The sequence below is a fragment of the Sceloporus undulatus genome, chromosome 9 (assembly GCF_019175285.1).
Source record: "Sceloporus undulatus isolate JIND9_A2432 ecotype Alabama chromosome 9, SceUnd_v1.1, whole genome shotgun sequence".
Taxonomy (NCBI): Eukaryota; Metazoa; Chordata; class Lepidosauria; order Squamata; family Phrynosomatidae; genus Sceloporus; species Sceloporus undulatus.
The window spans coordinates 22,470,403-22,538,043 of NC_056530.1; the positions used below are offsets into that span (position 1 = coordinate 22,470,403).

Genomic DNA, 67,641 nt, shown 5'->3' on the forward strand with positions numbered 1-67,641 from the left:
TGCATGCGGGAAAGCGAGCCTCACGTGTACAGAAATGAAAGTCCTTTCCCATTCCCAGAACTTCAACCCCAGCATGCAAAGCTGGAAAAAGCGAGCCTCACGTGACAGAAATGGGAGTCCTTCCCATTCCCAGAACTCCAACTCCCAGCTGCACTGCTGGAAAAGCGAGCCTCACGTGACAGAAAATGAGAGTCCTTTCCCCATCCCAAAACTTCAAACTCCCAGCATGCACGCGGGAAAAGCGAGCCCAGTGACAGAAAATGAGAGTCCTTTCCCATTCCCAGAACTCCAACTCCCAGCATGCACCGCGGGAAACGAGCCTCATACAAATCGGAGTCCTTTCCCATTCCCAGAACTCCAACTCCCAGCATGCACTGCGGGAAAAGCGAGCCTCACGTGACAGAAAATGAGTCCTTTCCCATTCCCAGAACTTCAACTCCCAGCATGCCCGCGGAAAGCGAGCCTCACGTGACAAAAATGAGAGTCTTCCCCTTTCCCAGAACTCCAACTCCCCATGCCACAACGGGAAAAGCGAGCCTCACGTGACGAAAATGGGAGTCCTTCCCATTCCCAGAACTGCAACTTCAGCATGCACCGCGGGAAAAGCGAGCCTCACGTGACATAAAATTGGAGTCCTTTCCCACTCCCAGAACTTCAACTTCCGCAGCACGCGGGAAAAGCGACCTCAAGTGACAGAAATGAGAGTCCTTTCCCATTCCCAGACCTCCACTCCCAGCATGCACCGCGGGAAAAAGCGAGCCCACATGACATAAATCGGAGTCCTTTCCCATCCCAGAACTTCTAACTCCCAGCATGCACTGCGGAAAAGCGAGCTCAAGTTGACAAAATGAGAGTCCTTTCCATCCCAAACTCCAACTTCCCAGCATGCAAAGCGGAAAAGCGGAGCCTCACGGTGACCGAAAATGGGAGTCCTTTCCCATTCCAGAACTGCAACTTCCAGCATGCCCGCGGGAAAAGCGAGCCTCACATGACAAAATCGGAGTCCTTTCCCACTCCCAGAACTTCACTCCCACAGGCCCACGCGGAAAAGCGAGCCTCACTGACAAAAATGGAGTCCTTTCCATTCCCAGAACGGCAAACCCCAGCATGCGCGCGGAAAGCGGCCTCACGTGACAGAAAATGGGTCCTTTCCCCATTCCCAAACTCAACTCCAGCATGCACCGCGGAAAGCGAGCCACGTGACGAAAATGAAGGTCCGTTCCCATTCCCAGAACTCCAACTCCACATGCACCGCGGAAAGCGAGCCTCACGTGACAGCAAATGAGGAGTGCCTTTCCCATGTCCCATGAACTTCAACTCCCAGCATGGCACCGGGGCGGGAAAGCAGCCTCACGTGGACAGAAAATGGAGTCCTGTCGCCTATTCCCCAGTAACTTACAGCGGCCAGCATTCCACCGCGGGAAAAGCGAGCCTCACGTGACAGAAAATGAGAGCCTTTCCCATGCCAGACTGCACTCCCGAGATGCACCGATTGGAAATGCGCCCTCACTACTTGTGACAGAAAATTAGTCCTTCCCATTACCAGAAACTTCACGCCCCATGCACCGTGGGAAAATCAGCGCCCACGTGACAGAAAATGGGAAGTCCTTTCCCACTCCCAGAACTTCAACTCCCAGCAGCAACCGCGGGAAACGACGACCTCACCTGACGGAAATGGAGAGCCTTTCCCATTCCCAAACTTCAAACATCCCAGCAGCATGCGGGAAAAGGCGCGCCTCACGTGACAGAAATGGGATTCCTTTCCATCAAAACTTCAACTCCGCCATCAGCAATGCGGAAAAAGCGCGACCTCACTGACATGAAAAGGAGTCTCTTTCTCATTCCCAGAACTCGAACTCCCAGCATGCACTGCGGAAAAGCGCGCCATCACGTGACATAAAATGGGAGTCCTTTCATTCCCAAGAACTCAAACTCGCCAGCAGCACTGGCGGAAAGCGGCCTCACGTGACATAAAAATGATCCTTTCCATCCCCAGAACTGCAACTATCCAGGCATGCACCGCGGGGAAATCTGCCTTGCACGTGACAGAAAATGTGTAGTCCTTCCATTCCCAGAACCCAACTCCCAGCTGCACTGCGGGAAAAGCGAGCCTGCACGTACAATAATGGAGTCCTTTCCATTCCCCAGAACTTCAATCTCCGCCATGCCCTGGAAAGTCGGCCGTCACGTGGGACAGAAATGAGTCCTTCCCACCAGAACTTCAAATCCCTCCATGCACCGCGGGGAAATCGCGCTCACGTGCAGAAAATGGGAGTCCTTCCCATTCCCAAACTCCAACGCCCAGCATGCAATGCGGGGAAAGCGAGCCAGTGAAGAAATAGAGTCTTCCCATTCCGGAAACTTCAACTCCCACATCCGCGGGAATAGCGCCATTTTCGTCACTGAGCGCGCTTTTCCCGCGGGGCATGCTGGGTTGATTCTGGAATGGAAAGGACTCCATTTGTCTGCACGTGAGGCCGCTTTTCCCGCTGAATGCTGGGAGTTAAGTTCTGGGAATGGGAAGGACTCATCATTGTCTGTCACGTGAGGCTCGCGTTTCCGCCGCGGTGCAGGCTGGAGTGGAGTTTCTGGAATGAAAGACTCTCATTTCTGTCACGTGAGGCTCGCTTTCCCGCGGTGCATGGCTGGAGTTTGAGTCTGGAATGGGAAAGGACTCTCATTTTCTGTCACGTGAGGCTCGCTTTTCCACGCGGTGCATGCTGGAGTTGAAGTTCTGGGAATGGGAAAGGACTCTCATTTCTGGTCACGTGAGCCGCTTTCCCGCGTGCAGCCGGGAGTTGAAGTTCTGGGAATGGGAAAGGACTCTTTTTCTGTCACGTGAGCTCGCTGTTTCCGCGGTGCATGCTGGAGTTGAAGTTCTGGGAATGGGAAAGGACTCCCATTTCTGTCACGTGAGTCGCTTTTCCCGCGGTGCAGCTGGAGTAGTTCTGGGAATGGGAAAGTACCCCAATTTCTGTCACGTGAGGCGCGTTTTCCCCGTGCATCTGGGATTTGAGTTTGGGAATGGGAAGGACTCTCATTTTCTGTCACTGAGGCTCGCGTTCCCGCGGTGCATGCTGGGATTTGAGTTCTGGAATGGGAAAGGACTCTCATTTTCTGTCACGTGAGGCGCGACTTTCCCGCGGTGCATGCTGGGAGTGAAGTTCTGGGAATGGAAGGACTCGCATTTTCTGTCACGTGAAGCTCCTTTCCCGCGGTGCAGCTGGGAGTGTGAGTCTGGGAATGGGAAAGGACTCCATTTCTGTCACGTGAGGCTCGCTTTTCCCCGCGGTGCATGCGGGAGTTGGAGTTGGAATGGAAAGGACTCCATGTTTCGGTCACGTGAGTGCTCGCTTTTCCCGCGGTGCATGCTGGGAGTTGAGTTCGGGATGGATGAGAAGGACCCCATTTTATCGTCACGTGAGCTCGCTTTTCCCGCATTGCATGCTGGGAGTTGGAGTTCTGGATGGAACAGGACTCTCATTGTTCTGTCACGGAGCTCGCTTTCCCGCGGTGTCATGCTGGGATTGAGTTCTGGGAATGGAAAGGACTCTTCTTTCTGTCACGTGAGGCTCGCTTTCCCGCGTTGCATGGGGAGTTGAAGTTCTGGGAATGGAAAGCTCTCCATTTTCTGTCACGTGAGGCTCGCTTTCCCGCGGTGCATGCTGGGAGTTGAGTTCTGGGAATAAAGATCCCATTTTTCTGTCACGTGAGGCTCGCTTTTCCCGCGGTGCTGCTGGGGAGTTGGAGTTGCTGGGAAGGAAAGGACTCCCTTTTCTGTCACGTGAGGCTCGCGCTTTTCCCGCGGTGCATGCTGGGAGGTGGAGTTCTGGGAAGTGGAAAGGACTCCCTTTTTTGTCACGTGAGAGCTCGCTTTCCCGCGGTGCATGCTGGAGTTGAGTTTCGGGATGGAAAGGACTCCCATTTTCTGTCACGTGAGGCTCGTTTTCCCGCGGTGGCATGCTGGGAGTTGAAGTGGCTGGGGAATGGGAAAGGACCCGTTTTTTCTGTCACGTGAGGCTCGCTTTTCCCTCGGTGCATGCTGGGAGTTGGAGTTCTGGAATGGGAAAGGACTCTCATTTGCGTCACGTGATGGCATCGCTTCCCGCGGGGCAGCTGGTTTAAAGTTCTGGGAATGAGAAAAGGACCTCATGTTTCCTGTCACGTGAGCGCGATGTCCCCGCCGGTGTGATGCTGGGAGTTGAGAGCTGGGAATGGAAGGACTCTCATTTTCTGTCACGTGAGGCTCGCTTTTCCCCGGTGCATGCTGGGAGTTGAGTTTCTGGGAATGAGAAGGCACGCCCATTTTCTGTCACGTGAGCGCGCTTTTCCCGCGGTGATGCTGGGATTGAAGTTCTGGGAATTGGGAAAGGAATCTCATTTCGGTCACGTGAGGCGCGTTTCCCCGCGGTGCATGCTGGGAGTTTGGAAGTTCTGGGAATGGAAAGGACTCCCTTCTGTCACGTGAGGCTCGCTTTCCCGCGGTGCTGTGCGGAGGAGTTGAGTTCGGGGAATGGAGGACCTCATTTCTGTCACTGAGGCTCGCTTTCCCCGCGGTGCATGCTGGGATTTGAAGTTCTGGGAATGAGAAAGGACTCTCATTTTCTGTCAGTGAGGCGCGATTTCCCGCGGTGCATGCGGGGAGTTTGAAGTTCTGTGAATGGGAAAGGACTCTCATGTTTCTGTCACGTGAGGCTCGCTTTTCCCCGCTTTGCATGCTGGGAGTTGGAGTTCTGGGAATGGGAAAGGACTCCATTTTCTGTCACGTGAGGCTCCGCTTTCCCCGCGGTGCATGCTGGATGGGAAGTTCTGGGAATGGAAGAGGACTCTCATTTTCTGTACCGGAGGCGCGGATTTCCCCGCGGTGCATGCTGGGAGTTGAGTTCTGGGAATGGAAAGGACTCCCATTTCTGTCACGTGAGGCTCGCTTCCCGCGTTGCAATGCTGGGAGTTGGAGTCTGGGATGGGAAAGGACCTCTCATTTCTGTCACGTGAGGCGCTTTCCCCCGCGGTGCATGCTGGATTTGAGTTCTGGGAAGAGAAAAGGACCTCCATTTTCTGCACGTGGAGGCGCGATTTCCCCGCGGTGCAGGCTGGGAGTTGAAGTTCTGGGAATGGAAGGACTCTTCATTTCTGTCACGTGAGGCTCGCTTCCTCCGCGGGTGATGCGGGATGTGAAGTTCTGGGAATGGAAAGGACCTCATTTTTCTGTCACGTGAGCCGCTGCTTTTCCCGACTTGGCTGCACTGGGAGTTGAGTTCGGGAATGGGAAGGACCCATTTTCTGTCACGTGAGGCTCGCTTTCCCGCTTTGCATGCTGGAGTTGAGTTCTGGGAATGGGAAAGACCCATTTTCAGTACGTGAGGCTCGCTTTTCCCGGTGCATGCTGGGAGTTGGAGTTCTGGGAATGGGAAAGGACTCCCATTGTCTGTCACGTGAGGCTCGCCCGCGTGCATGCGGGGATTTGAAGTTTGGGAATGGGAAAGGACTCCTCATTTTCTGTCACGTGAGGCGCGTTTCCACTCGGTGCTGCTGGGAGTTGAAGTTTGTGGGATGGATGGAAAGGACTCCCATTCTGTACACGTGGGCCGCGATTTCCACGCGGTGCATCTGGGAGTTGGAGTTCGGGGATGGGAAGGACTCCCCATTTTGGTACTGAAGGCGATTTCTCCCGCGTGCATGCTGGGAGTGAAGTTTCTGGGAATGGGAAAGGACTCCCCTTTATGTCGCGTGAGCGCTTTTCCCCGCAGGGCTGCTGGGAGTTTGAGTTCTGGGAATGAAAAGGACCTCCATTTATGTCCGTGAGGCGCGTTTTCCCGCATTGCATGCTGGAGTTGAAGTTCTGGAATGGGAAAGGACTCCATTTTCTGTCACGTGAGGCTCGCTTTTCCCGCGGTGCATGCTGGGAGTTGAAGTTCGGGGAATGGGAAAGGACTCTCATTTCTGTCAACGTGAGCTCGCCTTTTTCCCACGCGGGGCATGCTGGATTGAAGTTCTGGGAATGGAAAAGGACTCCCAGTTTTCTGTCACGTGAGGCTCGATTTCCCCGCGGTGCATGCTGGAGTTGAGTTCTGGAATGGAAAGGACTCTCATTTTCTGTCACGTGAGGCTCGCTTTCCCTCGGTGCATGCTGGGAGTTGAAGTTCTGGGAATGGGAAAAGGACTCCTCTTTCTGTCACGTGAGGCTCGCTTTCCCGCGTGCATGCTGGGAGTTGAAGTCTGGGAATGGGGAAAGGACTCCATTCTGCACTGAGGCGCGCTTTTCCCTCGGTGCATGCGGGAGTTGGAGTTCTGAATGGGAAAGGACTCCATTTTCTGTCACGTGAGGCTCGCTTTCCCGGTGCATGCGGGAGTTGAAGTTCTGGGAATGGAAAGGACTCCTTTTCTGTCACGTGAGGCTCGCTTCCCCCGGTGCATGCTGGGAGTTGAAGTTGCTGGGAATGGGAAGGACTCTCATTTTCGGTCACGTGAGGCTCGCTTTTCCCGCCGGTTGCATGCTGGGAGTTGAAGTTCTGGAATGGGAAAGGACCTCATTTTCTGTCACGTGAGGCTCGCTTTTCCCGCATTGCATGCTGGAGTTTGGCGTTGCTGGAGAATGGGAAAGGACTCCCATTGTTGCACGTAGGCTCGCTTTTCCCGCGGTGCATGCTGGGAGTTAAGTTCTGGGAGTGGGAAAGGACTCCGATTTATGTCATGTGAGGCTCGCTTTTTCCAGCGGTGCATGCTGGAAGTTGCAGGTTCTGGAATGGGAAAGGACTCCCTTTTCGGGTTCACGGTGAGGCTCTCTTTTTCCCCTTTGCATGATGGGGATTTTGAGTTCTGGGAATGTGGAAAGGACTCTCATTTTTCGTGCACGTGAGGCTCGCTTCCCGCGTTGCATGCTGGGATTGAAGTTCTGGGAAATGGGAAAGGACTCTCATTTCTGTCACTGAGGCTCGCTTTTCCCGCAGGGCAGGCTGGGAGTTTGAGGTTCTGGGAATGGGAAGGACTCCCAATTTTCTGTCACGTGAGGCTCACTTTTCCCCGCGTGCAGCTGGAGTTGGAGTTCTGGAAATAGAAAGGACTCCCATTTTTCGGTCACGTGAGGCTGCGCTTTTCCCGCGGTGGCATGCTGGGAGTTGGATTCTGGGAATGGGAAAGGACTCCCATTTTCGTCCGTGAGGCTCCTTTTCCCGGCGGTGCATGCTGGGAGTTGAGTTCAGGGAGGTGGGAAAGGACTCCCATTTCTGTCACGTGAGGTGCGCTTTTCCGATTGCATGCTGGGAGTTCGAGTTTCGGGAGTGGGAAGGACGCCCCATTTTCTGTCACGTTTAGGGATTCACATATCAGGTTGGACCGGGAAAAAAAATATGCCTTTTGGGGGACCCCTCTCGGCTCCCAGACGGTTTGGACCCCAGACCCTGGTTCGGGGACCATGCGTAGGGGCATAACCAGTTTCAACCGGGTTTTTCCCGGTTTGGCGCACTGCCCCGGGTCACGGCCCGGGTGCAGCCTAAAAATGTTGAAAGCCAGGTTTTGCCAGCGGGGTGTATAGGCACACCTCGTGCCTCGCTGGCATCCCCTCCTCCCATGCTGGTCGCGGGAGAAATAAAAGTGAGGGCATCGAGGCCTATGCGGAGAGCTGCAGGGAGGCGGCGCTTCATTGGGCCAGCACCCGCCAACCGCCCTCGCCTCCCTGCAGCCTCCTCCCTCCTTCCTGGCCTCCGCAGGGGCCAAGAAGGAGGCGAAGCCCCGGGCATCGCCACCGGCGGGCTCCTCGCCTCCTTCCTGGTCCCTCTGGGGGCCAGGAAAGAGGCAAGGCCCCGATCCTGGCCTCTGATCATGGCGGGGCCCAGGTGGGGAGGGAAAGCCTCCTTAAGTGGAGGCTTTCCCTTGCCGCTTGGCCTCCGCTCCCCGCCGCGATCGCGAGGTAAAACGTAGGCCAGAATTTTCAAATGTAGGACACCTTTTGTGTGTCCTACATTTGAAATTTTTGTCCTACATTTTTCCCGGTTTGGAGGTCCGGCACTATGGCAACCCTAGCAATAGAGGACTCCCATCGCCTCTCTTCAGTACCAAACTGAACCCATCAATGGAAATAAATAAGCGTTAAAGTTGTTATAGAAAGTCCAGGCACAGTATAAGTCAGTTTATCAGCGATGGGAGTTGTAGTCCAAGTTACCTGGAGGGGAACTAATTCAGGGAGGTTTTACCTGTGACTATTTTCCTTGGATAAGGACCATTTGCTTCCGTTGGGAGTGCTCTCTTGAAAGCCTAGCCGTCTTTTTTCAGCAGGGGTTGCTGAAGGGAAGAATCCCTGGGCAGAGAAAGAACCCAGAAAATACATGCTGAAGGCCATCCATTCGCCAAGGCTCATGCTCAGAGCATCCTTGATCTCGTTTCGGTTGCTGTAGACCAGTGCTCGCCCATCCAGATGGTGCTCCCTCAGTCTCTCTTTATACCGCCGGGCATTTTCCTCTTTCAGAGAAAGATTGTCCATCTGTAAGAAAGCAAGAAAGAAAAAAGAAGTAGATGAAGCAAGCTTCTTTTCTGCTGCTCCAGAGACTAAATGTGAACGAATGGATGAAAATTACAAGAAAAGAGATTCCAGTTCCACCCAATCCTTAGGAAAAAAACCTATTGACTGTTAAGCACTCTTTGCAGTGGAGTGCAATGTCTCAGAGAGTGGAAGGGTCTCCTTCTTTGGAAAGAGCTTAGATGGCCACCACTCAAGGGTGCTTTAGCTGTGCATTCCTGCATGGCAAAGAGTTAGGTTTAATGGCCCTGGCAGTCCCTTCCAACTCTATGATTCCACACATATTCACCTACCTCCTTGCAGATTTCGTCTACTGACATCCCCAACAGGATGCATTTGGAAGGTCCGTGAGACTTCTTGGTTCGGTTGAGGCTGCGGCTGCCTCGCAAGAGCTCCATTTGCCTCTTCAAGGAGGAATCCAGGTTGACTGTGTAGGGGAGGAAGAAGTTGGCGTCCTCCACCCGGAACCGTTCGCAAAGGAAGCTGTGGAAAAGCTCTGGGTCCCCGTCCAGCTCCAGCATCTTCTCCAGTTGGGCTTTAATCATGTCCAGCTCTTCCATGTACTTCTCATACACCTCCCACAGAAAGAAATCCGGGCTGAGCTGGCAACCTGGGCCCATACAGAAGCGGCCCATCTGCTCATCATCCTCAATGCACTGCAAGATCCAGCTCAGTCGGCAAGGCCACTGGTTGACAAGAAGCACCCAGGATGCCACCTTCTTCGGACAAAGCTTGTCTCGAGGAACCTCCGTTGCCATGAGCCTGACTGTGACACAGATGGTGTTGATGATCCGTTTCATTTGCAGCATGTTGTCTGTCACGTACTCCTTCATGCTTTCATCCAGCAGGTATTCAAAGGCCTCCTGGATCAAATCTTTGGCTTTGAAGCCTTTCCCACATCTTCTCTTCAATGGCTCTTCCTGCCTAGGAGAACTGACCACCACTAAAGGCATCTGGCTGTTGTCCCTGCTTTTGCTGGGCATGTTCTGATCGGCAGATTTATGGCAACAGCACAATTGTGAGCCATTAAGAACCTTTGTTTCAGTCTTCTGCTGGAAGTCCTCACCCAGTTCCTCATCATCTTCAAGACTTTTCTCTTGCTCCTCCCTATAGTCTACCATTCTCTGGATCAGCTGTATCTTGGTGTTTCTGTCTGTCTTGGGGACTGAAAAGGGCAAGGTGATGATGCGGTTGAGGTAATCGTAGCCATTGTTGGCCATCCCTTTCATGTACAGGGAGCTTTCCACACAGTCCACAATCACACTCGGGTCCACTACCAAGATGGAGATGAACGGAGCCTCATAGTCCGAGAGGAGGATGTTCATCGCGTCAAGAACGCCTACCACTTTATCAGGGTTACAGCGGTCCAGGCTGGTGATCTCCAGTACCACTCGGAGCTTCCTCCGCTGGAAGATTTCCATGAACTGGAGAAACTTGGCAATGATCTTGACTTCCCTCTTGACGTTGCTCATGAAGCCAAGTTGGGCGCTGAGGTCTGTCCGGTTCATCTGCCTCTCCAGCTGGGCCTTCTGGGTGATGACCACGTTCCGCACCACCATGACACCCATCCTGATGGCGGCCGCTGCTGTGATTCCAACTGCTGTGGCCCCAACACCCTCAACCACAGCAATGGCATCCCCAGAAGTGTTGCCAAACGGGATGCCATACAGAAAGATGAGGACGGCCACTCCAATGCCTACACCAGCCACCAGAAGGATGGCAGCCCATAGGGGTAGGCAGAGGTACTTCTTGCTGATCCATTCCTTGGAAAGAGGGGCCTCGACAATGCCACACTTTCGACCCACGGCCCGGTAGACACTCATAGGGACCAGGCCAAAGTGGCTCTCGATGCCATCGCACAGGGCAGTAATGAGTCCTGCCCAAAGCTGGTCACTTCCAGCGTACTCCCAGGCACTAAAGTTAATAAAGATGTGCTGTACGTTCTTCCTCTGCTTGTGTTGTGGGGTCAGGACGGGACGGTAGAAAATCATAAGGAAGACGATGGAGACCAGCTCCCAACCAGAAGTCCCTCGCTGTTTCAACCCCGTCCGGTGGAATTCCTGCTGGTCTTTCTTCCACGATTGATGGCGCATGTAACCTGAGATGGAAAGGAAGGACTTTAGGCCACAGATTATGCTAATCTTTTAGGGCCCTTTTAGAAAAGGTGTGAAGATATATCTCCTCAAACTGGCCATTTAGACTGTTTTGATGTTCATCATGGTGGTTTTAAACGCTTTATTGCTTAATATGTTTTTAAGAGCGTTCAATAGCCACCTTGAACGCTTTTGTGGCAGAAAAGCAAGATGAAAATGTAATCAATCAATGTGCCTCAAAGAATATGATGTGGTTTTTGTTTAATGGATCACAATTTGGTTTGGTAAAAAAAAATAATGAACTGCTATTGGACCAGATTATTCAAGAGAGAAAAGGCCGGGTATAAAGAGAGTAATAGCAGGGATAGCAAGAGGATGCCAAATGGTCCTGAGGGCAAAGAATGTTAGTCTCCCTCCTTCATCTGTCTCTGGAAAACAGGGCAGGGCAACATGGAAACACACGCTACCCCTACAGACTTGTGTAACTGCGCACAAGAGCATCTCCTTCCATTAGTCTTCACCAGAAAGAACAAGCACTCACCTCGAATCCTGTCCAAGAGAAATCCTTTACAGTGTCCCCATGGTGCGTAAAACCCAACCGTCACTGGAGTGGCAACACAATAGAGGGCTTTGGCCAAGGAAAAACAGTAGGCATCGTCCTTGTTCTGGAATTCTGTGGCGGCAACAACATTGGTTAAAACAAAAGAGAAAGCTTATAACAAACCAGATGGGGATCATTTGTGGCTGCAGTGCCACTGGACTTGCTCTCTTAATACAGAAGTAATGGGCTAAAATGCTCACAGCCTCAGAAGAAGGCAATGGCAAACCTCCTCCGAATAAATGGCAAGGAAATCCCATGATAGAGTCAGTGTGGGTGTGTGTGTGTATGCCCACAATGGGTTAAATTGATCTGTTATGTGGGCTTCCTATAATGCTTTATGGAAGTGACAAATCCAAGTTCCAATTCTTCATCTCACACAGCTGGCCCAGGATATTTTGCTGCCTTGGGCAAAAACTGATGGGATCACCATACATACCCCAGCATTTCTGAGCTGAAAACCAGGACATGCGTGGCCAAACAACATCAGAGTGTGGTCAAGATGGCAATAGTTATTAATGAGGAAGAGGGTAAAAGAAGCTACTGCAGTTTGCTTTTGCTTGGGCCTCCTAGGAAAGACAAGATCCTTTTCTCTCCTCTCTTATCCTTGCTTCCCGCTTAGTTAGTGAAGTACAAACTACTTGTACGCTTTGAACTCAGTTTGCATCAATGGAATAAGCTGAGAACCAAGGAAGAAAGGGGAGGAGAGATACACTGTGCCACAAGTCGCCAAAATTCCATAGCATTGAACCATGGTGGTTAAAGTGGTATCAAACCAGATTATTTATGCCGTGCGGATGCAGCAATAGGTACGTATATCCCCTGAAGCAGAGTGACCCTGGTTACCTCTGGTCTGCCTGAGCATCGCGATGGTCAGCCACAGAGTTATCAAAGGTTGAATGTCCAGAGATGCTTTTCCTAAAGACAGAAGGAGAATAGGGAAGAGTTCTCAAGCCATGACGCAAACCAGAATTACATGTGTGAATGCAACCTGGGAAACATTCTGTACTTCCAGTTAAGACCAATGGCAGCAGAAGCCTCAGCGACGAGGAAAAAGACATTGGCAGATGGTTTGGAAATGTCAAATATTCAGGCCTACATTGTGTGTGCGTGGAGATTTATCTTGGTTTACTTAGCAGCCAGCATGGCTTGAGTATTGGACTACAACGCTGGATACCAGGATTTGAATACTTGTTTGGCTATTCAGTAACCGTGAGCAAGTCACACTCTCTCAGCCTCGGAAGAAAGCAAAGGCAAACCCCTTCTGAATAAATCTTGAAACAAAACCCCATGATAGAGTCACCTTAGGGTTGCCATAAATTGGAAATGACTTGAAGGCACACAACAACAACAAGTTATCCGCACAGGCTATAGGTACTAACATTATTTATTATGGTCTTTGGTATGGGTTGAAGCAGCCACAAAGCTTGGAAACATTACTTTTTCGACTGCAAGTCCCAGAACCCCTCCCTGTGCTGCCTGGGGATTTTGGAGTTTGTAGGGTTTTTTCTTGTAAAGGTTTCTCAGCTTTGGCTGCCACCGAGGAGTTGCCTTTCTGAACCACCGCCCAGCAATAAAATAAAAAAGGAACTGGAAGGTGAGTTTATTGCCTTCTACCTGGCAAGGTGTTTCGTCTTTCCCCCGCAAACAGGTGACCTTCCAACTATAGTCTGAAAGAAGGCAATCTGAGAAAGAGTTGCTACTTGATCCCACATGGAAGAAGGGGCTTATTCAGGCTGCTGCGTTTGGGACAATGGATGCCGCCAAGTCTGTCCAGAGGAAGAAGGAAAGGAGGAGTAACTCCGTTGACCTGGTTGGCACCAAGTGCCATGCCCTTCTTTTTCCCCCAGTGCTGGAATTTGTGAGGATTTACCTGCGAGACTCAGCACCTGAATTTGTAAGAAATGCTGTCTCAATGGCTGACTTTTACTTCAAAACAACATCTCAATTTTACATCAGTCTCAGTGCTTGAATTCCAAAGGTTTTACATTTAGCCCGGACACCTGGATTTCCCATCAGAATCACTGCATGGATTTATCAGAAGCCGTGTGTGGATTTCTTAAGATTTCACACTGGAATCTGTGGCCAGTTTTAGGTAAATGCCAGGGTTCAGGTAAGGATGGGTACCTGCCTTTGTGTTCACTTGCCTCTTCTCCCCATCCGCTTCCCCTTTGCCTTTTGGGGTGTTTTATTCAATTGTATGCCATTCTTGTAAATTGGGGGAAACTTCCCATTGCCATCACTCTGACAGAGGTCTGGAAGGGTTTTTAAGCCAAAGAGTGGGATAAACAGGGCTTTAAACAGATCAATAAACTAAGAAAAGAAGGAAAACAGGGAAGAAGTCTGAAGCCATCATGCAAGGCAGAATTATAGTTGTGAACGCAACGTGGGAGCAATTCTGAGCCTTCAGTTAGAGTCAAATGAAGCAAAACCTCAATACCAAGGAGAAAAAATGCCCAACCTAATAGGCTTGTTGCTCTTATTGTTGTTGCTGTGTGCCTTCAAGTAGTTTCTGACTTATGGCAACCTCAAGGCGACTCTATCATAGGGTTTTCTTGGCAAGATTTGTTCAGAGGGGTTTGCCATTGCCTTTCAAACTACAGAACTTGGAGGAGTTACATTTGGGTCTGCTGCGTTCACCCTCAGAAAGGCGAAATACAGATTTATTGCGTCAAACAAGAAAGAGCATTAATTTGGGGAGCAGGAGGCAAACTTGCCTAAAGCACTGTTTAAATGCAGGCATAACACCTGGGTTGTCCATTAGGTATATTAGCAACGCTGTTCCTTTTCTGCATTAGCAGCCACACACATGAATGTGCCGAAAGGGGAGCAAAGCCCCATTTGTGAAGATATAATTTAAGTGGGAGCAGGGAAAAGGACATGGTACCCACCCTGAAACTGAGCACTCCCTTCCCAACCCTGGCAGTTGCTCTTAAGGAGTGTCATGCGCATTTAGATGGAAATAAAGCATGATGCAACCCATGGTATTTACTGCTAAGGAAATAAGCCTTATAGCCTGGAAATAAGCCCCCCTTCAACCCACAAAATAAGCTCAACTTCCCTGCTAGTAAATATAGTTGGGTGCATAAACTGATGTTGTTGTTGTTATCTTTATTTATACTGTACCACCTTTTCCCCAGAACTGGGACTCAATTTAAAACAAGTTCAGTATAGCTTTAAAAAAAACAACATTACAATGACTTAAGGAATAAACCACTTCTAAATAGCCATGTTTTAAATCAGATGCCAACTTAGCAAGATGACAAGCAGAACAAAAGCACACCTATGACTTCAAGGAGTCTTGGTTAACTTGCTGTGCCTTCTTACTCCTGAGCCCAGCAATATCCAACCCATGCAAAGGCAGGAGGTCTACTTACTTGCAGGGAGACCTTGGAATCAGGAGTGCCTAGCGCTGGTTAGGGCAGGGCACCCCACCTGCCACCATCTACCCATAAGGAACTTTGCCCTCTTCCTTCCCAGATAAGCATATCAATTTCCATTACGCCTGTCTAGATTTAAGGTGGTGAATTTCTTGGTCAACACAGAATTCACAGGTGCTGCCCATAACTTGTAGGAAACTTGCCAATTCATTTTGTTTGTGTGCAAGGTGTAGTGGTTAGAGTGAGGGACTAGAACGCAGGAGACCAGGGTTTGAATCCTGGTTTGGCCATGTAAACCTACTGAGGGACACTCTCCCAGACTCAGAGGATGGTAATGCCAAACCCCTTCTGAAGAAACTTGCCAAGAAAGCCCCATGATAGGGTTAACAACAACAACCACAAGTGTTTATACACAGAAAGTGGACTCACCCTACCAAAGATTATATAGACTTTGTGAAAGTGAGGAGCAGATCAGTTAGGATCCAGAAGCAGAGGCTCAGGACTTGGGTATAATAGCGACTGCAAGGACGATATTAATTTTTTGACATCTTTTTTAGAGAGTATGTTTTTAATACCATGAGTAGTTTAATTTGGTTTTACCTTAGAGCCCGAGCGTCGCAGTACAACCCCGTGGGTATTTACTCGCATTGCACTGTGTTTGATAGGGATTACTTTCAGGTAACACAGCCCAAGGCTTTCAGAAAACCCCGTCGCATTGGCTGCCCAAGAAAGTAAACAGAAATACACCCAACAACATTAAGGCGTATTTTGTAGAGGGCAATTTTATTTCAGCAGCTGTAACCAACAGTAGTCCTTGAATGACACTTAGAAAACATTTCTCTACAGTGCCGTTCTTCTTCCAAGACGTACAGTGCCTCTTATATTCTGTATACGGAGGAAGGGTCTTATTAAAATTGCTTTCATGTTCAGAGAAGATACCAGCCACAGATGGTGGCAAAACATCAGGAAGAAACTCTTCTGGAACATGGCCACAGAGCCTGAAAACCCCACAAAAAACTATAGTGATACTTTTATTGTGCCAACCAATATGTTGTATCAGTGTTTGGTGCATTTTTGATATCAAACTTTCATGCGGACCCTGGGATCCTCATTGCTCTGGTGGCACAGAAACCATCCATGCAGTGACAAGGCAACTAACCTTTCCTTGTTCTAGTGATTCGCAAACTCTGGTGCTCCAGGTGTTTTGGAACTTCAGCTCCCAGAAGCCTCGGCCATCTTGGCCAATGACCTGGGATTCTGGGAGCTGAAGTCCAAAACCCTTGGAAGACTAGAGTTTGGGAATCACTGTAAACTATAAATCTGAAAGCATCAGCAAATGAATATATGTGACACACATGTGCACACAAGCACAAAGAAACACCCTTTCTTTGGCAGTTTAATTCTTGTCCCTTCCAACAAAGGGGTGCTAAACAGACACAACTCAGCCAATGCACACCAGGCCTAAATCAGCTGCAGAGGCAAAACAAGAGTGACACTATGTGTAGTTACTCAAGAGTGCAACTAGTCTGAAACAGCTTTGTGTATCTGTAGAAAAGGTTTGCTCTTGGTTCACGTAAAGGAAGGATTAAATAAACTGAGCAACAAGGTGAACCAAAGGATCGCTCTCCAGCGGCAGCCATAGTTTTGCAGACTGTGGGGAATCAGCTTCAAGGGATGTCTCCGTTTGAAAGAGACATCCATGTTTAGTCCAGTTGGTTCTGCTGATGCCTGACACATCCTAAAACTCAGCACCCAGAAGAAAGGATTAACCCTGTACAAGTCTGGATGAGTGTTGCTTCCTTTCAAGGGGAGTCTCCAGGGTCACCGCTGGTCCTCTTGCCTTTTGACAAAGGCCCCCATCTGCTTGGTGTGAGCGTTTCGGAGCTGCTCCAGCTGCCTCTGCCCCCGGCGGACCAGGTATTCGATGAGCATGACGTTCGCCCGGGGGATCTGGGCGCTCTTCCGGAACTCGGCTCGGATCTGAGGCAGGAACCCCGGCTTGTCCTTGCTGGCCCGGAGGAAGCTTCGGTACAGCGCCAGCACCTGTTTCTGGAGTTTGCTGTGGCGGGCCATGGGCTGACAATGTGCCCCTCCAGGTTGGCAAAGGAGGACTGGCACCGCTGAGTAAGAGCTGGGAATAAAAGCGGAGGGAAAGACCAACGTTTTAGTAACTCATACAGTTAGTAGCCTCCCTCATATCCCATATTGCACACTATCCAATATCTCACAGAGGAAAACCAGGCCAAGTGACGTCAAGAGTATGGTTAAGAAGGCAACAAGTATTAATGAGTGCAGATTGGACCTTGGACACTGGGAGACCAGGGTTCAAATCCTGCTTGGCCATGGAAGAAGCTCTATGGGGTGACCTTGGGCAAACCACATTCTCTCAGCCTCAGAGGAAGAAAACCAAGTTATACCAAGGAAGCCCTGCAATAGGGTCACTGTTAATCAGAAATGGGCTTGAAGGCACACAACAACAACAACAACAACCCCAGGAACCATGCAGTTTGGAAGGGGTTTGCCATGGAGGCTGAGAGAGTGTGGCTTGAAAGCAGTAGCCCTAGGAGAGGAGGGAAAGCGCCACACTGGGTTGCCAGGGCAAAGAGAGAGAGCAACTATACCTACTTTTGCCAAGTGGCTTGCGGCTGAGTCCGGCTTCTCCACCACCTTCACCTCCAGCTGGGCATGATGGGAGCTGTAGTCCAAGCCCCCTTTGGAACCCTGCTTCCCTTGTTCTCGCTCTCCTCCTCCTTTCTTCCCGGAAGAGAGCGCCCCTCTCCGGCTCCTTCTCCAGAGTCCAGACCCCTCTAGGCTTTTGTAACCAGTCGCTTCGCTCAGAACGTTGAGACACAGGCGCAGCGTCCAACGCGCTCTTCCCATTGGCTGTCGGGCCGGGAAGGGGGCGTTCCCACCAGGGGCGGCTCCGCCCCCCACCTGACCCTGAGGAACACGTGGGAGCAGAGGGAGGGGAGGGGTCCCCGAGTCAGAGCCATGAAGAACCAGTTGGAAGAGAGACCCCCCCCCCGAAGGGCAATCCAATGCAGCCCCATCCTGTATATCTGACAGAGGGCCACCCAGCCTCTCTTTAAAAACCTCCAAAGGAGGCCCCACCCAAGTCAACCTCTTCCACTGTCAGAGGGCTCTTACTGTCAGGTTCCTCCTGATGTTGAGCTGGAATCTCTTTTCCTGCAGCTTGAATCCATTGTTCCGTTGGGTCCTCTTCTCTGGAGCAGCAGAAAACAAGCTTGCTCCCTCCTCAATGTGAGATTCCTTCAAGTACTTAAACAGGGCTGTGCTATCCCTTCTTGACCTTCTCTTCTCCAGGCTAAGGATCCCCAGCAATTCCCTAAGAGGCTCCTTGGTAGTTTCCAGACCCTTCACCATTTTGGAGGCCCTCCTCTAGACATGCTCCGGCTTCCCAACATCCTTTTTCAATTGTGCCCAGAACTGAATGCAGGATTCCAGGTGAAGTCTGACTGATCAGAACAGAGTGATGCATCTTGCTGTTGAACAGCTCTTACTGTCAGAAAGCTCATCCTAATGTTGAGGTGGAATTTCCTTTCCTGTAGTTCAGACCCATATAGCTCCATGTCCTATTAGTACATCAGCAATCTGCTCTGTCTTCAGTATGACACCCCTTCAAATACTTAATGGCTGTCATATCGCCTCTTCACCTTCTCCTCTCCAGGCTAAACATCCCCACCTCCCTAAGTCTCTCCTCAGGGCTTCATGGCTTCCAGACCCTTCACCATTTTGGTCACCCTCCTCTAGACAAACTCTACCTTCTCCACATCCTTTTTGAATTGTGGTCTTGGGTCAGCACAAAACAGCCTTCCCTTTAGACAGGGATGAGCTAAATGCAGCCCCTTAAATATGTTTCCACCTCTAGCATTCCCATAGAGACCAAAAAAAAAAAGCCTCCAGGTACAACTTTTAAAGAGGTTGCAAGGCCTCTTCTGCACTAGAACATCAAAAAATACCAATTTTTGAGAACAGAAATACATTTCTGGCCACTTTCCATGTTTAGTTTTGTTTTCCAATAGCCCACATGCCCCCCAGAAGGTCGCAGGACACAGATGTGATCCCTTCTGACCGGCCATAGTTGCCCACCCCTGTGTTAAAATGATGCCCATCCAGTCCAGAGGATCCCCTGGCATAGACCAGCAAACAAAACAGACAAAATGAACTCTCAGACATAGGCATTCTTTTCTGGAATGTATTTCCCCTCTGAAAAAAATTAATTTGTAATTATCACGTTAGCATCTTCTGCCAGCAAAACACACAAACACACACACGCACAACATTTCACAGTGGGGAAAAACATGGTCTTGGAAATGTCTGTTCGGATTTGTTTTGTTACATTTTTAGGAGCAGGAAAGACTTCATACAATTCTGTTTCAAGAGCCTTCCTCTGACACATTCTGCTTCCAAACCCAAAGGCTGTACTGAGAGGTGGGCAAAAAACCCCGTTAGCCTCCCCAACCCTAAAAGAAGGGCATTGACTACAAAGCAAAGTCAGCTCCCACATTCGCTAAGTTACTGCAAGAAGGGTGTACATGTCTGAAAACTCAAAGGGACATTGTGGCATCTTCACTGAACAAAGAGACAACCAGGGAAAAGAAAAACAACCAACACAAGTCGAAGAACACACAAGTGGCTTTCATGCTGTCTCCCTCTGGTTTGCCCCGCAGCCTCCCGCGTGGGGTCAGAACGCAGCTGGGCACTGCAGCAACAGCGGCAACCATGACAGTTCCACAACAGAGACCTCCTCCATTTCCTTCAGCCATCCCTGCCTCTTCCTACCCCTGTCACATTTCGTCATCCAGTCCGTAATCCTCTTCCGGGAAATCCCCCACCGTGACGTACTGGGGCTTGACAAAGGCGCCGTATTTTGGCTGGCATTCGAAGTACCGCTTTCCACTGACGCTGAAAAGAAACCAGGACAAAATGCAAGTGAAACTTTCTGGGAAATCAGAAATCAGTTTCAAGAGATGCCCAACTATTCAAAGGCCCTCCCTTCAGAAGAGGCAAGCGAGCTTTTAAAAATATGCAGTGCCATAAAACTAAGTTACATGTAGGGCTGTACATGTACATGGGTTAGGGTGAGGTGAGAAATGCAAAGCTTCTGTACTTGTTGATGCTACTTGAAAGAAGAAAACTGATTTCTTCCCCACACCACTAGGAAAAATAAATTCTTGGTAATATTGGCATCTTTTGTGTTGAAAGTCACTTTTTGTTATTTTAACAACATCAAAGAACAGTAAACATCTTTTATTTGGGATGGCCCTCTTCCACCAAGTGTGCAGCTTTGCGAGGGACACACATGGAGCGCAAGGGAGGAAGTGGACATCTGCCTAGCTAGCCAGATCAACCCAGGCAATCAATGAGGTGGCAGATGTGTAGTGTGTGATGTGTACAGTGAATACTTCATGCAGTGATCACTGTGCAGTATATGCATTATTATGTGCAGTGTGTCCAATATGAGCAGTGCTCAGTGCAGTGTCCAGAATGTGCAGCAACCAGTGAGTGCAGTGATCAGTGCGCAGTACATTTAGTGATCAGCGTGTGCAGTGCTCAGTGTGCAATATTACAGTTATCAGTATGCATACCATGCAGTGTGATCAGTGAGGTGTGTGCAGTGCTCAGTGACGTGTCCAGAATGTGCAGTGATTATTGTGTAATATTTGCAGATATTCCATGATCATTTGTCTTGCATAAATTATTCTGCTATTCTAATTATTCTGCATAAAGATATTTTGGTTGTGGTTAAGGAAGAGTGAAGAACTCTGGTTTCCAAACATTTAGCCCAGTTGTATCTCTGGCTGATGAGGCTGGAGCACCAAAGGTACTTTTTGAAAGGCATTTTTCACAACAGTGAGACAACTTATACCAAACCACACTAGAAGTATTTATCTTTTTTATCTTTATGAGCTGGTATGGAATGAATCTATAAGCATGGTCAATAATGCAGAATTGGCTCCAACTGAGTAGTAGGGAGGAGATAGAAGGGACTGCTATTTGAAGGAAAGGATTTACCTGCCATCATGCTTCCCCAAAGGCTCATCGTACTTTATGCCAATCCAGTAGCCAGGCTTGAACTCAGTTAAACCTATGGGGAATAAACAGAAGGCTATTGTGAGGGTGCTGCTGGAAGAGTTTTGCAGAGACCTTGGATTGCCAAAAAGACAAATGAATTGGTTCAGGAGCAAAATCAAGCCTGAATTCGACCTAGAAGCAAAAGGGACTAAACTAACACTCATACTTTGGACATATCACAAGACAAAACTCACTAGAAAAGACAATGCTTGGCAAGGCAGAAGATGGTAGGACAAGAGGAAGACCACATTACAGGTGGATAGATTCAATCAAGGAAGCTACAGCCCTGATGCCTAAACTATTTCTAAATCCTCAGCTGAAGTGCTAGAAATCTGGGGAAAGAACAAAGATGTCAAGGGGAGATTCTTGTTTAGTGTTTCTAGGTGGATAAACTCATTCAAAGCAGCTGTAGCCTTGAGTTTGCAAGACCTAAGCAGGGTTTTTGATGATTTGGAGGTGTCAACTGGGGAACTAAATTCTGAGAACCAGCATTTAGATTTTATGTCTCAGCACAAAATAAACTAGCAGATATACTTTTCCTTTACATCATGTTGACAAACTTTAAGCTCAGTGAATTACTGTAAAATTAGTTATTGTTATTTCACTAAAACTGTGCTTTAAGGCCACTCTCTTTGAAAAATGATAACAGTGAGACAGAGTTCCAAGTGTTCTTCCCACCAGTTCTAGTGCTGTCTTTTCCTTAAAGTAATTCCTGAAGAGCCTAAGATTCCTAAGCAGGAATTCCTGGTATACTCACCAGCATACATCACAGTCCCCCGTTTGTTGGGCTGCCCCAACGCCCGCACTTCACACCTTGCCCCCACAGAAATGGCCTCCGCCAGCGCCTTCTCCTCTGCCAACTTCTGCTCCTGCTCTGCTTCCTTCTTCAGCATTTCTTCCTTATTATAATGCCCCAACTTGCTGCGTTTCATGAAGGAGCGAGCTGTGTCTGTGGGCCAGAAATAAGGCTGGTCTGAGCTTTCACATGAGGTACATATCTACAGATACTGTCTTACAAACCCATCCTTTGCAAAGTATTTCAAAATCATTCCACAAAGCTAACCAAAAACTTAATGCACCACACAGCTACAACACTCACAACATTATTTATGATGGGTGGACAAAGTGTGTGTGACATTTCCACCACCTTTTGGGGTGCCCCGGGCCAATCTAGGCCCAGAAGAGGCCTTAACAGGAAGTGAACATGAAATGATTTCTGTTCACTTCCTGTTGTTAAAAAAAAAAAAAAGACCTCTCCTGGACCTAAAATTCTCTAGGAAGGACCAAAAGCATAGTGAAAATGCAACCCTTGCTCTCTAACAAACCCTTGCATTATTCTATTATTGGTTGGAATAATAACATCCATTCTAACAAACAAATGAACCAACCAACAAACAACAACAAGGTTTGGGAACCTTTACCTCATACATCACTCAAAGATACCACTTTTATGTTTTGAAATCTACTGTAGCACAAACCTATAAATCGGTTTGCTCATGTAAAGAAACTAGCAATAAGAATTAAGAAAGTGACCCTTTATATCACGTTTAAGATACACATACTGTACGACTTACTACACAGAGTCAACTGTAACAACATTTACAGGGCATAGTCCCAGCAAGGGGCCTGGGGCAGACCACAGCTTTTGCTTTGGCCTTGCGTTGCCATTTTTAATTTTAAAGTCATTCCCTCCTACTGAGAGGGAAATAGACTACTACACCGGTGTGGTAGTTCCTGAAGATTTCCCTGTTCCAGGAGTCTGTTGGGGAAAGAGGAGAGATTTGGATGCTGAGGATTCATAACCTCACCCATAACCTCTCCTTTTTATCCTCTCTGACACTGGAGCTTTAAAGTTGTCACAGACTTTCTTCCTTCAGCCATAGCTAAGAAGCATGTGAAGCCATCTCTCTGGGACAGCCAAACAATGTCTCAGACTATTCAGACTACCCTCCTGGGAATCAGAGGAATGCATCCTCAATACACCATTTCTGGGATAAGATAACATTTCTCTTGCGATTATACTTTCATGGTGATGTTCCCATCTGTCCCACCTGTTCTCTTGTCATATTCAGCATCAGGTATCTCAAATTTCTCCACCCGTGATAAATCTTCATATTCCCCAATAGTTGCGCCACTTCTGTCAATAACCTACCGATCCAAATACAGGAGAGCAGTAGTTAGCATATTGTCATGTCAGTGGTCAATAACATTGTCTGGTTTAGTGTGCTGGGTTTAAAGATTATAGTCAAAGGCATTCATAGCTTTATGTGGAAATTATTTTATTGGAATTTCCCCTTTCTTGGACCAATACAGTGCAGCACTCACATGGATCCTGCAGCCGTCATCAATGGGGTAAGATCCCAGCAAGGCCTCGTCGCTGTCCAGTTTCATCACAAACTTGTCGTCCGCAGTGTAGAGCTCGAGGTCCATGCATGATGCCGGGCTGCCCACAACCAGTTCCAACTTACACTGTTTGGGACAAAAAGAGCCCATTAGAAGGGGGAAAGGAACAAGTCCCATGGACAAGTGGCAACGGCACTGCCTTTGCCAAGATTAAGCATGGCAGTTCTTGAACACCACTCTACAGCATTGACACCTGAATCCTGTGTTGAGGGAGGTAGCTGCCATTCAAGGCAAAGGCTGTGTGATGGCAAATACAAGCCAGGGTCAGCAATGCTTCCCAGCCCTCTATGGTCACCAACCTACATCTCAGTAGGGTCTGTGGCAAATGAACATGTAGCTGGTGCATCCATGTTGCTCTTTTTTTAATGGTCAGATTTCAACTGCTTTTACTTCTATTGTTAGTTTAATTCTATATTTTAATTCAGCATTTGCATGATACCTATTTCTCCTTTCTAACCTTTGCAAGCTGACTTGAGTCCTAGACCCTAATAATAATAATAATTCCGTACCTTCAAGTCATTTCCCACTTATGGCAACCCTATAATGGGATATTCCTGACAAGATTTGTTCAGAGCGGGTCTGTCACCACCTTTCTCTGAGGCTGAGAGAATGCAGCATCTAAGTCATCCAATGGGTTTCCACAGAAAAAGCAGGGAATTTAAACCCTTGCCTCTTAGGGACCTAAACAAATACTCAAGCCACTGCACCATGACTTGTTGTTGCTGTGTACCATGAAGTCATTTCCAGTGTATAGCAATCCTAAGGCGACCCTATTGTGGTGTTTTCTTGGCAAGATATGTTCAGAGGAGAGTTGCCTTTGCATCTCTGAGGCTGAGAGAGCATGACTTCCTAAGGTCACCTAGAAGGTTTTGACTGTCAAGTGGGGATCTGAACCCCGATTCCTGTGTCCTAATCCAACGCTCAAACCACTACACCATGTTCCTAGCATCATCACGGCTGCCGCTGCTGCACTGAAGAAAATGGCATTGGCCCACCCATCCTTTAACTTGTTTGACATAATGGCTTTCTGGGGCTCAAAATCCCTATTTGTTGACTGGAGCTCTGAGTCACCACAGCAATCAGCTGGTCACTCCTGTGAGGCGGTCTGTAAAATTCAGAGCGCATGATGTTAAAGAGAGGCAATGGTAGCAACAACAAAGGTGGAAAAGTACATGACCCAGGCGAGTGTTGTCAGCAAACCCCCATCCCCATCATGCTAGTTGGGAATGCTGGCAGGAAACAAAAGCCTGCCTTTGGCACGCAGCCACATGCTGCATCTGTGGCAGAGAGGAGGAGAGGGGGCGCAGAATGCAAGAGCTGGTTGGCTGGCACTTCCGACTGGGCACTGACCGCCAGCTGCCAAGCCGCAGTTAATCCCAGTTTGGATATGTGTGGCACACAAAAGGATTTGCTGTTGACAGAGCGTTTGCTGATGGGTGAGCGGCTCAAAATGGGTACCTCCCCGCTCTTCACAATGCTCTGATAAGCACCAGAGGCATGTATCAAAAACAGCTTTTAAACAGCCAAGATACGCCATGCTCACCTTACCCATCCTGGGCTGCAGGTGGAAAGACAAAGAACCAAGGCTGCATCCACACTGGAGAAATAACCCAGTTTGGCACTGCTTTAACTGCCCTGGCTCAAGGCTATGGAATTCTGGGAGATGGAGTTTGTAGTGGGGCCCAGAGCGGAGCCAGGATGCTGAAAAGTGGTGCCAAACCTGGCTATTTCTCCAGTGTGGATGCAGCCCTGGTTTGGAAAGCAAGCAGGAGAGAGATGGCTGGATCGCTCCAAAGAGCAGCTTTGCAGGCGAAGGGAGGCAGGGAGCCACCCAGTGAGTGCCGTCTGGAGGAAACTGCATGCGCACTGCATCCAAGTAAAAATGTGCACGGTCAAGAGCATGCCATGCAGTTCAAAATCACACTGGGCAGGACAAGCGCTGGCTGTCTTGCCAAACCCAAATAGGAGAGAACCTTTCCCACAAGGAATTCCACTTCTTCCCTATCAAGTTGGCGGCAGGGAAAGCAGGAGCAGCCAGGGCCCTGGTTCTCAGAGATGCCGCAGTCTCTGGCCATGCCAAGCGCATCACTGGCAAGGCTGGTGTGTTAATATCAGAATTATGACTGGCTTGAAGGCACACAATAACTCTCTCTCTTTCTCCCTCCCTCTCTCTATATATATGCAAAGGGATCTTTTAGTACCAGACATTAGTAGCATGAACATTTGCGAACCTGAGCCTTCCTACTTCCTCAGATTCAAGCAGACCGAAGTCTAGGAAAGCGCAGGCTGCCAACTTCTCTCTTTGACTTCGTCTCAAAGGAGCTACAAAGACCCTTCCTTTGCATGCTGGCTTTCCAGGCAAACGCATGGCTATCTCTCTCTGGATAGACGCTGGTCCCTTGGTCTCCGCCGAGGTTTGGTTCCAGGGCCCTCCGTGGATGGCAGACTCTGCGGAGGCTCAAGTCCCAGAATAAAACCCTGTGCCTTGAGCAAAATGGCAAAAGCAAGGCGTTTCTTTCTGGGGTTTATATTCATAAAAATATCTCCAAGCCATGGAGAGGGAGGGATGATGACAACATACATAGATGTGTGTATATATATGTGTGTGTGTGTGTGTGTATCTAAATATATGTATGTGTGTATATGTGTGTGTATATATACTCACATGTGTGTGTATGTATATATATATAATGTATATGTACATATGTGTGTGTATATGTGTGTGTATATATACTCACATGTGTGTGTGTGTTGTGTATTTGTGTGGTTGTGTGTGTTTGTGTTGTGTCTGACCTTATGTCCACCCCATCCGGGTTTACGCTTCTCAGAGGGAGCCCTGGCTACCGCCATCCTCTGGAGGCTGAGAGAGTGTGACTCCCCCAAGGTCATCCCAGGATGCGCCGGGGGGGGACTGGGGGTCCGGACCCCCCCCCTTCCATAGAAAATGAATGGTGTGTGCTGCTGCGCCGCCGCCTCAAGCCCCATTATAATGGTGGCCTTAGTCTGGACCCCCCCCCTTCCTAAAATCCTCTACGTCCCTGGTCATCCATTGGCTTGATAGTAATAACGTCCCTTCCCTCCTTCTTCCCCCCTCCTCCTCTCCCTTTCCCTCCTCCTCTTCTTCGTGTTCAAAATGCAGCCTCGGCATGCTGACCGACCCCCGAATCGCGAGGATTCCAGGACCGGGGGCCGAGGAGGGCCTCCCTTCCGTACCTTGAACTCGGCGATGGTGAGGCCTCGGGCGTAGCGCTTCAGGGCCCGGAAGGTGTTGAGGCTGCTGCTGATGGAGACCGAGACCACGGCCGGCGTCGCCCCCGTCAGGCTCATCCCGGACCCCGCAAGGAACCGCCTCAGTCAGCAGCCGCTTCTGGGGCCTCGACGCCTCGCCTCCCAAACCCCTCACGGGCCGCTCCCGACGCCCAGCCAATCACGCGCCGGCTCCTGCGCCTCTCCGCCAATCGCCTCGCCCTCAGCCCTCCCTAGTCCCGCCCCCCGACCAATCAGAGTCAGACCCCTCGACAAAAAAATAAAACACCACACAGCCGCTTCATTTACCTCAGTCGCTAGATGTCGTCGTCTTTTTTAGCCCCCTCCACCAATCATTTTGAAGCCGGCCTGAGATGCTGGCCAATAGAAGGCTGAGAAAAAGCGGTCTCAGCCAATGGGAGGGCGGGATGTAGAAAAAGGTGGGAAGGGTGAAGCCACGGAAAGTGTGGGCAACTTTACTGGCAGAGGAGGCTGTGGTACAAACTGTGCTCTTTTAAGGGAATTTTGGACTTCAGCTCCCATGATCCCAGAGCATTGGCCAACGTGGCTGAGGCTTCTGGGAGATGAAGTCCAGAATCTCTTATTAAAGGGCCCAGCTTGGGAACCAGTGATCTATTCTAAATAGTGCAGTCTGACACCACTTTTAAGTCCTACAGCTCCATCCTATGGAATCCTGGGATTTGTGGTTTTTAAATCCCAGGATTCTGTGGGATGGAGCCCTAGCAGTTAAAGCAGTGTGAAACTGCATTGTTTCTACAGTGCAGATACAGCCTTTGTGTGAGGAACAATTGGGTCGTTTTTGACAGAAGGATGATAGGATTAATGATTAAATAAAAACTTATTATTATTATTATTATTATTAGTGACCTTTGCGTGATCAATAAACCATTTGTTTTGTTGCACCTGTAACTCCTGTTTCATTTCTCTGCAAACCAAGGTCCAAAACACACTGCAGAAATAATCCAGTTTGAGACCGCTTTAACTGCTCTGGCTCAGTGCTAGGGAATTCTGGGAACGGTAGTTCTGTGAGACATTGAGCCTTCTCTGTCAAGAGACCTCTGGTGCCACAATAGACTACAATTCCCATGGTTCCCTAGTAGCACTGAGCCAGGGCAGTTAAAGCGGTCTCAAACTGGATTATTTCTGCAGTGCGTATTGGACCCAAGTGGAATCATTACAACTATCCAACAATTTACCCAACTTCGCAATATCACACTAACCTTTTGGCCAAAACAGAGGTCCCTGCTGCCCCTCCAAGTCACTGATTTGTCAATTATTCCATAGGCACCCATTGATTGGCAACGATATAAACTTTGGACTTTATCACACAGAGGCAAATTGGTTAAATCCCGTGCAAAAACGGGATTTTAAAAGGTGCTTTTGCAGGTATTCACTCAAATGCAAAGTCAACAAAACACACTCTTTTGTACTTTCGGGAAGTTCCCAAAAGTAAAAAGAAGAACAGGTTTTGTCGACTTTGCATTCGGATTAATGCCGCATTATTTATCATTGACGCAAATGTCATCTGAAAATGAGAGTTGTTTCTATTTTCTGTTCAGGTTAACTGCGAACGAACATCGTGTGAAAAACAACCTGCTTTTGTAGGGTTTTCCCCCCACTTTAAATCAAGTTTCTGCAGGGGATCCGTCCAGTGTGATAAACTCCTTTGAGTTGATTGACTCGAATTCAGGTCGCATCAATGATGTGTCTTGACCCGGCAACAAATGATGGACCAAATTGACTCAACTTGAGTCGAGACTTGTATATTTTTAGTGACTAACTTGCTGACCAAACTTTGTCCTGAAACAACAAACAATGATCTTGGAAGAGAGGTTGATGTCTACTCAGCAGACTGTCCTTGCTGCACATCAAAGGACACTTCTATTATTCCACTGACATGGAATATTATTATTATTATTATTATTATTATTATTACTAATACTTACGATTATCTTATATTGTCTTATCATATTATTCTTATTATCTCTCTACCTCCTAGCAGCCCTAACCAACATAGCTAATAGTGTGGGATAATGGGAGTTGCAGTAGCGTAAGCAGAGATGCTGGAGAATGTGCATAGCAAAGAAACAGCCGCCAGAGGGAGAAAGAGTGCTGCAATTTAGGCACCGATCACGTTCTCCAATTATTTATCCAGCGCAGTCCTTGCAAAGAGAGCTGATATACATTTTCATCCATCCATTTGTTTGCAGATGTACGCATTAAACACATTTTGACAGCTCCCTCCCTCAATTAACAAGTCAACAGAGTCCTGATGAAATGGTCAGCACTTTTCTTTAGTAGTACATATACAAATTCTCCAAACCACAGTGCTATAACTGTGTAATGCAAAAGGGCCAAAGACAAAATAGTAGTTCTGGCTGCAGCTGATGCCAGGAGAAATTCCTGCTTTCCCACACATGTACATGCGCACGCACACCGGGAGGAGGTTGGCCCATATCTTATGTACCTAGAGAATAAACACAAGCAAGCATCTTCTTTCAAAAATATAATGATAGCATTTAACTGTTGTCAATTAGAAGTCTTAAGCCCGTGCCGCCATTTTGTCGGCCACATCAGTTAATTCTTTGGGTTGGCTTCTAAAACCAGAGCCACAGCAGTCACCGTTCTGCAAGACAATCTTGACTTCGTGGCTGAGCAAAACATCTAAGAGAAACTAAGAATACACATTAGCATCAGTAATCCTTCTGGGTCTCCAAGTCCCACAGACCTGTCCTTTCTTTAGATATATACATATATTTTACAATTTAATGAGATTTGGTTTTCTCAGCCTCTTTAGTTGTCTTCTCAGCCTCTTTCCCCATCACTGGGAGGGACCACAAATGGTAGCATTTCCATTGTGTTCCTGCTTCATAAGACTTTCTCCACCTTGTATTTTCTCTTCACGCGGGCAAATGGACCCAACGCCTCTTTGAAAACAAAGTCCCAAAGGACACGGACCCAAGAGTTGTGGTATGGAAGGTTGTCATAATATTCAGAGGCGATTTTCTTCACCTGGAAGGACAGAGAAGCCAGACACAAACATTTCAGACCAAACAAGGTCTACAATGCTTAGGTTCACCCTCTGATTGGACCAGAGTATGGCTGCTTGCAACACATATTTTGCAAAACTATACAAGGGATGGAAAGTTTGGAGCCGCCTCTTACCTGTGGTAATTTGCTCCCAGGAATACTAGGGAAGTCGTGATGCTCCATGTGGTAGCCCACATTAAAGGTGATCCAGTTCAAGGGCCCATAGTAGGAGATAGTGTCATAGCCTTGGGCGTACATGTAATGTTCGGCAATAAAGTGCCCTGAGATTGGATGAAGACCCATGGCCAAGACGGAGCCAGCAACCATGTAGACCACTGACTTGATTCCCCAAAGGTTGTAGATGAGAAGATCATAGGCCACCTGGACAGCAATGTTGAGGACTTCCATTTGGGAGAAAGGCTTGGGGTTGACACACAACGGCCGTACCACATAGAGGATGGGCTGTAGGATGAGCCAAACCAACTTGCGCAGCGGGGAGTTGAAGAAACGGCCTTCAAACGCAGTGGGGACATCGACGTCCAACCCGTCCCCAGCCAGGTAGCGGTGGTGATCTACGTGGTACTTTTTGAAGGAGGTGGCGTAGGGGACTCCGATGGGCAGGTTGGCGAACATGCCGAAGAAGCGGTTCCATTTGGCCGTTCGGTTGCCAAAAGCTACGTTGTGGGAAATGTCGTGGATGGCCAAAGTCATCGAATGGTTGATGCAGCCCCCAAAAGCATAGGCCCAGAAGAAGATCCATTTCCAAGGCAGGTCTTTCACCAGGTAAGAGGCCAGCACCTGAGTCAGCACCATGAGGATCACCACCCACTTCAGGTGAGGATCGGGGCCCATCAGCTTCTTTATCTCAGGATACTTGGCTAGATTGGAGGGAGAGACCAGAAAAACAGGTAAGATGGACAGCCATTGGGGTGGGAGGAGGATGGGGAATCGGACGGGGCATTTCACCACCGAATGGGTAGATGTTTCACGCCATTGAGCAAGCTAAGGGCTGATGCTTAAAACTGAGCAGGCTGAAATATAAAATTGAGCATGCTTAAAATATAAAGACTAAAGAAGGTACCTTCACATTGCCTGTTGACTTCTAGCAACCCACATGGATTTCTAATAATAATAATAATAATAATAATAATAATAATAATAATATTTCTGACCTGCCTCTTCCCATGGATTGAAGCAGCAAACAAACAGACAACATCAGTTAAAAGGTGTTCAAACACACATCAATTTAAAAGGACAAATAAGATGTACAATCATAGGTGTATACCAGTAATCCACATTTAAAATTCATCATTTTAAATAAAACTCACACCTACTGTCATTAGTATTCTATATTTCTGTTATTACATTAAACATACATTAATCAATCACCTGCACCTTTCAATACCTGTTCTTACGTACCGGGGACCATTCCTTTTCTATAACCTCCATGTCTTTATGATTTATGCAACAATTTAATTTGTCGCTCATCTCAAATATCTTGATTTTCAGCATTTCTTGAGAATCCAGGACACTTTAAAAAGCAATTGAAAGAGTGGGATGACAGAGGATTGATCGGGACTGTCCCGGCCAAATCAGAACAGTTGGAAAGTTTGCACGAAAATGTCATAAAGATGGAAGGGATCAATGAGGGGATAAATAGAAACTGGCGCCCAAAGGCTGGAGACTTCTGATCTGATGAATAAAAATGAAGCAATCAGGAAACAGGTGTACATTCTGCGCATTTTTCCCCCATGCGCTGTCACCGCCTGGCCCAGGGCAGAAGCATAAAGCCGTTGGACAACATCCCTGCCTTGGGGCCATTATGAGATGTTGCAAAGGTCCTGGTCTGTCACAGAGCTCTGGTGCCTCACCCAGATATAGGTCCCAGGATTCTGCAGAACAGAGCCATGGCAGTGAAAATGGTGTCAAACTGATTTATTTTTGCAATGTGGATTCACTCTGGGAGACAAAGAGAAATAAAATGCAGTCTTGATTTGTGTGCTTGGGCTTGCAATGTAAACTGGGGCTGGTGTAAATGGGAGGAAGCCAATCCTCTTGGTTGGACGTAGCCACAGCAAGTGATTTTACTCAATCTGCCAGCAATTTTCAAGAGGTTTGGGGAAAACAACAACAAACTGGTAGCGTGAGCCTTTGGGAGACTTCAGCCTATATCCTCAGAGTCTACAAAAGCTCATAATACCAGTTTCTTTCTTTCTACAAGAGCCCTTTCCGGACTGATTTTCCAGACTAACACGGCTATATATCCAAATTCTACCTCCATTTATCATGATATGCCACCATGATCCTGTGTCATAAATTATGAGGGCCATAACTGTGTCCGTTGCAAGAGGTATAAACTGTTAAATGGTTGCTCGCTTTAATTAATGTGTTTTAACTGAAGCTGTGCATGGTTTATTTGTTGTTGTTCCCCACCTCGATCCATGAGGAAATGCAAGTAAGAAATAATAATAATAATTAATAATAATTAACATAATAATAGGCATCATTTCTATTTTTATCTGGATAAATATTTTATCCCGTTAGTAAAACTGTGGGTGTTTAACTAACAGTAGTTGGGAGGTACTAATGACATACTCATAGAAGTAAGCAGATTCCTGTACCTGGAATGGATAAAGATAAGATAGTAATTACTGTTTATCACTTTAGCACTGTTTATTGTTGTTGTTGTTGTTGTTGTTGCTATTGTGTGCATTGTACATTATTTATTTGCTGGTGTTCCCCACCTCAATCCATGAGGAGACGCAGGTAAGAAATTATTATTATCATCATCATTATCATCATCATCATCCATCATCAAATCAGCATTTTATTATTGTGGGCAATGCACATGAAATGCAGGTAAGAAATATAATAATAATAATAATAATAATAATAATAATAATAATAATTTCTTACCTGCATCTCCTCATGGATCGAGGTGGGGAACACCAGCAAATAAATAATGTACAATGCACACAATAGCAACAACAATAAACAGTGCTAAAGTGATAAGCAGTAATGTACTGTCTTATTTTTATCCAACCCAAGTACAAATAACAACCCATGAATCATGTGTTAACCTGCGGTCATTAGTATGACATTAGTACCTTACCAACTAATGACAAAGTACATTAGTACCTTACCAGCTATGGTTAGTTAAACACCCACAGTTCAGATAAGAATCAGTGTTTGCAGCTTTTACATTTCCTTTCCTCCACACCCAGCTCCTGAGGCGACACTCAGTGTGTCCGATGGAGCAGCTATGTTCTACTTGTGTTCTACAGATGCTTAGGCCGAAGGTAACTCGCTTGTTGTGATGGTGAACCTGGACTCCTTGCCGTTGCTTCAGCATCATAAATAATACTCTCTCGTTATTATGCCGTGTAAGAGCTGGAGTGGCTTAATGTCCCTGCTGACAGACAAACCTGGACATTGGAGCGTAGCTGCAAGGGGCAATGAAGACGTTGTCTGGCACTAAGGTTTCTCATTGCATTTTCCTTGAGTCCACAAATTTCTATCATCCCAGAGAGTAAGAGATACTGAAAACCATTCCCACTTAATTCTGTTTGCTGGGCTTGCATTCACTTGATCATTTTGTCTGCCCCCTTTTCCTCGTTTCTCTATTTCTACATGATCAAATGAAGCTTTAAATTATTGCCATACTAGAAAGTTGGGGGACTGATGGAGCCACTCTGGAGCCACAACACACTACCAATTCCACAGCACTAAGCCATGACCCTTAAAGCAGTGTCAAACCAGATTGTTTCTGCAGCGTGGATGCAGCCTTTAGTTTGCTTTGTGGAATGAAACATCTCCCCATTCATCGGTGAAATGCCCCACCCGATTAAACCCAATGCGCCTCTTCGATGTTTAAAGTCATACGGTATGTGCTTTCTTTCACTCACTCACGCACAAAAGATACCGCTTTGTTCATCTGTGGTTGCTGTTTGTTTGCATATATTCAGGAAGGACAATGGCAGGGCTGGGTGCGGTGGTAGCAGACTATGCATGTTGTGAACCCAGTTGCTACGGTCAGGGGTTAAAAATGTAATGCATTCTTTGAGTGGTACAGTATCTGTGCTTGTGTTGGACTAATGCCTGGCACACACACCCGGATTTATTGACCTGCCGAGGCATGCCTGGTCTTGGAACCCCCCGCTGTGGGTAAACTCCATTTTCAACATGCTAGAAATGTTCTCATCCATGGGTCGATATGATAGCCCTGTTTAAATATCTGAAGGGATGTCACATTAAGAATGGAGCAAGCTTGCATTCTGCTGCTCCAGCGAATAAAGTATGGAGCATTCAAACTACAAGAAAAGAGATTCCAGCTAAACATCAGGAGGAACTTCCTGAAACTAAGAGCTATTTGACTTGGAAGGTGATGGAGTTTCTTTCCTTGGAGGAAACAATCCTGTTTGGGCAGCCAAGTCAGCTCATGCTGGGAAGCCATGGAGTTATCAGTCACAAAATAGCCATGTTCTTAAGCAGGGAATAATAAATTAAGGACTTAATGCAGTGACTTTTGGCACATACTGCCTTCAGCCATTGCTCAGACACAAGAGTCACATTAAACTTGAGCGCACCAAGACATCCTCTGGGAATGCAATGGAGATACAAAACAGTCCTGGGGCCAAGCGCAATGTATGCATACTACATTTTTAAAACCGGTTTAAAGGTCACATCATGGTCCTGATCCCCAAAGGACCTTAGGAAGAATGATGGGGCTTGTTGCTGTTGTGTGCCTTCTAGTCGTTTCTGACTTACGACAACCCTATCAAGGAGGTTTCTACACATACCTTCCAAATGTTCCAATTTGGGGATGCAGTCCCCATTAATCCTCTGCCATCCCATCTTAAAATGTCTACTTTTACAAAGTCCCAATTTCTCACTCTTCCTCCCACTTTCTGTCTTTGTCTTCAGCTTGCTTCAGTTGCTGCAAACTGAGGCCGAAGTACGAAAAGTAATTTGTTCTCAAAGGATCCAGCAGTGGGGAAATGTGAAGAAAAGGCAGAATCCTGCCCTTCCCAGTCGGTTCGGGTCAAAGCAAACTGCCGCAGCCTCTTCCAGCATTTCATTAATCACAGAGGGCCACACTTGTCATCTGTAAAACGTTGGAAGTCATATGATGGTGCCTGCATGTCTAAGCCATCATAGACATTGGGGTATGTCAGCAGTTATGTTAAGTTGGATAAAGCTTGGAGGCATAGCAAGGCTATTGCACAATCTAAGTGTGTCTGAGGGTCCTAAACATGCCCAAATTACTTACAACTCAGACAACACCATCATTCGGTCTGGGTAACTATGTCTTTCTATGCCCCTACACTTTGGAATAACTTACCGGAAGAGATCCGTCTCATCACCACCTTAGAAGCCAAAGGCACTTAAGACAGATCTCTTCCGGCGAGACTATCCGCCTGATCTTTTATAGTGGATCTCACAGAATTTTCTACACCTGATTCAATAGTACAGACACAGACAACAACTTGGCTATGTTAATGATTTTACTGTATTTTGCCATGTTTTTACTGATTATTTTATGTACTGTAGTATGGTATTGTGTAAATGTATTGTTTGATTTTATCAGGAGAAGCGGCAATTATAAATAATAATAATAATAATAATAATAATAATAATTATTATTATTATTATTATTATTATTATTATTATTTCAGACTCCTCCAGCCTTGTATTCTATAGGATCAATTAAAATAAAATACTGCAAACACAATTGCACTTTAAGTCTCTCTCTCTCACTCTCTCTTGCTATTTTTTATCCTACATAAAGGTACAAAACAACAATACAAATTATACATTACATTTAATGCATGCATCCTTACCAAGCTGTGCTATTACCCATGTTGTTAAAATCACAGTACGTTCAAGTTTTCAGAATGGTTAAATTTAATTAGCCTATTGTATCATAGTATTGTGACACTGTAACAAGAGGACGCAACCTTTAACATAAGTTTGCAGTGATGCGCTCGCCCTACCTTTCATTTAAAAATAATTGTTTCTGCAGGTTCTAGATTTCTGGGTTCTCTTCTCTGCTTACATTCCTCCTCCTCTTCTTCCCAGCTCCGGTTCTGACCCATTTCTCCTCCATCATTTCAAGACAATAGCACTTCCCTCCCCAATTGCTATAAAGGTTTTCACACGACGTTGTGATGAAAAGCAATTAAAGCCCCATTATCTCGGGATCAACCAGGCAATAAAACAGCAAGAAATCATTCACTTGGAAACCCAGTGAATGATTTGGTGCTGGTTGTTCCCCGGTTATTCCCAGGATAGTGGCTCTTTTATCACGCTGTGTGTGAAAATGTTAACCGCATTTGAATAGCGATGGTGCACTTTTCACAGGATAATCTCCTTTTATCCTGTGTGATAAAGTCCTGTGATTCTAGATTCTGCAACTAACACCCAAAGACTCAGCAGGTTGAGGACTCACCCAGGATCTCCTTCCTTCGGTCTGTGTGCGGCTGATCGGAGTAGACCCACTCGAAATCATCTCGGCTTCCCGCGTTCCCCATGGGAGGACAGTCTCCCAGCCAAACCAGAGGTCCTCCTCCTTCTTGCTCCTTCTCTCTTCTGGAGTGTCCCTTTGCTGATGCTCACTCCTCTTGTCCTCCGCCACTTGACTGTATCTCCGAGCGACACCCTCATGGAGAGACCAAATGTCCTCCCAGCTGCTGCGCACAAGCACCTGCTCAACCAGTTTGACTTCCTCGCACCGTGGCCCAGTTCTCAATAGCGCATGAAAGGAACAGCCAGCAGCTATCTTTGTTGGGAACTCAGCACTCTTGCCCAAGGGGACAGGCAAGGATTCATGTCAGATATTATGAGCACAATTATAATCATAGAATCATGGGCCTGTTCCGCAAAGTAGAATCATAGAATTATAGAGTTGGAAGAGACCGAAACTGCAAGGGCCATCTAGCCCAACCCCCTGCCATGCAGGAGGTACAAAATGGTGGTGCCCGTTCTACACGGGCACCACCATCTTGACGTCACGGACGCATAGCATCCACATGGCCCGCAACGAAAGTGATGTCGTGAGTGCGCCATTGGCCACTTGCGGTGCCACTTCCAGGGTGCAAAAAGAAGCTGCTTTTTGTGGCTTCTTTTTGTTGTGTCCGGGAACCATGCGGTTTGACTGCTGCAGTTCCCAGACGCAGCAACTGGCAGCGCCGACAGAGCGCCCAAAAGCTCTGTAACGTGCCATAGAATCATAGGGTTGGAAGAGACCACAAAGGCCATCCAGTCCAACTCCACTCTGCCATGCAGGAACTCCCAATCAAAGCATTCCCAACAGATGGCTATCCAGCCTCTGTTTAAAGACCTCCAAAGAAGGAGACCCCACTACACACCGAGGAAAGAGTGTGTTCCACTGGCGAACAGCCCTGACTGTCAGGAAGTTCCTCCTCATGTTGAGGTACACCACACAACCCTGGGACTGGAAGTTCTGTGAGGCGCTTGCTCTTTGGCAGAGAAGGCTAAAGAAGCCCTTGTAAAACTACAAAGCCCAGGAGGATTCCCATTTAGGATGGAGCTGCAGCCCTTAAAGTGGGGTCAAACCGCATTATTTCTACAGTGTAGTCCCAGAGAGGACACAGAAGATGCGGAAGGCAAATACTCCTTCACCTTTAAGGTTAGAGGCAAATACCAAAAACACTGTTTTTACCTGAGAGGATTCCTCTCTAGGAGCCTCTAGGTCCTCCAGGGCAACTCTGTGGCCAACATCAGCCACGCATTGACCAGAGTTGCGCTGGAGGAACTTAAAATGCCTAGTGGAGTGTCCTCTCTAGGAATCTCTAGGTCCTTCAGTGCGACTTTTGGTCCAAGTTGACCATAGAGTTGTGTTGGAGGACCTGGATATTCCTAGAAAGAATGTATTGATCCACTCCATGAATAATCAAAGCCACTAATGCGGAGGGAAGGGACGAGCGCATGTTCCTTGGAACGTGTGCCAAGGCCTCACAGGCAAAAATGGTTTCCTGGAAACAGTCAAGGAAACACAGCTGCCCTTCTCAGTTTGCATAGTCTGTTGCCAGCCTTCATGTCGTTTCTGACTTCATGGCGACCCTGAGACAAAACCATCCTGGGGGTTTCTTGGCAAGATTTGTTCAGAGGAGGTTCGCCATTGCCTTCCCCGGAGGCTGAGTGTGACTTGCCCAAGGGCACTCAATGGGTTTGCATGGCAGAGCGGGGACTCGAACCCTTGCCTCCAGAGTCATAGTCCAACGCTCAAAGCGCTACTCCATGCTGGCTCCCACTTTTGCAACAGACCCTCAGCCATTTCCGGAGCTGACCCAAGAACCAACCATACCAGCTAAGCCGCTTTAGCCGGACGGGTCAGTTGAAAATGAAGGTTTATAGATCCCTGGCCTCTCCAGATCCTAAGGGAAAACACACCTTTTATCTTTGGTCTCGGTTCCAGGCTGTGGATCTCTCTCACAGATCTGGGATCTGGGAATGGAAGTTGGCTGTGGCACCAGGGCAAAGCGTCCTGGTCCTCAGAGGAGGAGCATCCCTTATAACAAGGGACAGCCAGAAATCCTATTAGGATGTCTTTAAAAATAAATAGGTGACTGCTTGTTGCTGTATTGTAATGATCGATTACAAGTTGAACATGAGTCAACATTGTGACACAGCGGCTAAGAAGGCCAATGTGATTTTAGGCTGCATCAGTAGAAGTAATAGTGCCACTGTATTCTACTTTGGTAAGACCGCACCTGGAATATTGTGTCCAGTTCTGGGCACCACAATTCAAAAAGGACATTGAGAAACTGGAGCGTGTCCAAAGGAGGATGAGTAAAATGGTGAAGGGTGTGGAAACCATGAAGCCCTATGAGGAAAGACTCAGGGAGCTGGGGAAGTTTAGCCTGGAGAAGAGAAGGTTAAGAGGGAATATGATAGCCCTGTTTAAATATTTGAGGGGATGTCATATTGAGGAGGGAGCAAGCTTCTTTTCTGCTGCTCCAGAGAACAGGACCTGGAACAATGGATACAAGCTCCAGGGAAAGAGATTGTGGGATGGAGCCATGGCAGCTAAAGTGGGGTCAAACTGGATTATTTCTACAGTGCAGATGCACCTCAGGGATGGGGACAGAAATTTAGCCTTTACATCCATTCTTTTTGCTTCAAGAGAAACCTAGGCCGCCAGAACATGGTTCACAGCGCTTAAAGCGGTGTCAAACTGCGCTACATCCAGTGCAGATGCACTTCTAAAGGGAGAGGAGACAGGCGAACGCTGCAATGACTTCTTTCAAAGCTTTCATGGCCCGCAACGGCTTCCGTAGACAGAGCGGCGACGCCATCTATTCCGCCAGATATCGCGCCTGCGCAGTTTGATTAAGCGAAGCCAAGCGCAGGGCTGGAAAGGCGCCCTTTCGTTTCGCGCATGCGCAGTCGCCATGGAGTCGGAAGGGGCCTACGAGCCGGGCTTCGTCGGGATCCGCTTCTGCCAGGAATGGTGAGGGAAGGTGGGCTCCCAGGAGGCGGATGGGGCCGAGCACGGCGTGTCCCGTCATCCCCAGCCACCTGGGTTGACCTGCCTGGGGATGATGGGGTGTGTAGTCCATGATGGTCCAGCCCTCTCCATCCCACACTGCAGGGATAGCCCAGACTGACACTATGGCTCCATGCTGTGGAATCCTGGGAACTGTAGTTTATTGTGGTCCCAGAGCTATGGCTCCATGCTGTGGAATCCTGGGAATTGTAGTTTGCCTTTGGATCCCAGGGCTCTCTGACAGGCGAGGCTGCAATGCCTCAAGAAACTACACTTCCCAGAATTCCATAGCATGTGGCCATGGCAGTGAAAGAAATTTTGCTTATGCTCAGGAGCTGGGAAGTTTATGGTACTGAAATGCATTGGGAGCAAAGGTTGTTATTCCGGTCATGGCAAATCCCCTTGTTGAGGAATGTAAACCGATTCGGAAATGGCTCCTAATTTATAGTTCTAACCCAAATAAAAGGAAGTCGACCAAGAGACAGTGAAACAAAACATAGAGAATATAAAAGTTTTGATGGATGGCTCAGCCATCAATCAACCAGTCTATAATAAATACACCTGCAAGGGATAGAGAGGTATGTTAGGTGTAATGTTTGAACCTGCGATGAATAGAACAGGGCCCTAAATGATTAACTCAAATGTAACCAATGATATTACTATCTGCAGTTTTCTTTGTTCAAAACAGTATAAAGACTGGGTTGGCTTTGAATTCGGGTCCCCAGTCATTTTGGAAGACGAATCTCCTCTGAATAAACTACGTTTCCTTTTCAAACATGACTCCTGGGTCAGAAGTGCTTCCGATGCCTTGGTTTTGCTACTTTATGTCAGGGACACAGTTTTACTACACTGCTGTCTTTAATGGCACTTGCACACCCACAAAATTTGGGGGTCCTGGAAGCAAATCCCAAGGCAGATGCCAAGGGCTCACTGCCCAGTTATTCCCAAATCTGCTCCCAGAATCATAAAGTGTTTGGTCCTGAGCATTTCGGATAAAGGAGACTCAGTCTGTGGTTACTGAAAGCACAGCTCTCATTTTCTGTTTCCTTCTTCTTATTCTTATTATTTAAACAGCAACAACATGTTGTACCCCAAGGAGGACAAAGAGAACAGGATCCTTCTCTATGCGGTGAGTACAGAGTACATGAGTAATGGAGGCTGCAATCTGCCATCGCTGTTTCCAAAAGCATTACTTTAGGGGGAAATGTGGCTGAATTTCCAGGTTGGAAAAGTGATTTTTACATTTCTTTCTCAATCATGACAGTGAAAGATCCTAGGAGCTGTAGTTCAAAAAAGTCACTTATCTAAGTTCTGGCTAAACTAAACCGGAGGGTGAGGGCCTGTGCCTGCCTCCCCACATCCCAAAATAACAATAATGGTATTGCAACACGTTGTATACTAGTAGCAAATGACTGTGTTGGTGCTTCAGTTTCCCAAGCAAAGCTCTTTCTTTGCTTGCTTGAGATCCATTACCTGGAAACGGAAGAAGAGACACGCTGCTAGTAGAAAGCGAACGCTGCCGTTTTGCTGGGGTCTTTACCTGCTCTCCTTCTTTCCCACCTTCTTTCTTCCTCTCTGCCGCTTGTCCAAGTGCCGGAACTGCGACTACCAGCAGGAAGCTGACAACAGCTGCATTTATGTCAATAAGATCACCCACGAAGTCGAGTAAGTATTGGGGCCTTTCTCCAATGGGACCTTTCTCTAATGGGACAGAATGCAATGCTGTGTTGGAGAAGCTGGTGTTCTTAATGCTAAAAGACATTAACTCACTGTGGAGGGAGGATGAGTATAGTTAGAACTCTGTAGTTGAGATCCTACGTTGTGCTTGAGTAGCAGAAATCTACATTCACATAGTTAGGTGGTAGTTGCTCTACCGTTTTGCTGAATACCCACATTGTGCCACCAGTTGTGTAGTTGTGTTGTGCCTGCGGTTTCTGCAATCCTAGTGAATTAAGTACTAAGAATGAAGATTTGCCTCATTCAAGAATGCACATGTGTAACAAGTTATTGATGTGAAACTTGCTTACACAGTTGTGAGCTGAATAAAGAAATTAAAGCATGGCTAAAAAAGCACAATCACATGTATAAGGGAACAGGATGTCTCTCTCTCTCTCTCTGTGTTTATATGTATTCCAGGAGTGGGCAGGCCAAATGTTTGGGAATACATTTCATAAACATAAAATGTTGGTTTCAGTGAATTAACCCAGATCATCGCTGACGTTTCTCAAGATCCAACTCTGCCTCGAACAGAGGACCACCCCTGTCAGAAGTGAGTAAATGTGTCACTTTGGTTTTAAAAAGTTTGACAAATGCACTTTATTACTACTACTACTGTTTTTATTTATACCACAACTTATTCCCAGGATTAGGAATCAGGTTGGCTTACACATTAAAATAATATAATATAATAATAATATTTATTTACTTATACCCCGCTCTTCAGCCAAGGCTATCAGAGCGGCTTACAAATTGTTAAACATTCATAAAATAGTTAAAGAGTAAACATTAAAATCTAATTAAACTACTAACTGTTAACGCTTAGTGTAGGGCCTAAGGTGAAGTTCCAAAACATAAAGATTGTCCATGCAGACTGGTTCCTTTTGGGATCTGCGGAGCCTCTGTGTTTTAACTAGAGCTCCTTCTTCTCTTCTTTCCAGGTGTGGCCACAAGGAAGCGGTGTTTTTCCAGTCCCACAGCGCAAGGGCTGAGGTGAGATGGGTTTCTACCCGTGGGAGGGAAACCGATGGTATAGAATGACTGGCGGTGTCATCCTCTTAAAGGTTATGAGCAGCAATATCCCATCCAGCAACATTTTGCTCAGTCTGCTCCATGGTCTGTTGCCTTATTTGCATGCCTTTTGTCCATCGACTTCAAAGCCATTTGAAAATTGCTTAACTGATGGACACCTGTTAAGTTGGTGACATTCAGGATGGGCTTTTTGTAGCTGTTTGGGCTGTGATCCTTTCTGATTCGATAGAAACTGTTGAGCTTACCAAAGGCAAATGTTTCTGTTATGTCACTCTGGAATTTTAATAATAATTCAACAGCAACAAAAATTACAAATGCTTACCAAGACCAAAACCACTTCAGGCTTCTTCTCTTCTAGGGGAAATCATTACAGGAGGCTTCATGTTCTTACAGAACAGAGTCCAGATATGTCATCAAATGTAGCTGAAAGGAAGCCAACTGTATTGCCCTGCCAATACAGTATAATGGCAGGTATCTAACCTGATGCCTTCCAAAAGCCTGTGCTCTTTGTTTTTCAGGATGCCATGCGGCTGTATTACGTCTGCACAGCCCCACACTGTGGTCACCGTTGGACTGAGTGAAGCATTTGGAGATGGCATTTCCACCCCACGTTGTTGGCTGCCTTCCACTCTTTTGGAAACTACCAGATGATTTATCGGCTCCTTTACTTTTCTTAATTGCCTTGTTTGAATCTAGTGTCCTGATTGTTTTGCTCTGTGAATAAAAATGCATTATTTTTTGAGAAACCTCTAACCTGTTTTTCCAGAAGACCTTCTGCAAAAGTGTAGGACTTGGCACATTTTTACAGGATTAATGCAGCTGGGTTCCAGTCTGTGGTGAATAAGAAATTGTCTCTGAGCAGGAAATGCATGCCGTTTCCTCATGAGAACCTGCTATTCAGCCTAAGTCACTCATGGCTTTAGTGGCTGTTTTTTATGGCTCCAGACCTCCTCCCAATATAAATAAAGTATTAAAAACGGCCAGAAAGATTAATCCAAGGCACACCAGAAGTCAGAGATCCACAAGGCCAGATACGCCAGACATGGTCGTAAGGGAGCGTTGGAAGTGTTTGCAGCAACAAAATGGGCTTGGCTAATCTAATTTATAGCCAACAGAAACCAGCCCAGATGACCTAACTTGTCAAGCACTTTCCTTTTAAAGGGGATCAGTGTCTCCTGTCCCTTTGCAACTGGTGTTTTAATTTACAGTGATTTGTAGGGTGAAATGCCTGTGTATTCTCCGCTCAATCTGTTGCCTGGTATAGACTGGTCTCTGCTTCTGCCGGTACCAGGACAGGATCGCCAGCCTCCTCTTGTTCCAACTGGAGCCTGTTTATCATATCACTTCCCCCTCCTTGTCTGAGAAGTCCTTCTCCAGAGAGGACATGATGGCTGTGCTATTTTACTATCTCTACCTGGTGAGGAAGCTATTCAAAAGCTAGCGTGAAGTTTTCTGGCTGGGTTTGGTTGGCCTGCCAAAGATATCATCATTACAGAATGGATTTTGGATTATTTTTTTTATGGCCAGCATGGCTATCCCTACAATGATGTCAAACAAGACTATGTTCCTTTGCATAACTGAGGCAGGTCCTGGTTCTTAAAACTAGCTCTTGAGCCCTGAATTTTGGCCTTTTAATCAGAGAGTATACAGAGGCCTATCCACGTTTGGGAATGTTACATTTTTGGACTGCACCTCCCAGAATGCCCCAAATCACCTTTTTGTACTGCATCTCCCAAGTTCTTCTTGGCCTCAACCACAGTATGCAGGAGGATAGAGAACGTGGATCTTTGTGTGGAGGCCAGGAGCCACAGGCATCCGGAAGTCATCAAGGCCATTGAGAGGATGGCGTTGGTGGACATGGCTGTAGTACTCATTGCTGCCGCTGCAGGTGAAGCCACATTCCTCGCACACAAAGAGCTTGGAGCGGCGCTCACGATAGGCATAGTGCTGCTGGATGCTGTGGATTTTCTTGAGGTGGGACTCCAGGGAGCAGCGCTGGGTGAAGGCTTTGTCGCAGACACAGCAGCGATATGGCCGGATCCCTGTGGAGGAGGCAAGGCAAGGTTCACTATATTCAGAGCCGACGGAATGATATTTGCTCAGGGGAGATTCCCCTGGTTTTAGAAAGAGAAGAGCACAAGGGAGAGAATTCCCAGTGCTGGGAAAATGAAGGAAAAAAGATATTTCTGGCCAGAAAATGGAAAGATAAAGCTGGACATTGCCACAATTCCAGCCTCCTGCCATTGAAGAATACACAATTAAAGCACCTCTTAAAAATGCACTTCCAGCTTCTGTTTAAAGGCTTCCAAAGGAAGATTCTACAACCCTCTGAAGTAGTCTGTTCCACAACTGAACAGCTCTTACAGTAAAGACGTTCTTCCTAATGATTCATACCCTCCAATATTTCACAGATGCAAACCAGGACATGTGTGGCCAAGCAGCAGCATAGTGTGGTCAACGTGGCAAAAGTTAGTAATAAGGAGGAATAGACAAACTAGAAGAGACTGCAGCAGTTTGGTTTTGCCTGGGTTTCCTGAGAAGGCCAAGATTTCTCCTTTCCTGAGTGCAAACTATGTTTGCACTTTGAATTCCATTTGCGGTGACTGAAGAAAGCCTAGGACAAAGCAGGTATGCAGAAGAAGGAGAGAGAAACTGGGACGTTTGAAAAGCAACGGGGAAAATAGGACGACAGAGGATTAATTGGGACTGTCCCTGTCAAATCAGGACAGTAGGAGAGTATGCTAGATTGCATTTTGAATTTAGCTTGCAGCAACTGAAATAAACTGAGGACTAAGGAGGAGGAGGAGAAGAAAAACTAGGATATTTCAAAAGCAGCTGAAAAGAGAAATGATAGAGAAATAATCTGGGACAATTGGAAGGTATGGAGGTGGTCATTGGAGGTTCAGCGAAGGGATTCCTGCAGCCCTGCATGTAGCCCACAACTGCCTTAAGGACATGATTTTTAAAAAATTGCAATGTCAGTGTGTTTCCTTCCTTGAGCTGAAAAGCAAGGGAAGGGATAGCAGGGGTGCAGAGACCCACCTGTGTGTGTCCTCAGGTGCCTTTTGAGGTCGAAGGTGTCGTTGAAGCCCTTCCCGCAGTATGTGCAGATGTGCTTTTTAATGGAGCTGTGGCACTTGAGGTGCCGGTTCAGCATGCGCTGCAGCGGGAAATGCTTGTTGCATACGACGCATGGGAATTCTGTGTGCACTGGAGCAACGCGGCCCTGGAGGGGGCAGAGGACAGGTTATTGAGGCACAAAGACTCTTCCCAGAGTAACACTTCAGTGCTTGGGAGTTGAAGTCCAAAAATGGAACTTTTCTGAGCATTGCATACCTGGAGGGCCTGAGGGTAGAAGGCATTGTGTTGTCTTTACATACCAAGCATTTAATGTTCAAAACAATACCGGGCATATCTCAGTCATCATCTTTCCAAAAGAGGAAATCAGAGGCTATCCTGGGGACAAGGACAGTGACCATCCTGGCTGGAGGATTTTGGGAATTGCAATCCAAAAAAGTATTTGGGGTTACAAATCCTGTTCTAACCACATAGCCAATGTTTACTTACCCTGCGGTTCTGAAGGCATTTCCCCATGGCACCTGGCTGTGAATGGAACTGGCTTTGGATGAGGGCTTGGGGGTCTCCTCCGTGGGTCTTTTCCCACATGATGGTGTTGTCTTCACCTCTGGGGATACTGGGTTCTTCAAAGGTTTGGGCTGTGCTGCCTGTTGAAAGAGCAGTGGAACTGTTCGCTCAGAAGATGAAACAGTCCCAACGTATGAAGCTGAATGGGTTAACAACAGTACAAGTTAAGTAATCCCTTATCTAGAATTCTGAAATGTTCACAGATGAAAACCTGGATGCATGTGGCCAAGCCTCATCAGAATGTGGTCAAGATGGCTAATGATAGTTATTAATGAGGAAGAACAGACAAGCGAGGGAGGACCTGCAGCAGATTGCTTTTGCTTGAGCCACTGGGAAGAGCAAGCTTCTGCCATCTGTTCTCCTCTTCCTTCTGCTGAGTGAATGGAGTGCAAAATACTTTGGAAGTCTGAACTCAGATTTATAGCTGAGGATGGAGGGGGAAAGTGGAAAGAAAGAGAGAAGTGGGACCTTTTAAAAGCAGCTGAAAACGTGGGATGGAAAAAGATTAGTTGGGACTGCCCTGGCCAAGTCAGGGCAGTTGGAGAATGACATCCTGTAGGAACAGAATAACAACTAAATACACTAATAATATGATTTATGTAAATTCAACAAACACAAAACAGCCATGATATAGAAGGGTCAGCCCTTCCAAAAATCCAACGTTTCCTACAATATCTGGTGCGGCCAATAGTTCAAATCCCACAGACTAATTTAAACTTGGATAACTCTTAAGCAAACTATGTCTATTGTAAAATTCCCCAAGCAGACCTACCTGGGATGTACATGTCTCCCCGGAGCTGGTCCGGAAGTTCTCCCCAATTCCAGAGTCCTAGCCGTCGCACGGATTTGCGCCGTTTCACCAAGAAAGATTTGGGCATGGCTGAAGAAGCTCACACTTGGCTTTAGATGCTTTGTGCCTTTGTTGGCTTTGACACGACTCGCTTCAACAATTTGGGAGTTGCAACCAGCCGTGGGATGTAAAAACTATCAAAATATTAAGACTTGGAGGAAACAGTGGCCCAAGAGGGCAGAATTAAGCTTTTAAACATTAAAGAACTTTCTGGTCTAGTCCCAAGCAAAATCCAAAATCTCAGCAGAACTCCAGTAAGGAAAAGAATTGATTTGAAGGGATTGCATGGATGCAGAGTGCGCTATTTAAAACAGCAGCATGGGACGTCCTGGCAATTTGAATCGGCCTCGGTGGAAGGGGAAGAGGGCTGGGATGTTCTGAATAACCCTCCACCATTCTTTCCTCTTTGTTTTTTTGCATATTATGTGCTCCTAACTGCAAAGGCAACCCAAGCTCTCCATCCGCAATATGCAAATCTTACACTTGACCATGAAGAAGAGCTCTGAGGACGGTTAGACAGCCAGTCGCTTTGGCTGAGCAGCTGGAAGAAATTGGAAACGCGTCAGATTTTTAAACAATTGGGATGAAACAACCACAACCCACTCCCCAACTCTCCCAGTTTGGAATTAATCCCAATAAATCCATTGCCACCCCATCTTTCAGCTTGCTTTCAAAATGTTCCAGTTCCTCTCTTCTTCTCCCACTTTCCTCCTTTTTGTCCCCAGCTCACTTCAATTGCTGCAAACTGAGTTCAAAGTGCAAAAGCAGTCTGCACTCCATTAACTCAGCTGAGACTTGGGTTTATGGTGTTAAGATGTTAAATATTTGAAGGGGTGTCATATTGAGGAGGGAGAAAGCTTGTTTTCTGCTGCTCCAGAGACTAGGAACCGGAGCAATGGATGCAAGCTCCAGGAAGAGATTCCACCTCAACATTAGGAGGAACTTCCTGACAGTAAGGGCTGTTCGAATGTGGAACACACTCCTTCCTCGGAGTGGAGTGGAGTCTCCCTCCTTGGAGGTCTTTAAGCAGAGGCTGGATGGCCAAACCGGGGAGATAAGGAGAGATGTAAATAAATTGTAGTACACTTGTCCCTCCAGATTCGCTGGGGTTAGGGGCCCCAGACCCCTGTGAATGTGGAAAAACCCACAAATAACAAAAACACTGTGTTTTTACTTGAGATAACACCTCTCTAGAAATCTCTAGGTCCTTCAGTGTGACGTTTGGTTCAAGTTGACCATAGAGTTGCCCTGGAGGACCTAGATATTCCTATAGAGAACATATTAATAAAATCTGTGAATAATCAAAGCCGCAAAAGTCAAAGCCAGAAATATGGAGAGACAAGTGCATGTTAGCCATCATAACTCTTCTGCCTCCTGACCCAAGCAAAGCTTCGAAATGATACTTTTAAAGACTACAGCTCCTACAATCCATGCTGATTGGTGTAGGATTATGGGAGCTGTAGTCCAACAAACTAACCTTTCCCACCTGCCAGGTGCTTAAACCAACTGGAAAGCTCAACATGACTGGAAAAGGTTGCCTTCTGCAGCATAATTCAATCCTGTTCACTTCTCCCTCCTGTCCAGGTAGCTGTAGTTACTAAAGCTTGGGAAAGTTATTTTGTTGAATTAGAGATCCAAGAATCCCCAGGACCTCTGACAGTGCTGGCAAGGAATTCTGGGATTTGTAGTTCAACACATTTTGCTTTTCAAAGGTCTGCCACACCAGCTTCTGCATAAGTGTTGAAGAGGACAAGAGATCTGCCCTTTCCATTATCTTACTCTAGTTAATAAAAACTGCCTTGTTTGGCCCAGATGCTCTGGGCAGTTAAAAACAAACAAATCTCTCCTTTCAAACACAGCCCCATTTTCACGTTTGGCTTGATGCTCCTCCATTTGAATAAACCTGTTTCCATGGACAGCTTTCTGAGCGGTTTGATTTTATACAAGCTCTCTCTCTCTCATTTGATTAACAAACCACGCTAAAGAATTCACCTGAAGTCTGGCTTACTTTATACATTCATTGGGGCTACAAGAGCTACAAGGTTCTTTTGCTCTAAACAAACACAGCTGTCCCTCTGGAAGCTCTTCAAAATTACTCCTACGTCTGTTGTATTTATGCACAGTAAAAATACACACATACCATTAAAAGAACTGAATTTTTATTATTTTCTGAACCCATTAAAACCGTGAACATGTTAATAAAGGTTAATAATAATAAAATAATAACAACAACCGTCAGAAAACAGTGTCCCAACGCACACATAGAAAACACTAGGAAAATCCCAGAACATGCAAGGCTGTTTGACGCCTCTTTCTTCATGCATTCTTATAAAGAATACTGCTTGCAAGAGGCTGCCAGAAAGCTAAAAAAGAACAAACTTGTCAGTATGTGTGTGAATTGCCTAAAAGTGTGGGGAAAGGCTGTAATTAAAATTCAAACCAGTTCTCTCAAAGAACAGCCAACTCCTCAGGAGTTACAAAGCAATGATTGTCCTGCATTAGCTTACGCTCATCAGTGCAGCGAAAGGAGAAATAGTTGGGACACTTCAAGCCACATCCGTCTTGTGAATTTCATCCAGCTTTCTCTGGACTATACTCAGCAGAGAGTCAGAGTAATGTTTCAGAAGAGAGCGGGTTTCGCTGTCCTGGAGGTGCTTCGGCCAAGAGGACGAACCGTCTGTGGCTGTGGCCGCATCCATGTGGCTCCTGATCGCGCGTGAATCCAGCTCATTTTTCATCCAACAGAAAGTACTAAAGAGTGAGTTCTTGATATGGAGGAGATCCTCCGCAGTTGAGCCACTGCAGGCAGTCACCTATGGAACAAAGTAGGAACAGCAATTGCATTTACATTTCTATACCGTTTCATACTGAATTCAGCAGTCTCTAAGCGGTTTACAACCTATAAGCCAATTGCCCCCAACAACCATCAGAAAACAATGTCCCAATATACACATGAAAAACCTGCAAGCAGTTAGTTATAATTTCCTGCCCGCCTTCCATCTTACCTCATCGTAAAGCTGCAAAGTCTCTTGAAATTTGGTGCACAAAGGATGCAAGCTCCTTTCAAAGTTCTTGACTAGAACCTGGGCTTCTGAAAACAGAAAGAAATTAAAGCTCTATGTATTTGGAGTTTTAATATAGCCAGGGAAGTAAGGGAAAAACAAGCAATGTACACTTTTTTCCGTTTCAAATGCTACAACTTTTGATATCAACTGAGTAAATAATAAACTGTTTATTGTGATCATGTTCCTTCAAGGTGTCCCCCAACTTACAGCAACCCTATCCTAGGGTTTTCTTGGACAGATTTATTCAGGGGAGATTTACCATTGCCTTCCTTTGAAGATAAGAGAGAGGGACTTGCCCAAGTTCACCCAGCAGGTTTTCCATACCTGAGTGGGAATTCAAACCCTTGTCTCCCGAAGTCCAACACTAAAACCAGCGCACCAGACAGGCACTTAAGACTGACTTACATCCATGTCCTGCTGTCACACTAATCTGAAGGAAAGAGTTTGGAATTAGCCACAAATCAAGTATTTTAGTCACTTACCAGAAGTGCTGTATACTTTAGCATCCAACTTTTCCTTCAGCCCGGAGCAAACTTCCACGGAAGGTTTCTAAAATCAATTGTTTTAGACACAGTTAGGAATCCAGTTACAAGGCTGACTTTTCACTTTATTAAAGATGTCTGAGAACAATCTTCCTGACCTTTCCCTCTTTGCAAAATACACACTGACTTGCCCCAACACTTTCTCCATAACGGTGTAGTGTCTGTCCTTTGGGTTCATAATATTATTTCCCTATATAAAGATCATATTATTTGTGAGCATCAATAAACTGATTAACTTCATTAAAAAGGATGAGCCAATTGTGTTTGGTCATACTCTGCAACACCTCTGTGTTGCAAAAGAGTGCCTCTGAATGAAGATTAGACCATCAGGCTAACACTGCATGCAAAGCAGGAGTTCTCTAGGGCTTGGAAATGTTACTTTTCGGACTACAGCTTCCAGAACCCTGCAGCCAGTATGGCCACTACCCATGGTGATTCTGGGTAATATAAATTCAAAAATAATTTTTCTAAGCTCTGGATTTACCTCAGAATTGCTTATCCTGCCTTACACTTGACAGGACCAGTTCAAGGTTTGGCGCCCAAACATCCACCATGATTCCATCTGTACCTTAAAACTACTGACTGCAAGAGCTGCTGCCCTGCTGAGAAGATCAACTTGCCTCCAGTTTCTTCAACTCACTGGATAGTGGACTCTCCTCCTTAATCAGCTCTACAGTTGCCATTTCAGCATGCTGTTGGCCCCATGGCAGAAAGGAGGTGGTAAACCTGTGCAAAGGGAGCATAGCCTCAGCAGGGCCTATTTTCATACTGAGTGGCTTCAGTAATGGACAAAGGAGGAAAAAGTCTCTCCCAACCGGTTATTTGTTTGGCAGCGTGAGTGAAATCTGGCAGAGATGCTCAGGCGAGGGTTCAGGAACAAGGTGTCCTCCTCTTCATCCTTGTCTTCAGGTGGCGTCAGATCCTTTAGGCAACCGTCAAACTTTTCTGGATTCAAAAGGGCCAAGAGAAAGAGAAAGCGCCTAAGTTTTCTTAAAATATTTGACATCAAAAGCGTGCCCAAGCAGATGGGAAGACACTGGGGCAGTCATGCTTCTGTAGGTGGTGGCAGGCATAATGAGCAGGGCCTTTGTGACTTTGGGACTGCCTGGCAATGGTGTTGTGCTTCTCCTTCCCCCAACTCATGCGTTACCTTCTGTGTGGGCATCAGCCAGCGTCTCAAAATGATGTTTCAGGTACTTCTCCTGCTCTGGGGTTTGGGGCAAAGAGCTGCTTTGCTGGAAGTGTTTGGCCGGGCCAATTGTTTCCACCTCCGAGGCCACAGATTCTTGGTCTACCAGCAGAAAGACAAGTGGAGGGATGGGGGACAGAAAAGGCTCAGAGTTAGGCTATGGACTACAAAGAAAGCTTTGAATGCTAGGCGATGTTCTGGGTTCTGCTCCCACTAACTTTACCCATCCTCCTGAATGACCTTGTACAAGTCTCTTCCCTTCTACCTTACTTCATTTCTTAACATGACACACCACATCCCTTGAAAGGTGGCTGAGGAAACTGCCTCATTCCATGTCTGTAAAGGTAACACCCCATCAGCTTCAGCCTCTCTTTTTCCCATTGGTGCGTTGTGGTTATTTGCCATCAAACTGCCTTCAATTTATGGTGACCCTCTGAATGGGAGATCTCCAAGGGTCCTAGCCCTTGACAGCCCTGTGCAGATCATGCAAACTCAGGACAGCCATGGCTTCCTTGACTAAATCAATCCATCTTTCATGTGGCCTTCTTCTTTTCCTATTACTTTCCATTATATTGAGTATTACGGTCTTTTCCAATGAGTCATGTCATCTCATGGTGTGTCCAAAGTGTGATGGCCTCAGTTTAGCCAGGATCAATTTTAGGAGCCTTATGATGACAGATTCCCTTTCTGATGTCCCCATTCATTTCTCTATTCCTCTCCACAATTTTCTGGGGCTGTGTGGGAAGAAGAGGCTGGGAGAGACTGGCTAAATGTGGCTTCTTTTGCACATGCTCTTTGAGGAATCAAGGGCCAAGTGCCAATAATTCTCTAGCCGCTGGGTTAATCTGTAGACATTCTGGGGCAAAAGCCAAGGAAGGGATAAAAGCCTTCTGCAGTTCCCACAGCAAAAGGACCCACATATCTCTAGGTATCAGCAGAAGGGATTATGGGATTACAGGATTAAGGCAGCATTTTCGGAAACTGACCTTCCTGCTGGTGGCCATAAGATGATGCCTCAGAGCCCAAGGGAGTCACAGAGCAGATTTTATCTAGGGGCTTCTCCTTTGTGCCAGCACCATCCTTTTGGTAAATGGGATGAAGAGGTAACTCCTTCACATATTCCCTTTAAAAAAGCCAGACAGGACAACATGAATGCTGCTTGAAAAAAATATTCATCAGTTAATACTTACTTCAGATTTTGAGAGAACTCCGTATTTGCCAAGAGGAGGAAAAGGTTGCCCTTTGACTAGGAAAATCGAAGTCAGAGAAAAGAGCAGCAAGCAACATGGCTTCTGCAAAGGTCACTGTGGACTGGGCCTATGGTCAGTCCTGTGGCCGCAGCCCTGGGCATTCAGCACAGACTGACCTCTCTCTGTCAGATGGGTGGGTGCCAATCTGTGTGCCATGTAGGCCATGCCCACTGGTTTCCAGCTCTTCAGTTACTTCATCTTCAGAGAACAGCTCTGCCTGCTTGAATTCTTCAGTTACATTGCCTGGGGAGTTCTCGCTCTGCAAAAGAAACAGCTTTCTTTACCAAAATGGGCTTGGCTTATTTTTATTTGTTACTTAGGAAGGCTGCCCTCAGAGGCTGAAGGCAAACTGCGGGAAAACAGACAAACTACAAATGATCATGAGAGCATAAGGCTATAAAATGGCTTCCACAATAGATGTGTGGATTGTTGTTTGTTGTTGCTGGGTGCCTTTAAGTCATTTCTGGCAACCCTGAGGTGATCCCATCATGGGGATTTCTGGGCAAGATTTGATCAGAAAGGGTGTGTTCTTGGCTTCTCTCGATGCTGAAAGTGGGTGACTTCCTCAGGGTTACTCAGTAGGTTTTATGGCTGAGCAGGGGTTCATACACTGTGTCTCCCACAGTCCTAATCCAACACTCCAACCACTACTCCACGCTGCCTCTCAGTGCAGAGGCAAACTTTCCAAGCCTCTTCAAAGCAGCAAGTATTCTCACCTCCAAGAGCAGCCGATCCAAATTCTGCGGCTCCAGCTCGATGTCGTCCATGCTGTCATTTTTAATTGGGGTGAAATAGTTGAGGTCCGGGGCCTGTATGATTTTAATCGGCTCCTTGTTGGCACGCTCAGCCCATCGCCCTTGTGGCTGGTAACTCACCCTGGTGTTATAGGAACTGCTCTCCGAATTATCTGCCTCCCCAAGCTAGAGAGAAGGAGAGAGAAGAGAGTTTAGCAGGTATGTTTCTTCTTGAGGCTCAAGAAGTGTTGACTTCAGGGACATTTGTAAGCCTTCTGAATGGATTTGTCCTCAAACATACTAACGTATGTTTAGGGCCCCATAGCAAAAAGCAGTAATCATCACTGTTATTCTTGTTGTTTTTACTAGTCGTGACAAGCTGAAGGGGACTAGTTCCCTTTCTTAAGCACCCAGTAGATCAGAACTCATTCTCATCCTTGCAAATGGTTCCTGATATCAAAGTCAAGCCTGCATTCTAGCAACTATCATACTCAAAATGCAGCCAGCTGCTTCACTGCTGTCTGCCTGATCTGTGCTTAAGCAGCAAAGTTAGCTGTAATGAACTCTCACTGGGATTAAGAGGGATCTCTTCATCTTAACCATGGCCTGTTACAGACAGCCAAAATAAAGCTGCTTTGGGTCTCTTTGGAGGTATGCTATTTAAATGATGCATGGGTCCTAAGAGTCCGACGGTCGCACCAAAGCCACGCTCCATTCCTAAACACTGGAGTGCAGCTTTTGGTGCAGCTTCTGGATTCTTAGGATGCATGCATCATTTAAATTGCATACCTCCAAAGAGACCCGAAGCAGATTTATTTTGGCAGTCTGTAACAGGCTCATGTTTCAATCAACTGGTGCCCATTTTGTTACAGCCTTTAAAAAGGGGGAGAAGAGGGGAGGAAGAATGGAAAAAAGAAAGGGAAGGGACGAGGACCCCAGCAGGACCTTTGAGACTAACTGGTTTATTTCAGCATGAGCTTTCACAGATTTCAACCCACTTCTTCAGATGCAGTGATGAAGTACAGTACTAAGTCACAGGTATTTAGTGTTGGACTAGGACTTGAGAGACAGTAGGGTTTGAATGCTCAATTAGCCATGGAAACCCATTGGGCAACCTTGGGCAAGTTCCACTTTCTTAGCATTAAAAGAAGAAAACTCTATGGCAGGGTCACTGTTCGTTGGAATTAACTTGAAGGCATGCGATAACAAATATAGGTACCGAATTCTTAAATATCTGTGGCTTGATACTATATTCCATCAGTGTGTATGAAGAAGTAAAATAAAACAAACCAAGTGGTCTCAAAAGTGGCCTAAAATAAACCAAGTGGTCTCAAATGTGCTTTATGGTTCTGTTCCTCACCCAGCTACTGGGGCCAGTGTAAGAAAGGCAAAGTTTCACAGCCAACTCTCAATGGCAAAAAAGAATGAATGAGGACCAGTCAACACAGAACTAATTCAAATCTACTTCTATTCAGCTATGCCTGTTTATCCATACATGAAGACAACAAGATTGCAACATGCAACTTACGAGTCTCTTGGCCCACATGGGCAGCTTGCCATTGGTCAGGATGCATGTGGGAGCTGTTGAACAACAGAGGGAGGGGGGAACCCATAGACATATTAGGATGAGCCATAAATAGAAAGGTTACATATTTCATTTGGGAAAAACCTCCTTTTTGCATGTAATAAAACAGCAAAAAAAGCAGCAAAGCAAGAATCTCAAGCAGAACTAGAACATACATATTGAGTCTCAGAAACCACAATGATGACTATAAATAAATTTTATTCTTAATGTAAAGCAAAGGCAAGTTTTCTCAAAATTCCTGATCTATGTAAGCTAATACTAGGATGGGATGGGTGACGAGAAAGGAACAAAAAGACAATGATAAGAACAAGAACATACACATTTTGTAAGAGTGGGCTGAGGTATTCTCACATGCTTACACATGTTTGGAAATTTTCTGTGTGATTTGGGGGTACGAAATGCTTGAAAATCATGGTGGTTTTTTTTAAATCGTGGTGTATGGGACCTTTTGGAAGCTGGTGGGTGTCTTTCAGGGGCACAAAAATGGCCTCCAACAGTTGTATGCAACGCATACTATGCTCAGCCCTGTGTAACAGGATCCACACTTAGGCACACCCTTCAGCAGGGCCAGGTATTGGTGGCTCCAGGTTCATCGTGGTTCCTACTGAAACTCCATTGCCCACCTGCATCCCTGGCAACAACCCCCCTGCCCTACAGTTTTCTGGATGAATGTCCAGTGCCTTCATACCTGTATCAAGGTCATATTTAGTGGGAGTCTGAAGAGACGTTTCCTCCTCTTCCCTTTCCTCCTCCTCCTCTGTTTCATAGTTTGTCAGGCCTTGGGTAGCACAGGGGTCCCTTCTGCTGGGCACAGCAATGTAGGTTTCCTGCCTGAAGGAGGTTATGGTTAAAGGGCTCCCCTTCTTTGCACAGCAACAGAAGGGTATTCCCTGCAGGAGAGAAATGCCTCGATCCGAGCCCCCAAATCCCAAGGTGCCCCAGTACCTGAGCTGATGTGACCAAGGGAGGTTCTTGGCTCTCCTCTGCTCATGGGCTTGATCTAGTTCCATCAAGTGTTGCCTCATGCAGGTGGTAATTTCAGGGCTAAGATGCCATATAAAGATGCAACTGAAAAAAGGAGAATAGGGACATTGAAATGTGGAAATCTATGGGCCTTTGAGAATGGGACTCAGTGGAGTAGGGGTGGAATAGGGCATTGGGCAGGAAGTTTGTCGGTTTGTCTGGACTCAGCTTTCAATCTGAAGATGCCCCGCACCCCACATACAGGCATAAATCCACTAAGAAACCTCTTAGAATTGGGACCTCACACATTTTGAAGGCACACATCTCATGTTCTCTCACCTGTCTCCTGAAACGGTGATCAGGTGTTTGCAGTCAAAGGTAAATTTCATTCCTGTCACAACGTCTGCAATATAAAGATCAACATGATTGGTTTTCACTCATTGGCTTTTTTTTAACTACTATTGTTTCTTTAACTGGCCTTGGAGTGTATATGTACATAACACTGGAAGGGCCTTATCTCCCTATATGAGCCTGCCTGAGTTTTAAGATCTGTGGGAGATGCACTTCTCTCTGTCCCACCACCTTCACAAGCACTTCCCAATGTGGACAGGACTTTGGATACTATGGAACTCCCTCCCTAGAGAAGCTAGGATGGCTCCTTCTTTCATGAACTTTCGGTGGCAGGCTAAGATCTTTCTTTCCCAGCCAGCCTTTGGAAATTGATTTTTACCATGAAAAGAGGTTTTTTTTAATGGTGCTGTACTCTTCTTCATCTTTGGTTTTCAATAGGCCATTTCTAGGAATTTGTTTCATAACCATGAAAGTTAACAGTGAGAGTAACTGAGAGGAGGTAAAGAGGAACTTGGATATAGTCTTTCTGAAAAATGACCGAATCAAAAGAACTAAAGAAAGAAACGGCCAGACTGCCAAACAAACCTGAATGGCCAAACATTTTGGCGACACATTCTCCAGAGCGGAAATCAATGATGGATATGCTCTTGTCAGAGCAACTGGTAGCCAGGAATGTTCCAGAAGGATCCAACTGGACCTGTCCAGGGGTTGAAAACAAGGGACCTCACTCCTTCATATTTAGCTTTTATATTAAAAAATACCACCTTACTGGTTGTAAAACAGTTTGCTTTCTCAATGAGATGGAATAAGGACTTGGGATTCCCCAGATCATTTTGTAGCCATGTTCCAGAAGGCGAGCGTCCCCTTGTGGGCAAGCAAGCAGTCTCTGGCTTTGCACATTCCTGTTTTTACATGAAGCTTTCCAACATAACTTGCTTACCTTCAGTAAGGATCCATCATCACCTTGGGAGCCTTTGTAGCACCACTTCTGCTTCCCGCTGGCCGTATTGTAAACCCTGGAAGGAGGGCGGTAAAGTTAGGCTTGGTGTGTTCAGCAGCCTCTTAGTTTAGCAGATGGAAGAGCTGTTCTTTGCTATTGGCGGCTACAATGCCCCCTTCCTTTTGTTGGCAAGCAGACAGGCTTTTAGAAATGAAGGCTTTCAAGGAAAGGACTGCAAGCACATAATAATAAGTGCAAAACAGAAAGGGTGCAGTTAACAGGGAAAGCCAGGCATGCACAAGGAGGAACATGGCAGGAAAATGTTTGGTCTTTTCTTGTCTCTAAAAATCTCACTATTCCAAGGGATAAGTGAGTTTCTGCAAATGCTGAGCATGGTAGTCACAGAAGAGTTTACCTGACATTTCTGTCCTGACAGGCCACAGCAACGTATTTCTGAGTTATATCAACATCCATGTCGTACAAGGTTGTTTTCTCAGCAACATGGTGGGTTCGGATGAAATTAATTCCATCTGGAATCTGGAGAGGGAACCCACTCAACAATTATTTCAGGCATGTGCAAAAACGGTGTCCCAAAATTATAAGTAATCTAGAGCAGTCTGGATGTGGGTTATAAACAAAGTATATCTGTACAATGTTGTCAGAGCCAGGGAGAGTTACTTTTCGTGCTGCAGCTCTCAGAATTTCACCATCCAGCATGGCTGTTAGCTTTGCTGGTTCTGGAATTGCAGAAGCTGTAGTAAAAACACTCCCCAAAACCCAGGCTCAGAATGTACAAATGGGGTGGTTCCATTTTGTTGAACACCAACAGACCTCTGGATGAAGCAGACAAGCTGTTCAGATTTATAACAGTAGTCCAAATGGATCAGACCTTGCATCTGGCTTCTCCATTAGCCACCTGAATGCCTTTGGGACTGCTTCACAACCACCAGAAACAGGGTCATAATCCCTCCTCCCCATTATTGCTCTTTAAGTGCTGGCACCCTGCTACTGAACATGGAGGCTCCCTATAGCCACTGAACATGACTATCCTCCATTAAGGAATCCAGATCTCTTTTAAATAATCCTATAGCTGTGGTCATTGTCACATCTTATGAGAAATTATGCAAATCAATTATAAAAACCTTTTGAGCGCTGCGAAAATAGATGCTTTTGTCGGCTCCACAGCTAATCATCTGAACGTCTCCATTTCCTGCAGGGCGAAAAGATGGCGGGGGCACATGAAGTCTGACAGAAGAACCCAATAATCTCCATTCACTTCTTCCACAGTTTAAGGCTGAGAAGTGAATCTACTATGTTTTTAAGAAAAGGCTTTTAGAAATACCCATATTTAAGATGCAACAGCCTTTGTGACTTACCAGTGAACTTCACAGCAGTTATGGCTGAGGAATGGTCATCCAATGTCTGCTCTAGTTTGTAATTTTTCTCCACATTTAACACGTGGATCAGTCTGTCTCGGCTTGCTGAGGCCAGCAGAGCCATCCCTAAAGGCAACAGAAAGGATGCTGAATTGTGGAATGGGTCCAAAGAGCTCTCTAAAAATTTAATTTCAGAACTGCATCATGACCCTAACAAACTGATGACAGACACGGAAAATATGTATGAGAATGAAGACTGAAATAGAAGTCAACTGTTCAGATTATCTGAAATGTTACCAGTTTCTTGTTTAGAATATTCCAAGCAGAGAACTTCTGAATCGTGGGCTTCGACTTTCATCACTTCGTCCATATATTTTAGCTCGTGTATCCTGAAGAACAAACACACATTTGATATTCATTGACAGCACTTGGGGTATGGAGCAAAAAACAAACAAAAATATATGAGCACCAGATCATAATAACTGCTTTCTGAATGGTGTAGACCAACTCATGACATAGATCACTTGGAAGGTGATGGACTCTCCTTCACCAGAGTTTTTAAACAGAGGTTGGGTGGCCTTCTGTCGGAGATATTTTAGCTATGGATACTTTAGCTATTCATTAGATGATCTCTGCATCCCTTGAAACTCAACAACTCTATGCTTCTATGGTTTTCTCTGGCTCTAACCCATTACCTGTAGGATACGTATTCAATATCGTTAGGGTTGTCAAGTTTATGTCTACATGTTTCTCTTTTTTGGTTGATGCAGAGGTTGGCATTCCCTTCCTCCCTCTGCACTGACCAAAGGCTCAACCCGGGACATAAAAGGCTACCTCCCTGTAGTCAGCTGCAAAATTATTACATAACCCAGTAAGACCTCTAGAAGACTCCATTGGTCCTCAAGAAAAGATGTAATCACTTCACATCCAGCTATCAGCACTTCTCTGTTCCCTCACTGCTCTCACCAGGCTTGGAATAGCTGTGGCAGGGCAGTAGTGAGTCCACTCAGTGAAAGGGTCAGTGAATAACAAAGACAAAATTCCATTTGAAGATCTCCTTCTTAAAAGGTTTTTGAGCTCCTTGTTGAAGCTGAAATTCCATCAGTTCCTAATAGAAACCTGACAGATGTAGAGGGAGAGGCTCAGGACTCACCTCAAATTCCCAGCTCTGTCACCAGAGGCCAAATGCTGGCCATCAGGGCTCACTTGCATCACACGGACACCAGATTTCACATCAGGGCAGCTGGTATTTTCACCTCGATCAGGAACATTTGTTGAATCCTGTAAATGATGGGTGTTCTTCTCCACATATACAACCTTCAGTAAGTTCTTTAAGAAAGGAAAGAAGAACATGCATATGTGTATACACCTTTGTAAGCACACATTACACTTTTTTCTAATATCAAATGTTAAAACTGTTATACTTTTCTTTTTCCTCCTTTTTACTGGTTTAATATAACACATTTACTTGTGGTTTTAATATTACAACTTGTTGCTCATTGAGATGTATCTGATTTTTTAACCATGTTGTGGCCCATTTTGCATCCAGGTACTAGGAGAAGGGCAAGATCAATATAAAGCAAAATATCCCCTTGTACCAGGATAATAGTGGAGACAGTTTGGAGCTAAAACTCGATCAGTTACAGTCATTTTGAGCCCTTGAAATGCCTCCTTTCCAACCTACCAAGACTCTGGGATAGATCAACAGTTGCAAGGTAAATCTCTTATCATATCTAGACTGATATACTTCTGACTAAAAATGAAAACTTACATTACTGTAGACATTATTTGAAAAATGAGCTTGTGGGTCATTTCCCAAGTTCCAGAAACGTATAGTATTATCCGATGAACATGTTAAAAAGGATCCTGGGGGTAGGCAGCTTTGATTGTCTTCAAACTCAGGATAAACCTAAAAATACATCCAAAGGAGAAAGAAACATGGAGACAGAAAAGCTACAAAGATACAACAGACCTAGGATTTCCCAACCTCACAGTGAAAGTATGAGCCTCTTGGCAATGTCTACCTCCCTCCCTCCGAAGAGGCCTCAAACCAAGTGAAAGAAAAGCACCAGAAAGACATTTCCAAAGAGCTCACCTCGACATTCCACACAAAAGAGCTATGGAAGAGGTCAGACCACACTTTCCCAACTTTGCAGATGTCCGTCACATCCCAGATGTACACACTGTGATCCTTGTATACGCAGGAGAGCCAGTGATGGCAGGGATCATAAGCCAAGGCAATAGTGTCTGGGTAAGTGGCATCTGGTCTTCTTGAAAACAACAAAAAGGGGAGGGAAATATTCCTCTTGGTTACAAAGAAGGAAAATAGCCCAAACACTTAATCTTCTTTTTGTTACGTTCATTAAAATGCTGCAGAAGACTCAGGCAAGTGGTGGTAAAATGCCGGCACAAAATCGTAATTAAAAATCGTATTGTGCCTGGTACAGTTTGGGGTCTTAAGTGTCCACACATCAATGAGCAATATGAGTGATCCACCCATGGCTCTTCCTTCTGGCCACATGAGCAAGGTTTTATGGGCTGGACTGCAGTACGTAGCTGTGGCTGTCTGCACTCCAGCCATGCAGTCTCTAAGATGTCTGAAAGATGCAGACAACAGCCTGCTTCTACAAGCAAGACTTTGGAAGGATGTTTATTTGCTGGTACTTATTGAACTATCCTGCCCTCTATGTGAGATTTCAGAGCAGCAAGTTAATATCATTTTAAAGAATTCCAGGGAAAAGCAATGCAATCATTTAAACAGAATAAAATAATATTTAAAAATTCAATGAGCTGAAACAGCAGAAGAGACTATAAATTAAAACCATGTGCAGGTACCCTTAAAAGAGAGGTTAAGGCCCAAAGGCTTTAATGAAAAGCCAAACCTGGCGCCTAAAAGAAACCAACACAGGTGCCAATAGGGCCTCAAAGTGGAGGCATTCCATAATGGGGCACCACAGCCGAGAAAGCCCTCTCCCACATCTCTGTGGGAGATATCACTCCCACAAGGCAGACATGGAGGAGGGACGCACCAGCAGGGTTCTTCAAATATTGAGGTCCCAAGCCGTCCTGGCTGCTTGACTACACAAAAACCCAGGCACTTAGTGTCACTCTCAAACATAAGAGAAGAAGACGGCGATGCTAAAACCTCCTAGACAGTGTTATTGAGATGAAGCTAAACTTTAAGAACTACCTGCTCTAATATAGCCCAGAACCTATGATTTAAGCCTGTGCTTCCCAAACTTTGGTCCTGCAGATTTTTGGATATCATTTCCCAGAAGCCCTAGCCTTAAAATTAATACCTTAATATTTCTTCTCCAGCGACATCGACACCCAGAGGGTGAGGCTTTGGCAAGTCTGAGAGGTAATGCAGGTTATGAGTGTGGAAGATGCGCACAGTTCCATTGGCACAACCACAGAAAATAAATTCTTCACTAACGCAGATACAGTAGGCTAGAGATACCTGAATGGAAGAAAAACAGAGGTATATGGACAGAGTTGGACTAGAACAGAGAATTTAAAAAAATGCAAGATTCATATCTTCTGAAACAGAAACAAAAGCGGTTCATGAAGAGGCATTCTTACCCTCAGATAAATCCATTTTTCCAGCACACGCTTCTCATTAAACTGGCAGAGGATCCCAGAATAAGAAACGGAGAAGGTGCTGCCAGACATTTGCCCTCGCCCACACGCAACGCCACAGAAGATGTTGTTGTGAAGTTCCCCAAGAAGGCCAGAGCGACCAACCAGTGGGACAGTCTCCTTAATCTGCAATCAACGCAATCTTTCAGGACCAAAGTTCAAGCGGAATAGGTCTGATTTAAAAAATAATACTGCAGACTAACAACAATTTCTCCCAGAACCAGAACATGCGAAGACATTGTTCTGTGGCATGACTCAACACATCCCTATTTTATCTTTTTACCGCTGAAAATAAACCTTATAAATGTTGCAAGATGCGTCAAAACCTCTGTGACCATAATCACAATAGCATGGGTGCAAAAAGCAAACACACCTTATAGAATCTGAATCTTCGTTAGAACTCTGAGAATGTTATTTATTAAACTGTAGAATAATATTGGTCTGGAGAGAAACCTGAAATAAGCTCCTGGTATATAAAAGAAAAATTAATGAGTGCTTGAAAAGAGAAGACCCACCAACGCAGGCAGTAAACCTATTACTATCAGGAAACTATAGCTGACCCTCCACATCCACAGATTCTGCAGCCCATGGCTTGAAAATATTCCTAAAAGTGCAAAAAGCAAACCTTCATTTTGCCATTTTATATAGGAGACCCCATTGTACACAATGGGACTTGGGCACCCATGGCTCTGGAACCAAACCCCAGTGGATACCAAGGGCCCTGTATTTTGAGAAGTTCCTTACTTTTTGTTCTCTGTAAGCAGACAGAAAAGTTTACCTATATTTCCCTGGACACATCCTTTGCCTTTACTTTAAGCAGACAGAGAAGTTTACCTTAATTTCCTTGGACACATCCAGGAACCAGAATTTAACGTGGCGGTGGCCGACAGTAACAAAGTAGCTGTCCTCTGAAAAGGAGACGGCGATAACCTTGCAAGATACTTTGTTGGAGGCAATTAGTCCATCCTTCTGTGAGGCAAGGGAAAAAATAGCCATCAGTATTTTGGAGAAATGTACTAATGGGAGGAGTAATCCAGAAGAGAACCTGTAAGACTATGCTGACCCTCTCCAGTTGGAACCATGGAGTACATGCATACCTCAGTCAACAAGACCTCTGATAGTGAAGCTCTTTTTAAAAAGGCTTTTACATGCAGAAACCTAGTCTGTTCTTTTAATGCTATTTCTACTTTTGGTACAGTTAAAGAAGCAAAGCCAGGAACATAACTGCTTCATTAACTGAGGAAGACCTGTGATTTATGATATCCTTGGTGTCTGGTTCTCTTGTTCTAGACGCTGCAATGTTCCAACGTCTCAGAGCAAGACAACCTTCTGCAGTTCCTTCCCCATGAAGCCTGCCAAACAGTTTCTTACCTTCCAGTCCCACACATTAACAATCATGTCATGAGGATATCCCACAGAGACAAGGTACTTCATGTTGGGAGAAAACGCCACGCAGGCCACCCCATGTTTATGTCCGTAGAGCTCCGACACTTGCGTCCTCTCTTCAACATCCCAGACTCGGACTGCCGGGCGATGTCCGTTCTACAGGAGGAAAACCCAGAACAGTGTTTGGTACAAGGCTTCATCTGAGCCAAGGGTGACCAGTGCTTAGGAAATTAAGCCTATGGGGCTCCTTACAACCAGCTCATGGCTATTTCATAACAGAGGAGACCTTCCAGGCTAGAGGCCATGACTTCCAGGCCAACAAGAATGCTGTTCATTCTTACACAAATAACACACATGGACAGTAGTCGGAAACAAACTGAAATAAAATGCTTTGAGAGCACAGAACTGCAGAAAAATGCACCTAGTTATGAAACAGGATATATAATTAAAATAATGAATTAAGTAGACCAAAATCACCGAGTGCCTAAATGCCTGCAAAACAGACTGGGATTGATACAAAGGCAATGACCAACAAATTAGATTAAAAATAACATATTACAAAAACACGTTCTTTGTTTATTATTCATGCTTATGTATTTCTGCAGTGTAATTGGACGTTTACTGAGGAAGACATTTCAAAACAGGATATGATCTAGAAATGCAGGATTGTTTTTGTAAGACAATCTTGCACAAACAAGATCCAAGGTGGACTGGGGATACCCAGCCCAGTTCTAAACATAATACAGAGTATCACTATGAGCCTGCGTCTTCAATAGCAGCCCAACCCTAATCTATCTTATCTCAGGATCTGTGTCGGTCCATAGTTTCTGGATATAAAACAACATGAAGAAATTACTGGCTGGGGAGGGAGTTCAAACTGATAGGGTTGTGATGTACATCCTTTTGCTAAAGGAGTTTCTAGACACTGCCAGAAGCTGTACATAATAAAGATGGATGGAAAAATGTGTGGTTTCTATGCTACCGTTTTGTGTCACCGAAATGTGTTACCAACTCATCTCTTTAGACAAGAAAGGGCTTTTAATACTGTATAATTATAATAAAAATCCTTAAAAACTCACCTCGCCAGTGACAATATATTTCCCATCGGGAGAGAAAGACAAAGCGCTCACGTTTTTCCTGAAAGGAAAACAGAAACCTTCCCATTATTTGTCTTATCAAAACAACAACAACAACAACAACAACAAAGAATGGCACAAGACTAGCTGTGTTAGTCAGCCAAACCACACCTATGGCACCTGAATGACTGACACATTTATTATTGGCAGACCTGAGGGTTTATTTTCTGACGTGTGATAATCTCACTCCACTCCCAAAGTGGACACTGAGTCATTCTCTGCAATTAGGTGGTTAATCTAATTATAGAAGCTTCTCTTCTATAGGGAAGCAACAATTACAGGTAGCACCTGACAGTCGCTTTCCATCTAGACACCTGAATATGTCAGTATTTTACTGATACTGTAAGCCACCTCGATCCTGCGGGAGAGGCGGGATAAAAATAGATTATTAAATTATTATTATTATTATTATTATTATAGATGTATAAGAGAAATTGAAGAAGTGAAGAAGACGACAAGACGCAACAAGATCCGAGATGATATAAAGATAAAGAAGAATGTAATAAGTGATGATTATCGTTGCATTGCATCTTTGTTTTGCTCCTGGTCTCCAGAACTGCAGTCCAACACTTAAACCACTGGACATGCTGGCTCTCAAGAATTGGCACCTTGGCAGAAAATCATACCAAGTATTATCATTATTATTTTCCTATATCCTGCCTTTCTCCCAATATAGAGACTCATCATTTACAAATAACAACATTTGAACCATCAGGAGTTACGACACAAGATATATGTTACCTGGACGTATTAAAGATATGCCTCTGTTTATTCTTCCTGGGATTGAAAACCACAACCACGCATCTGGAAAGAAAGATGGAGAACATTTCCGTAAGGAGGGTTTTCGTAGGATCGCAGAGTTGGAAGGGACCTCCGAGCCCATTCTGCCATGCAGGAACTCACAATCAAAGCACCCCCCGACAGACGGCCGTCCAGCCTCTGTTTCAAAATGTCCAAAGGAAGAGAAAAGTAACTTTTTCAATCTCTGTTGTTAAGATAACTCTTTTGTGGCTCAAGGCTATGGAATTCTGGGAGTCCGAGTTTGTTGTGGGGCCCAGAGTGGTGCGGAGCTCTGCTCTGGGCCCCACAACAAACTCCGACTCCCAGAATTCCATAGCCTTGAGCCACAAAAGAGTTAAAGCGGTGCCAAACTGTGTTATTTCTCCAGTGCGTATGCAGCCTAAGATCGCACTACTTACCCTGTCGGATACGCAATCTGTCCTGTGTTTGGGTCGCAGGCCAAGCCACTGCTGGTCTGAGTGGTTATCCCCAACACCTTTTCAAGCACCACCTGCCAAAAGAAGGCGGAGGAGAGGAGGACAAGACCTGTGTCAGCAAATGCAAAGCTACGACATCTGCCTATTCTGAGGGAAGCTTCAGAGAGGGACTGGGAGGCTTAGGCCAAAGTAAAGCCGCTTCGGGTCACTTTGGAGGATGCTGTTTGAATGACGCACACATCTTAAGAGGCCAAAGCTGCACTTTGGTCCTTAGGACTGGAGCATGGCTTTGGTGTGGCTTCTGGCCTCTTATGACGCATGCATCATTTAAATAGCATACCTCCGCAGTGACCCAAAGCAGCTTTATTTTGGTCTGTCTGTTTGGGCCCTTACTAACATGTGTTGTTGTTCTCATGTTACCTCAAGTCAGTTTCCGACTTATGGTTGCCCATCGTTGGGTTTTCTTGGCAAGATTTGACCAAACGCATCTGAGGAAGTGGACTTAAGCCTAGGGAAGCTCATGAGTCAGCCCCAAAGGTGCTCCAAGATCTCTCTAGATACTGAGCCCACAGACTGACATGACTCTGAACTGTCCAGAGGGGCTTTCCCCTGGCCTTCCCCTGAGCGGCTGAGAGAGTGTGACTTGTCTGAGTGGGTTTCCATGGCCCATCCAGGATTCGAACCCGGTCTCCAGAGTCCGAGTCCAACGCCCAAGTCTTCCAATTGAGCAGGACTGGTCCTAGCTTTCTTAGGCTTAAGCCCACTCCCTCAGGTGCCTCTGGGGGAGTGGAAGCCAAGGGCAGACCTATAAGTGCCATGAGTGTGGGAGAGAATGTCCATTCAAGGCCAAAACCCCTTGAAAGTGGTAATAGGCAACGCTAGCCTTCATAGGCTGAAACCAAGGCAGAGCCTCAGTCCATTCATTCACTCAGGCCAAGACACACACCTGCCACTCAACCCTTAACCCCGCCCACCAACGCGCTAAATCCTCCCCATTTTATTGCCCTGCCCCTTCAGCCGTAGCACGCCACACCCGTCCTACTTAGCCACGCCCTAAAGATTGATAGCCCCGCCCACAACTCGTTGGCTCCCGTTCACCATCGTGCCACGCCCCCTCTTTAGCCACGCCCTTAACACTGCCACGCCCCCTCAAAGTAGTTAGCCACGCCCATAACACCCGTCAATCACTGTGTCACGCCCCTCGAAGCTCGTTAGTCACGCCCCTAACTCCAGTCGACCCCGTCCGCCGGTGTGCCACGCCCCCTGAAACTCAGTCACGCCCACCGCAGTACCACGCCCCCTGCGCCTGGTAGTCCCGCCCCCGACACTAGTTAGCCACGCCCCTCACCACTTCCTGGTGCTTCGACCTTCGCCTCAGGCTGAAAAGTGGCGGCGAGTCTGCGCCGGAGTGCGTCCCTGGCCCGGCGTAAAAGGAGCCGCCGCCTCCTCCGGCCATGTCTTCCTCTCAAAGCCCCAAACTGCAGGCAGAGACCCCACTGAGGCGAGTCAGCCACTGGCTGACTAACTAACTAACCGTCGCCCACCCAAACTACGCGCGGCAAACCGGCGCCACCCTGCTATTGGCTGGTTGCCCTGTCAATCATTGCGGGGCCCACCCAATGAAACCACGGTTTGTCTCAGACGGCACGCGACGTTGTGTTTCCTCGGTTGACCAATCAGAGGGGGACTTGGCTCTGGCCTCGGTCCCGCCTCTCCATGCGTTCGCTTTTCCTATCTCTGCGGCCACACTTCCTCCCCGCCTCAGCCAATCAGATTCCACTTCGCGAAGTCTCGGGCAGCGGGCGGCTTCTTGAGGCCGCACTGCGCGTGCGCGCGAGACCAGGAAGGAAAAAGGGGGTGTGGCGTCGTGACGTCGCCGTTGTTTTGAGGGTCGGAGGGAGGCCGAGGGAAGGAAACCAAGCCGGCGCCATGACCAAGTACTGCCGGGCGCCCAACTGCTCCAACTCGGCCGGGCAGCCGAGGCCGGGCAGCCAGCGCCTCAGTTTCTACAAGTCAGTCCGCTTTCCTCTGTGTGAGGGCTGTGACGTCATGGAGTGGTGACGTCACGGAGGGAGGCTGAGAGATAGTGACTCCTCCAAAAGGCAGCCAGGGTCAGAGGCTCTTTTCTGGCTCAA

At 46.4% G+C, this 67,641-nt stretch overlaps 8 protein-coding genes across 11 annotated transcripts in view; 2 read left to right on the plus strand and 6 right to left on the minus strand.

The window, feature by feature from the left end:
• Positions 1-8,188: 8,188 nt before the first annotated feature.
• Positions 8,189-12,071, minus strand: LOC121915558 (NTPase KAP family P-loop domain-containing protein 1-like). The gene is made up of 4 exons (XM_042439883.1): positions 12,053-12,071; positions 11,208-11,281; positions 8,809-10,632; positions 8,189-8,479 (listed from the first exon to the last, which is right to left on the minus strand). Exons 1-4 carry the CDS (start codon positions 12,069-12,071, stop codon positions 8,189-8,191), a joined length of 2,208 nt encoding a protein of 735 aa, XP_042295817.1.
• A 3,281-nt stretch (positions 12,072-15,352) lies between these two features.
• On the minus strand, positions 15,353-17,444 carry SDHAF1 (succinate dehydrogenase complex assembly factor 1). Its single transcript, XM_042440142.1, has 2 exons — positions 17,212-17,444; positions 15,353-16,717 (listed from the first exon to the last, which is right to left on the minus strand). The coding sequence occupies exon 2, from the start codon at positions 16,657-16,659 to the stop codon at positions 16,408-16,410; it is 252 nt and encodes an 83-aa protein (XP_042296076.1). The 5' UTR covers positions 16,660-16,717; positions 17,212-17,444; the 3' UTR covers positions 15,353-16,407.
• A 1,344-nt stretch (positions 17,445-18,788) lies between these two features.
• On the minus strand, positions 18,789-26,498 carry TBCB (tubulin folding cofactor B). Its single transcript, XM_042440923.1, has 6 exons — positions 26,299-26,498; positions 23,008-23,151; positions 22,734-22,830; positions 21,440-21,631; positions 20,623-20,695; positions 18,789-19,512 (listed from the first exon to the last, which is right to left on the minus strand). Exons 1-6 carry the CDS (start codon positions 26,410-26,412, stop codon positions 19,395-19,397), a joined length of 738 nt encoding a protein of 245 aa, XP_042296857.1. The 5' UTR covers positions 26,413-26,498; the 3' UTR covers positions 18,789-19,394.
• A 2,170-nt stretch (positions 26,499-28,668) lies between these two features.
• On the minus strand, positions 28,669-36,243 carry LOC121915806 (sphingolipid delta(4)-desaturase/C4-monooxygenase DES2-like). Of its 2 annotated transcripts, none has more exons than XM_042440339.1 (3): positions 35,831-36,243; positions 29,518-30,260; positions 28,669-29,364 (listed from the first exon to the last, which is right to left on the minus strand). In XM_042440339.1, exons 1-3 carry the CDS (start codon positions 35,910-35,912, stop codon positions 29,221-29,223), a joined length of 969 nt encoding a protein of 322 aa, XP_042296273.1. In that variant the 5' UTR covers positions 35,913-36,243; the 3' UTR covers positions 28,669-29,220. The 2 variants fall into 2 exon arrangements, with proteins under 2 accessions (XP_042296273.1, XP_042296274.1); XM_042440340.1 differs by lacking the exon at positions 35,831-36,243 and adding an exon at positions 30,802-31,088.
• Positions 36,244-38,741: 2,498 nt separating this feature from the next.
• On the plus strand, positions 38,742-42,391 carry POLR2I (RNA polymerase II subunit I). Of its 2 annotated transcripts, none has more exons than XM_042441245.1 (6): positions 38,742-38,854; positions 39,965-40,019; positions 40,482-40,555; positions 41,085-41,159; positions 41,548-41,599; positions 42,157-42,391. In XM_042441245.1, the coding sequence occupies exons 1-6, from the start codon at positions 38,796-38,798 to the stop codon at positions 42,217-42,219; spliced, it is 378 nt and encodes a 125-aa protein (XP_042297179.1). In that variant the 5' UTR covers positions 38,742-38,795; the 3' UTR covers positions 42,220-42,391. The 2 variants fall into 2 exon arrangements, with proteins under 2 accessions (XP_042297179.1, XP_042297180.1); XM_042441246.1 differs by having other exon boundaries at positions 38,813-38,950.
• Positions 42,392-42,556: 165 nt separating this feature from the next.
• On the minus strand, positions 42,557-46,309 carry OVOL3 (ovo like zinc finger 3). Its single transcript, XM_042439885.1, has 4 exons — positions 46,056-46,309; positions 45,206-45,363; positions 44,681-44,873; positions 42,557-43,680 (listed from the first exon to the last, which is right to left on the minus strand). The coding sequence occupies exons 1-4, from the start codon at positions 46,159-46,161 to the stop codon at positions 43,388-43,390; spliced, it is 750 nt and encodes a 249-aa protein (XP_042295819.1). The 5' UTR covers positions 46,162-46,309; the 3' UTR covers positions 42,557-43,387.
• A 2,053-nt stretch (positions 46,310-48,362) lies between these two features.
• WDR62 (WD repeat domain 62) lies at positions 48,363-67,286 on the minus strand. Of its 2 annotated transcripts, none has more exons than XM_042439583.1 (30): positions 66,855-67,286; positions 65,489-65,580; positions 65,031-65,093; positions 64,233-64,290; positions 63,139-63,309; positions 62,602-62,736; positions 61,711-61,893; positions 61,428-61,588; positions 60,224-60,395; positions 59,900-60,037; positions 59,282-59,457; positions 58,426-58,517; positions 58,129-58,254; positions 57,895-57,962; positions 57,168-57,289; positions 56,753-56,828; positions 56,398-56,509; positions 55,801-55,864; positions 55,444-55,566; positions 55,187-55,329; positions 54,442-54,494; positions 52,896-53,099; positions 52,296-52,438; positions 51,916-52,052; positions 50,891-51,031; positions 50,556-50,685; positions 50,361-50,466; positions 49,681-49,747; positions 49,139-49,224; positions 48,363-48,946 (listed from the first exon to the last, which is right to left on the minus strand). In XM_042439583.1, exons 1-30 carry the CDS (start codon positions 66,960-66,962, stop codon positions 48,680-48,682), a joined length of 3,717 nt encoding a protein of 1,238 aa, XP_042295517.1. In that variant the 5' UTR covers positions 66,963-67,286; the 3' UTR covers positions 48,363-48,679. The 2 variants fall into 2 exon arrangements, with proteins under 2 accessions (XP_042295517.1, XP_042295516.1); XM_042439582.1 differs by having other exon boundaries at positions 60,224-60,398.
• A 65-nt stretch (positions 67,287-67,351) lies between these two features.
• Positions 67,352-67,641, plus strand: part of THAP8 (THAP domain containing 8) — a 5,206-nt gene continuing 4,916 nt past the window's right edge. Inside the window, exon 1 of the mRNA XM_042439584.1 lies at positions 67,352-67,518. Coding sequence (XP_042295518.1) covers positions 67,436-67,518 — 83 coding nt within the window. The 5' untranslated portion in view covers positions 67,352-67,435. The remainder of the gene's footprint in view (positions 67,519-67,641) is intronic.

Bases quoted from the DNA above. Each gene is read 5' to 3' on its own strand.
- WDR62 (XM_042439582.1), bottom strand. From the start codon at position 66,962: ATGGCCGGAGGAGGCGGCGGCTCCTTTTACGCCGGGCCAGGGACGCAC. The intron at 55,567-55,800 runs GTGAGAGAACAT...TCCTTTTTTCAG, and splicing joins ATCACCGTTTCAGGAGACAG to TTGCATCTTTATATGGCATC. The intron at 48,947-49,138 runs GTAAGATGGAAG...TTTGTTCCATAG, and splicing joins CTTTGCAGCTTTACGATGAG to GTGACTGCCTGCAGTGGCTC.
- LOC121915558 (XM_042439883.1), bottom strand. The intron at 10,633-11,207 runs GTTGGGTTTTAC...TGTGGCCTAAAG, and splicing joins GTGTTGCCACTCCAGTGACG to TCCTTCCTTTCCATCTCAGG. The intron at 8,480-8,808 runs GTAGGTGAATAT...GCTTTCTTACAG, and splicing joins TAGACGAAATCTGCAAGGAG to ATGGACAATCTTTCTCTGAA.
- SDHAF1 (XM_042440142.1), bottom strand. From the start codon at position 16,659: ATGGCCCGCCACAGCAAACTCCAGAAACAGGTGCTGGCGCTGTACCGA.
- POLR2I (XM_042441245.1), top strand. From the start codon at position 38,796: ATGGAGTCGGAAGGGGCCTACGAGCCGGGCTTCGTCGGGATCCGCTTC. The intron at 40,556-41,084 runs GTAAGTATTGGG...TGTTGGTTTCAG, and splicing joins AAGATCACCCACGAAGTCGA to TGAATTAACCCAGATCATCG. The intron at 41,600-42,156 runs GTGAGATGGGTT...TTTGTTTTTCAG, and splicing joins CCCACAGCGCAAGGGCTGAG to GATGCCATGCGGCTGTATTA.
- LOC121915806 (XM_042440339.1), bottom strand. From the start codon at position 35,912: ATGGGGAACGCGGGAAGCCGAGATGATTTCGAGTGGGTCTACTCCGAT. The intron at 30,261-35,830 runs GTGAGTCCTCAA...CCTCCAATCTAG, and splicing joins CCGAAGGAAGGAGATCCTGG to CCAAGTATCCTGAGATAAAG. The intron at 29,365-29,517 runs GTAAGAGGCGGC...CTGTCCTTCCAG, and splicing joins CTGGGAGCAAATTACCACAG to GTGAAGAAAATCGCCTCTGA.
- TBCB (XM_042440923.1), bottom strand. From the start codon at position 26,412: ATGAGCCTGACGGGGGCGACGCCGGCCGTGGTCTCGGTCTCCATCAGC. The intron at 21,632-22,733 runs GTGGGACAGATG...TCTGGCCCACAG, and splicing joins TGAATATGACAAGAGAACAG to ACACAGCTCGCTCCTTCATG. The intron at 20,696-21,439 runs GTGAGTATACCA...TATTCCCCATAG, and splicing joins GGGGACTGTGATGTATGCTG to GTTTAACTGAGTTCAAGCCT.
- OVOL3 (XM_042439885.1), bottom strand. From the start codon at position 46,161: ATGCCCAAATCTTTCTTGGTGAAACGGCGCAAATCCGTGCGACGGCTA. The intron at 45,364-46,055 runs GTAGGTCTGCTT...CTCTTTCAACAG, and splicing joins GGGAGACATGTACATCCCAG to GCAGCACAGCCCAAACCTTT. The intron at 43,681-44,680 runs GTGGGTCTCTGC...CCTCCTCCACAG, and splicing joins GCACCTGAGGACACACACAG to GGATCCGGCCATATCGCTGC.